General features: G+C 36.2%; 5 protein-coding genes and 1 long non-coding RNA gene across 13 annotated transcripts in view; 5 read left to right on the top strand and 1 right to left on the bottom strand.

The window, feature by feature from the left end:
• Nucleotides 1-907, top strand: part of LOC107767909 (DUF724 domain-containing protein 3-like) — a 9,805-nt gene extending 8,898 nt beyond the window's left edge. For all 3 annotated transcript variants that reach the window (XM_075251274.1, XM_075251273.1, XM_016587020.2), the window contains one exon: nucleotides 28-907. In XM_075251274.1, coding sequence (XP_075107375.1) covers nucleotides 28-722 — 695 coding nt within the window. In that variant the 3' untranslated portion in view covers nucleotides 723-907. The remainder of the gene's footprint in view (nucleotides 1-27) is intronic.
• Nucleotides 908-3,226: 2,319 nt separating this feature from the next.
• LOC107767911 (uncharacterized) lies at nucleotides 3,227-4,203 on the top strand. The gene is made up of 2 exons (XM_016587024.1): nucleotides 3,227-3,572; nucleotides 3,716-4,203. The coding sequence occupies exons 1-2, from the start codon at nucleotides 3,227-3,229 to the stop codon at nucleotides 4,201-4,203; spliced, it is 834 nt and encodes a 277-aa protein (XP_016442510.1).
• A 16,872-nt stretch (nucleotides 4,204-21,075) lies between these two features.
• LOC107767907 (DUF724 domain-containing protein 3) lies at nucleotides 21,076-26,026 on the top strand. 4 transcript variants are annotated; one of them, XM_075251272.1, is made up of 8 exons: nucleotides 21,079-21,234; nucleotides 21,947-22,260; nucleotides 22,437-22,628; nucleotides 23,529-23,634; nucleotides 23,698-23,804; nucleotides 24,097-24,157; nucleotides 24,224-24,331; nucleotides 25,185-26,026. In XM_075251272.1, the coding sequence occupies exons 3-8, from the start codon at nucleotides 22,590-22,592 to the stop codon at nucleotides 25,865-25,867; spliced, it is 1,104 nt and encodes a 367-aa protein (XP_075107373.1). In that variant the 5' UTR covers nucleotides 21,079-21,234; nucleotides 21,947-22,260; nucleotides 22,437-22,589; the 3' UTR covers nucleotides 25,868-26,026. The 4 variants fall into 4 exon arrangements, with proteins under 4 accessions (XP_016442503.1, XP_016442502.1, XP_016442500.1 ...); XM_016587016.2 differs by lacking the exon at nucleotides 21,947-22,260 and having other exon boundaries at nucleotides 21,077-21,234; nucleotides 22,437-22,550; XM_016587014.2 differs by lacking the exon at nucleotides 21,947-22,260 and having other exon boundaries at nucleotides 21,078-21,234.
• Nucleotides 26,027-26,841: 815 nt separating this feature from the next.
• LOC142180252 (chaperonin CPN60-like 2, mitochondrial) lies at nucleotides 26,842-36,564 on the top strand. Its single transcript, XM_075251271.1, has 18 exons — nucleotides 26,842-27,085; nucleotides 27,169-27,190; nucleotides 27,366-27,497; nucleotides 28,287-28,446; nucleotides 28,691-28,866; nucleotides 29,545-29,640; nucleotides 29,732-29,836; nucleotides 30,193-30,279; nucleotides 30,750-30,839; nucleotides 31,169-31,249; nucleotides 31,320-31,388; nucleotides 31,469-31,546; nucleotides 31,869-31,964; nucleotides 32,048-32,147; nucleotides 32,216-32,319; nucleotides 32,415-32,520; nucleotides 36,037-36,115; nucleotides 36,188-36,564. The coding sequence occupies exons 1-18, from the start codon at nucleotides 27,048-27,050 to the stop codon at nucleotides 36,288-36,290; spliced, it is 1,722 nt and encodes a 573-aa protein (XP_075107372.1). The 5' UTR covers nucleotides 26,842-27,047; the 3' UTR covers nucleotides 36,291-36,564.
• An 8,114-nt stretch (nucleotides 36,565-44,678) lies between these two features.
• LOC107767905 (DUF724 domain-containing protein 7) lies at nucleotides 44,679-49,001 on the top strand. Of its 3 annotated transcripts, none has more exons than XM_016587010.2 (8): nucleotides 44,679-45,272; nucleotides 45,459-45,530; nucleotides 45,784-45,883; nucleotides 45,969-46,090; nucleotides 46,505-46,735; nucleotides 47,020-47,080; nucleotides 47,150-47,257; nucleotides 48,089-49,001. In XM_016587010.2, exons 1-8 carry the CDS (start codon nucleotides 44,742-44,744, stop codon nucleotides 48,802-48,804), a joined length of 1,941 nt encoding a protein of 646 aa, XP_016442496.1. In that variant the 5' UTR covers nucleotides 44,679-44,741; the 3' UTR covers nucleotides 48,805-49,001. The 3 variants fall into 3 exon arrangements, with proteins under 3 accessions (XP_016442496.1, XP_016442497.1, XP_016442495.1); XM_016587011.2 differs by having other exon boundaries at nucleotides 44,680-45,272; nucleotides 45,444-45,530; nucleotides 47,150-47,218; XM_016587009.2 differs by having other exon boundaries at nucleotides 44,680-45,272; nucleotides 45,444-45,530.
• Nucleotides 49,002-54,055: 5,054 nt separating this feature from the next.
• On the bottom strand, nucleotides 54,056-57,029 carry LOC107767903 (uncharacterized). Its single transcript, XR_001644012.2, has 3 exons — nucleotides 56,872-57,029; nucleotides 54,541-56,173; nucleotides 54,056-54,358 (listed from the first exon to the last, which is right to left on the bottom strand). It is a non-coding gene; the product is annotated as an uncharacterized LOC107767903 (long non-coding RNA).
• Between the last annotated feature and the right edge of the window lie 14,724 nt (nucleotides 57,030-71,753).

Raw genomic sequence — 71,753 nt, 5'->3', positions numbered from 1 at the left:
GCATAGTTAATCAGTCAGCATTTACAGGAGCTTCTCCTACAGCAGTCCAGCCATGTACCGGGACCAGTTCTCGGCATTCTAATGAATGGCCAGATGCTGCACTTAGTTCCATCACAACTCCTGAGCCGAGCCTGGCACTGCCATTTCAGAAAAATTCCACTGTTTGGAGATCACTTGAATCTATGGAAATATTTGCAAAAATTCCACAAAATCCACATTTCTCACCTTTAGCAGAACATGAGGAGGAGAAACGAGAAGAGCTAGCTTTACAAAAGATGCTAAAGTACGCCTTCCTTGGCGATAAGATATCAAAATTAACCATTGCTGATCTTAAAAATTCAATGGTCATCAATGACATTCTGACATCTCTCGAGGACTTGGAGGAGTGTGGATTTGATGTTATGCAGATTAAATGTCCATTGGACGATCTACTATTGAACAGCGAGAGGCAAATTCAATTCAAAAACAAGTTGGATGAAATAAAGGGCAGAACCAGAGACTGCATTCTTGAGAGAGCAGAAGCTGAAAAAGAGATCAGCAAGATTGCTATGAAGGTAAATGAACTGGAGAAAGAACTTATGTTTGCCAAGAACACGATAGAGACGAAGGATCAAGAGATCATTGTATTGAGATCTAAAGAGACTGCCATTTCTGACGAAATACGTCAAGTTCAACTTGACTTTGAAGGGGCATCAGCTTCACTGAAGCAAACCTTCTGCTGAACAATGCTCTGTACAACTTAAGTATGAACAAACTTTGGTTTTTGTTGATCTGCTCACCAAAAATACTACAGTGAAAGTTTTGAACATTTGACTTAGAAAAGTAGATTGCAAAAACTCAAAAGATCCAGACAAAGTAAATATGCATTATGCTATTTTTCAATTACCAAAGTTTTTTCCATTTTAGATATCCCGGTAAGAGCTTAATAGACAATAATTTATTGCCTATTTTGCTAATAGAATTACATACTATTTCCTTATCTAGTGGTGAGTACCCTCCACTTCCAACCAAGAGGTTGGGAGTTCGAGTCACCCCAAGAGCAAGGTGGGGAGTTCTTGGAGGGAGGGAGCCGAGGGTCTATCGGAAACAACCTCTCTACCCCAGGGTAGGGGTAAGGTCTGTGTACACACTACCCTCCCCAGACCCCACTAGTGGGATTATACTGGGTTGTTATTTTTGTTGTTCCTTATCTAGATGTTTAGCATTTTATTTTGAAGAAACATGACAAATGAGTCTTTTAATTTTGTTTTTTCGTTCTCTTTACTTAGGAAAAGTACCATGAGGTCATATAACACAGTACATCATATTGGGCAAGCTTCAGTGTTTATTTTTGAAAAAAGTATCTTTTTGAAAGATAAATTGTTTGGCCAAGTTATTGAGGAAAAAAATGATTTTTATTCATGACTATAACTGCATCGAGGAAATAGTAATTTCTAGCATATCGAAGTAAAAAAATATAAAACCTAGAGGGACTAGGGCATGCAATTCTCTCTCGGGCATGTTAGCAAACGTGCACCATCCATGGGAAAGCGAGCTTGTGTACCATTCCAGAAGGCTCTAATGGCTCAGGAAACAATGGCGAAAGTCAATAATCAACAGAGGGAGGAAACAATTCAAAAGGAAATAGCTGTGGAGAAGGAAAAAATCCCGAATCGAAGTGAAAAACAAAATAATGAATAGGAAATCAATGCAACGGTAGTTACAGAGAATGAATTTCAGGGGACTACGGATGGAGCAGATTGATGAGACAAACCACCTACGCCTAGGCGTACATCATGGAGTGAAATAGCAAGAGGTGGATCCAGCTCTATAAAACTATCGTGGGCAGATGAAGCTGACCTAATGGAGGAGGTAACAACGAAGATGTCTGTGTGGGATAACTTTGATATTGCAATAGTCACAAATGCAGGATTCAAGCTTGAATATGTATCGCCTATGACGAAGGGGGAGGCAGCTGTATGTGAAATTGAATTGGAGGATATAAGTTTAGAAATAGAATATTGGAGGAACACAGTTGTATGCTATGTGTTAGGAGCTCATCCTCCATTCACTGTTATGAATGGATTCATCCAGAGGCAATGGGCAAAGCATGGAATAAATAAGATTTCAATGTTCAGAATGGGATAGTTTTGGTACGCTTTGATACAGAATTGGGGAAGAATGAAGTACTTCAAGGAGGGATCTATCACTTTGATAACAAGCCTTTTATTGTGAAATCATGGAGTCCGGATATGGAATTTACTAGGGATGAGTTATACATTGTCCCAATTTGGGTGAAACTTCCTGGACTAGATTTCAAATACTGGAGCCCTAAAGGACTCAGTAAGATTGGAAGTCTGGTAGGTAAACCCCTTATGGTGGATAAGAACACTGAAAAGAAGATTGGATTAAATTTTGCAAGGATGTTGATAGAAGTGGAGATGGATGCAGTACTATCTGATAGAATATGGTTCAAAAATGAAAAAGGAATGTTGATTGAGCAACGAGTATTATATGATTGGAAGCCTACATTGTGTAAGCATTGTAAGAAATATGGTCATGATGAAGGTGAATGCAGGAAGAAGAAAAGTACTAGTCAAGTTGAAAAGGAGATACCAGGAAGTCCAAAAGAGAAGGAAGTACAGGAAGTGAATATACAAGGCAGAGAAGCTGGGAAAGAAACCACAACATCAATGACAGAGGCAAACATGAAGACAAACATAACTACTCATGGCAAGCAGAATGAGAGGATACAGAATGAATGAGTGACTCCTATTAATTCTAGGAGACCACAACAGAAACATGCTAATTAACAAGAGAAACAAGCAAATGCATTCCAAGTATTAGAGGAGTCTGGGCCAAGCATACAGGTCCAAGAAGGTAATGTGAGAAAAGGGGGAGACATAATCATTCCCAATACTGGGAATGGATAGTCTACTCTGTTGGAATGTAAAGAGGCTAAATAGCCCTAATAAGCAGAAAGAGGTTAAACTCCTCTGCAACAACCAAGCTGCAGGTTTGGTTAGGGTTGTTGGAAACTAAGGTAAAAAGTACAAAAATAACACAGATTGCAAACAACATGTTTGGAGGTTGGCAGTATATAACAAATCTTGAAAATCACTATAATGGAAGGATATGGATCTCATGGAGGCCAGACTACTTCTAGGTAGAGGCAATTAGTATGACAGCACAAGCCATTACTTGCAAGGTATTGTACATTCCGAGGCAACACACTTTTCTATTGACCATGGTATATGCTTTTAACACCAGGAATGAGAGGAAAGAGTTGTGGAGCTATTTGAGTAGCTTGAGTAGAGGTTGGCAGATTCCATGGATAATAATTGGTGACTTCAACTCTGTTTTGAGAATAGATGATAGAATTAGGGGCAATCCAATAACTATGAGTGAGATAGTTGACTTTAGTGAATGTGCAGAAGAGCGTGAATTCATAGAACTACCCCAGCATGGGAGCAGATACACTTCGAATGATAGACATGGGGAAACGAGGGTGGACTCAAAAATTGACTGGGCATTTGTCAATAGACAGTGGTTGGACAACATGCCAGCATACATAGACAATTTTCTACTAGAAGGTATCAGTGATCATAGCCCAATTAGAATCTCAATGGTGAATGCTAATAGTTGCAGGAAGAAAGCATTAAAATTCTGCAACACATGGGCTCAACACCCAGAGTTCTTATCCAGAATTGATCAAATATGGAGCAAACTGTTGAAGGATACAAGATGTATCAAATTGTGTATAAGCTAAAACAGTTAAAGAAGAGCTTGCAGGAATTAAATAGACAACACTTCAGGAATATACTGACTGAAGCAAATGAAGATAGAGAGGCTTTGGAGAAAATTCAGAAAGAGTTGCAATTGAAGCCAGGAGAGGCACGTCTGCAGGCACAAGAGAAGGAAAATTACCAGAAGTTCAGAAGGAGTTCTTACCTAGCTGAGATATTTTTACTGCAAAGAAGTAAAGGTAAGTGGATCAAGCTGGGTGATGATAATACTAGATACTTCTTTTCTGTGATCAAACACAGGAAGCTTCAGCAAGCTATTACACAGCTGAAGAATAAAGATGGGCAGTTGCAAACTGAACCTGACTCTATAGCTCAGATCTTGGTGGATTTCTATCAGGATATGCTAGGTAGGAAATCAAATCACAGAGTTAAAACATTTAAGAGTATCTTGCACAATGGGAAAAGGTTGACATTATAGCAACAACTGAGATTAGTACAACCATATCATGAGATGGATGTAAAGAAAGCACCGGGTAATATTGACAGGAACAAGAGCCCTGGGCCTGATGGTTACATCAGTGAATTTTTTAAGGCTGCCTGGCAGATTATAGGAGAAAATATAACTCAAGCTATACTTGAGTTCTTTAGTACTTGGCATCTCTTAAAGCAGTTAAATGCTACAATGATCTCCCTGATTCTCAAGATAGAAGTACCAATGAAAACATGTCACTTTCGACCAATTTCATGTTGTAATGTTCTATATAAGATCATTTCTAAAATGATTTGTGTCAGACTAAGAGAAGCAGTGGGAAGTATTGTGGCAGAGAACCAAGCTGCTTTTGTCAAGGTGAGATCTTTAGTGCATAATGTGCTGGTTTGTCATGATATCTTGAGACACTATAGCAGGAAGACCACTCCACGTTGTATGCTGAAAATAGATTTAAAGAGGGCATATGGTATGGTTAGTTGGGAATTTATTGCGGAAGCATTAGAAGGCTATGGTTTTCCAAGAGCATTCATAGCAATAGTCATGGAACGTATTGCATCTACAAAGTTCTCAATTAAGGTTAACGGAGAAGGGTATGGATATTTTAAAGGAAGAAGAGGTCTGAGACAAGGTGATCCCATGTCACCCTTAGTCTTTGTGCTAGTTATGGAGTATTTTTCAAGAACTTTGAAGAAGATAGGAGAGCTGTCTGACTTTAAATATCACCCAATGTGCAAGCAGATTAAACTCACCCATCTAATATTTGCCGATGACTTAATGCTCTTCTGTAAAGGAGACATGAAATCTGTTTCTAGACTAATGGAGGCCCTTACTCATTTTAGTGAAGTAACATGTTTAGTGGCGAACATGGAAAAGTCAAGCATCTTTATGACAAGTATGGAGGATGACATCAAGAATCAATTGGTACAGCTAACAAGGTTCTCAGTAGGCACTTTGCCAATAAGATATCTGGGATTGCCTCTTTCGTCTAAGAAGTGGAGTAAGATTGATTTTGACCAGCTTGTAGACAAGATAATTGTCACGACCCCAAATTTACTCCGTAGGATGTCGTGATGGCACCTAGTATCTAAGACTAGGTAAGTCTATCAATGCAAAAATAATGATAGAAATCTAAAATAAATGAACTGCAATTCAAATAATTACAACTCCCAAAATCCGGTAGAAATAAGTCACAAGCTTCTAAGAATTTATCCTCAATGTACCTATATATCAGGGTCTAAAGAAAAATAAGGAAGCAACATAATAATGATAGAAGGGGACTCAGGAGTCTGCGGACGCTGGCAGATATACCTCGAAATCTCTGTACACAGGTAGCTCACTGATGTCTGAACTGGTAGGATGTACCTGGATCTGCACAAAAAGATGTGCAGAATCGTAGTATGAGTACACTATAACGGTACCCAGTAAGTGCCAAGTTTAACCTCGGTAGAGTAGTGACGAGGTCAGGTCAGGCCCTATTGGAATAATAAAAGACAAGGTAAAATGTTTTAACAATATAATAAAAATTAAATGACAATGGAAATGAATCAAGTAAGTAGTATGTCACCAATCGACTACGCAAAATAATGGCAAATAATACCTCGTCGAAACAAAACAGAATTTTTTTCAACTTTAAGAAAATCACAACAATAATCAAAGGCAACTGCGGCCATAAATCAATATCAACAAGGGCACTCCCGAGGTACCACCTCGTAGTCCTAAATCATAAATAAATTCAGAATATCTCATTTCCTTCTATCACCGCGGGAGCCTTCACAATTTATTTTAAAGAAAATATTTTTTCCGAAATAGCATCCTGCGTTTTAGCCACCCTTATCACACCGCATGACTTCTAATAGTTTCCCTACTAGCCACGCGTATCAAGCCACCCTTATCTCACCGCATGCGTTTCAACACCCAGACCTTATACCACCGCATGCGTATCAATATCACAATATATCACAATTTGCACCTCAAGTGCTTAAATATTTCGAAGTGCCCAATATTTCAATTTGCCAAAATAAACAACATCAAAATTTAAACATGTAAAACAATTAGCAGGAAAAAGGTCAAGCAAATTTAAAGTATAAAAATCAGATCAATGATGAAGAATATAACAAAATAAAATAATTTAAATAATTTGAAATAGTGATCTACACAATTTAAAGACATAGTATTCCACATTTAGCCCGTGTACACACTCGTCACCTCGTGTACACGACTTTCATCACATTAAAATTATCACATCAATACCAATCCTAGGGGAAATTTCCCCCACACAAAGTTAGACAAGTCACTTACCTCGACTTGCTCCAATTTAATCCACTAGTAGGCCTTTTACTCGATTATCCAACTCTGAATGGCTCGAATCTAGCCAAAATAATTCGATAGTCAACAAAAATTATAGGAATGAATTTCATAAGAAAATACTACATTTTTCAATAAAATTCGAAATTAGCTCAAAAATCGCTCGTGGGGCCCACGTCTCGGAATCCGGCGAAACTCACAAAATCCGACAACCTATTCAATTACAAGTCCAACTATACCAGTTTCACTCAAATCCAACTCCGAATCGACACCGAAATCTCAAAAATTTGTTTTTATGAGATTTCTAAAAATTTTCCAAATTTCAATCTCAAAACACTAATTAAATGGTGAAAACAATGATGGATTCGGGTAATCTAACCAAAATTGAGTTAAGAACACTTACCCCGATGTTTTCTCTGAAAATCTCCCAAAAATCGCCTATCCCCAAGCTCCAATTTGTCAAAAGTGAAAAATGGGACAAAGTCCCCCGTTTTATAATTCTGTCCAGGCAGCCATCGGTCCTGCCTCGATCCTAACCCTCGATCATGGCCCTCGATCCTGGGCCTCGATCCTAACCTTCGATCCTGGGCATCGATCATGGCCTTCGATTCTGGCTTTCGATCATGTTCCTCGATCCTGAGCCTCGACCCTGGCTTCGATCCTGGCCCTCGACCCTGAGCCTCGATCCTGGCCTTCGAACCTGGCTTCGATCCTGGCCCTCGACCCTGAGCCTCGATTATGGCCTTCGACCCTGGGCTCGATTTTCTGCATTCCTAGCAGAAGGAAATTGCAGCAGCTTTTGCAGGAGCTGTTTAAGTCCAACCTTTAATCCGTTAACCATCCGAAACTCACCTGAGGCCCTCGGGACCTCAACCAAATACAACAACAAGTCCTAAAATATCATACGAACTTATTTGAAACCTCAAATCACATCAAATAACGCTAAAATCACAATTCACACCCCAATTCAAGCTTAATGAAACTTAAGAATTTCTAACTTCTACATTCGATGTCGAAACCTATCAAATCAAATCCGATTGCCCTCAAATTTTGCACACAAGTCATAAATGACATAACCGAGCTATAAAAATTTTCGGAACTGCATTCTGACCCCGATATCAAAAAGTCAACTCCCCGGTCAAGCTTCCAAATTTAAATTCCTATTTTTTGCCATTTCAAGCCTAATTTAACTACGGACTTCCAAATAAAATTTCGGACACGCTCCTAAGTCCAAAATCACCATACGGAGTTGTTGGAATCATCAAAATTCTATTCTGGGGTCGTTTACACATAAGTCGACATCCGGTCACTATTTGAACTTAAGCTTTAAACCTTGGAACTAAGTGTTCCAATTGATTCCAAAACCTCACCGGACCTGAACCGACTACCCCGGCAAGTCACATAACAGTTATAAAGTACAAAATGAGCAGTAAATAGGGAATGGCTACAACTTTTAAAACGACTGGCCGGGTCGTTACATCCTCCCCCTCTTAAACAAACGTTCGTTCTCGAACGGATTTAGAATTACACCTGGAGTCTCAAATAGGTGTGGATATTTGTTCTGCATCTCCCGCTCTGTCTCCCAAGTAGCTTCTCCTTCTGGCTGGCCTCTCCACTGCACCTTCAAGGAAGCAATGTTCTTTGACCTCAGCTTTCGAACCTGCCTGTCCAAAACAGCCACTGGTTCCTCAACATAAGATAGATCCTTGTCCAACTGAACTGAACTGAAGTCTAACATATGAGACGGATCGCCGTGATGCTTCCGGAGCATAGAAACATGGAATGCCAGATGAACTGCAGAGCGACTAGGTGGTAGTGGAAGTCTATAAGCCACCTCTCCAACTCTTTCAAGAATCTCAAAAGGCCCAATATACCTAGGGCTCAACTTGCCCTTCTTCCTGAACCTCATAACATCCTTTATAGGCGAAACCCGGAGCAAGACCCGCTCACCAACCATGAATGCAACATCACGAACCTTCCGATCCTCATAACTCTTCTGTCTAGATTGGGCTGTACAAAGTCGACCCTGAATCAATTTAACTTTTTTTAAGGCATCCTGAACCAAGTCTGTACCCTAGCCTAGCCTAGCCTCGCCCGGTTCGAACCAACCCACTGGAGACCGGCACCGCCTACCATACTAGGCCTCATATGGAGCCATCTGAATGCTCGACTGGTAGCTGTTGTTGTAGGCACACTCCGCAAGTGGCAAGAACTGATCCCAGGCACCCCTAAAATCCAGCACACGCGCACGAAGCATATCCTCCAGTATCTGAATAGTGCGCTCGGACTGTTCATCCGTCTGAGGGTGAAATATTGTACTCGACTCTACTCGAGTACCCAACTCTTGCTGTACGGCTCTCCAGAACCGTGATGTAAATTGTGTACCCCGGTCAGATATGATAGATATCGGTACACCATGAAGCCTAACAATCTCGCGAATATAAACCTGAGCCAGTTGCTCCGAAGAGTAAGTAGTAACTACAGGAATGAAATAGGCTGACTTGGTCAACCTATCCACAATCACCCAAACTGCATTGAACTTCCTCTGAGTCCGTGGGAGCCCAACAACGAAATCCATAGTGATCCGCTCCCATTTCTATTTTGGAATCTCTAACTTCTGAAGCAATCCACCCGGTCATTGATGCTCATACTTCACCTGTTGGCAATTTAGGCACCGAGCTACATATTGCACTATGTCTTTCTTCATCCGCCTCCACCAATAGTGTTGTCTCAAGTCCTGATAAATCTTTATAGCACCCGGATGAATGGAGTAACGCGAACTGTGAGCCTACTGGAGAATCAACTCATGCAAACCATCCACATTAGGCACACATAGTCTGCCATGCATTCGTAATACACTGTCATCTCCAATAGTGACTTCCTTGGCATCACCGTGCTGAATTGTATCCTTAAGGACAAGCAGATGGGGGTCATCATACTGACGCCCCTGATACGATCATAAAGAGAAGACTGAGAAGCCACACAAGCCAAAACTCGGCTCGGCTCGGAAATATCCAATCTGACAAACTGGTTGGCCAAGGCCTGAACATCCAAGGCTAAAGGCCTCTCTGCTACCGGTAAATATGCTAAGATGCCCAAACTCTCCGCCTTACGACTCAAAGCATCAGCCACTACATTGGCCTTCCCGGGATGATAGAGAATGGTGATATCATAATCCTTAAGCAACTTCAACCACCTCCGCTGCCGTAAATTAAGATCCCTCTGTTTAAACAGATGTTGTAGACTTCGGTGATTGGTGTAGACCTCACAATGGACACTGTACAAATAACGCCGCCAAATCTTCAAGGCATGAATAATAACTGCTAACTCAAGGTCGTGGACCGGATAATTCTTCTTGTGTACCTTTAATTGTCTGGAAGCGTAGGCAATCACCCTACCGTTTTGCATCAACACTGCGTCGAGACCAATACGCGACGCATCACAATACACAGTATAAGACCCTGAACCTGTAGGTAATACCAATACTGGGGTTGTAGTCAAATCTGTCTTAATCTTTTGGAAGCTCTCCTCACATTCCTCGGTCTGCCTGAACGGAACACCCTTCTGGGTCAATTTGATCATAGGTGTAGCAATAGAAGAGAAACCCTCTACAAATCGGCTATAATACCCCGCCAAACCAAGAAAACTCCGGATCTCAGTAGCTGATGATGGTCTGGGCCAACTCTGCACTGCTTTAATCTTCTTCGGATCTACCTTGATCCCTTCGCACGAAACTTTATGACCCAAAAATCCCACTGAATCAAGCCAAAATTCAAACTTTGAAAATTTTGCATATAACTCTTTTCTCTCAAATTTTGAAGCACAGTCCTCAGGTGCTGCTCATGATCTTTCCGACTCCGGAAATACACTAGAATGTCGTCAATAAACACAATGACAAAAGAATCAAGATAGGGCTGAAATACATTATTCATTAAGTGCATAAATGATGCTGGGGCGTTGGTTAGCCCAAATGACATTACAAGGAACTCATAATGACCATACCGAGTCCTAAAAGCAGTCTTCGGGATATCGGGTTCCCGAATCTTCAACTGATGATAGCCTGAACGCAAGTCAATTTTAGAGAATACCCTGGCATCCTGAAGCTGATCAAATAGGTCATCAATACGTGGCAATGGATACCTGTTCTTCACTGTAACCTTGTTCAACTGGCGGTAATCAATACACATCCGCATAGAACCATTATTCTTCTTCACAAATAAGACATGAGCACCCTAAGGCGATACACTGGGCCGAATGAAGCCCTTATCAAGCAACTCCTGTAACTGTTCTTTTAATTCTTTTAACTCTGCTGGGGCCATACGATATGGTGGAATAAAAATGGGCTGAGTGCCCGGTAACCAATCAATGCCAAAGTCAATATCCTTGTCGGGTGGCATACCCAAAAGATCCGCTGGAAATACATCAGAAAAATCCCTTACTACCAGAACTGATTCCACAGTAGGAGTATCAACACTAACATCTCTCACATAGGCCAGATACGCATCACACCCCTTCTCAACCATTCGTTGAGCTTTAAGAAATGAAACAACTCTGCTAGGAACATGATCCAAGGTACCTCTCCACTCTAGCCGCGGTATACCTGGTATAGCCAACGTCACCGTCTTGGCGTAACAATCAAGGATAACGTGATAGGGTGACAACCAGTCCATGCCCAAAATAATGTCGAAATCCACCATACTGAGCAATAATAAATCAGCTATGGTCTCAAAATCACTGATAACAATTAAACACGACCGATACACGCGGTCCAATAATAGATTCACCCACAGGTGTAGATACATAAATAGAAGAACTCAAAGAATCACGGGATACGCCCAAATACGGGGCAAAATAAGATGACACATAAGAATAAGTGGAGCCTGGATCAAATAAGACTGATGCATCTCTATGACAAACCGGAATACTACATGTGATAACAGAATCAGATGTAACGGCCTCTGTTCTAGCAGGAATGGCATAATATCTGGCATGACCTCCCCTTGTAGGGCGATCTCTACATGTCCGACCTCCACCTCTAGCTGGCTGTACAGGTGGAGTGGCAACTGGTGCAGTAATCATGGCCTGAGAAGCCTGGGGGCCTTGTGGAATAGGTGGGACCTGAAAAATCTGTGGAGGTGCACCCCTCCTAAGTCTGGGGCAATCCCTCATGATATGACGAGTGTCACCACACTCAAAACAAGCCCTCAGAGGACGTGGCTGTTGGGACTGGCTCGGGCCTGATCGACTAGACTGCCCGCTGAAAGCACCCCATACAGGAGGTACAGTAGACATTGTCGGTGCATAATATGGAACCTGAGGTCTGGGAGTAGCTAGAATACCACTGGAAGCTGGAAGTGTTGAATGAATAGGACGACTCACATAGCCTCTACCATGACGAGCTGCAGCTGGAGCACGAGAATTATTATATGTGCCAGAATCTCGGGGTCTCTTAGCTTCCCTTTCTTCCCTCTCCCGGATCCGCATACCTTCCAATCTCCTAGCAATTGACACCATCTGTTGGTATGTGATGTCCATCTCCAGTTCTCGAGCCATATTGAATTTGATACTAGGGTAGAGCCCCTCAATAAATCGACGGACCCGCTCTAAAACAGTAGCAACCAAGGCTGGTGCATGCCTAGCCAAATCACTGAATCGGACCGCATATTCTGACACGGTCATAGAACCCTGGCGCAGCTGCTCAAACTCTGCATGCCATGCTTCCCTAAGACTCTTAGGAACATACTCCCTTAAGAACATATCTGAAAATTGAGTCCAAGTAAGTGAAGCTGCCTCAACCGGACTATCCAACTCATATGCCCGCCACCCTTGGTAGGCTGCTCCTCTAAGCTGAAATACCGTGAAAGAAACCCCACTGGAATCCACAATACCCATGGTACGGAGGATACAGTAACATTCCTCCAGAAAACCCTGAGCATCCTCTGATGCTAAACCGTTGAATGTGGGAGGGTGGTACTTCTTGTACCTCTCGAGCATGAGCTGCTCCCCCTCTGAAACTGTTGTCCTAACCTCGGGCCGAACTGGGACAGCTAGTTGCACTGGTATAACCTCTAGGGAATGGTCAACTTGGGCCCGTGGCTCGGGAGTACGGGCGGCGAGAGTCTGTGCTCCTCCCCCGGCTTGAGATGTGGCAGGAGCAAGTGGAATTAACCCTGCCTGAGCTAGAGTGTCAAGCATGCTAAAAAACTGGGCAAGAGTCTCCTGAAGTGCAGGGGTAGTAACAGGCGTCTCAGGTGCCTGCTCTCCAACTGGAGCTACTGGTGGCTTTACTGCAGCAGCTCGTGCAGGTGCTCTGGCTGCACCACATGGTCTTCATCGGCCTCTGGTACAGCCTCTGCCCCGGCCTCGTCCTCTTGCGGCTCCAACAGGGGGCGCAAGTGTCTGATCATCAGATCCGGTTGTGCGTGTCCTCACCATCTGTGAGAGAATAGAAAGGCAATGGTTTAGAACTTTGAAGTCAACAGTGCGCACGATAAGGAATCAAAGAAGTGAATATTTTCCTAACAGTTCCATAGCCTCCCGAAGATAAGTACAGACGTCTACGTACCGATCCACAAGACTCTACTAAACCTGCTTGTGACTCATAACACCTATGAACCTAGAGCTCTGATACCAACTTGTCACGACCCCAAATTCCCTCCGTAGGATGTCGTGATGGCACCTAGTATCTAAGACTAGGTAAGTCTATCAATGCGGAAATAATGATAGAAATCTAAAATAAATGAACTGCAATTCAAATAATTACAACTCCCAAAATCCGGTAGAAATATGTCACAAGCTTCTAAGAATTTATCCTCAATGTATCTATATATCAGGGTCTAAAGAAAAATAAGGAAGCAACATAATAATGATAGAAGGGGACTCCGGAGTCTGCGGACGCTAGAAGATATACCTCGAAGTCTCCGTACACATGTAGCTCACTGATGTCTGGACTGGTAGGATGTACCTGGATTTGCACAAAAAGATGTGCAGAAGCGTAGTATGAGTACACCACAGCGGTACCCAGTAAGTGCCAAGCCTAACCTCGGTAGAGTAGTGACGAGGTCAGGTCAGACTCTATTGGAATAATAAAAGACAAGGTAAAATGTTTAACAATATAATAAAAATGAAATGACAATGGAAATGAATCAAGTAAGTAGTATGCCACCAATCGACTACACAAAATAATGGCAAATAATACCTCGTGAAAACAAAATATAATTTTTTTCAACTTTAAGAAAATCACAACAATAATCAAAGCAACTGCGGCCATAAATCAATATCAACAAGGGCACTCTCGAGGTACCGCCTCGTTGTCCCAAATCATAAATAAATTCACAATATCTCATTTCCTTATATCACCGCGAGAGGTTTCACAATTTATTTTAAAGAAAATATTTTTTCCGAAATAGCATCCCGCGTTTTAGCCACCCTTATGACACCGCATGACTTCTAGTAGTCCCCCTACTAGCCACGCGTATCAAGCCACCCTAATCTCACCGCATGCTTTTCAACACCCAAACCTTATACCACCGCATGCGTATCAATATCACAATATATCACAATTTGCACCTCAAGTGCCCAAATTTCGAAGTGCCAAATATTTCAATTTGCCAAAATAAACAACATCAACAATATTTTTTAACAACAGAGAGCTCACGGCTAAATCACAATGAGTACAAAAATCTCACAAAATATTCGGGAATAAATAGCTCAGCAAAAATAATATTTCAAAACTTTTAATACGTTGCCTCCGTACCCAATTTAAAATATCAATTACTTTATATTAATAATATTTAAATTAAAGAAATTCAGCATTTCAAATAATGCACAGAATAAAAGAAATCAAGTTCCAACTAAATAGGTAAAACAATTAGCAGAAAAAAAGTCAAGCAAATTTAAAGTATAAAAATCAGATCAATGATGAAGAATATAACAAAATAAAATAATTTAATTAATTTGAAATAGTGATCTACACAATTTAAAGACATAGTATTCCACATTTAGCCCGTGTGCACACTCGTCACCTCGTGTACACGACTTTCATCACATTACAATTATCACATCAATACCAATCCTAGGGAAAATTTCCCCCATGCAAAATTAGACAAGTCACTTACCTCGACTTGCTCCGCCTTTTTCTCGATTATCCAACTCTGAATGGCTCGAATCTAGACAAAATAATTCGATACAGTTAACAAAAATTATAGGAATCAATTTCATAAGAAAATACTATATTTTTCAATAAAATTCGAAATTAGCTCAAAAATCGCCCGTGGAGCCCACCTCTCGAAATCCGGCGAAACTCAAAAAATCCGACAACCCATTCAATTACGAGTCCAACTATACCAGTTTTACTCAAATCCGACTCTGAATCGACACCGAAATCTCAAAAATTCGTTTTTATGAGATTTCTAAAAATTTTCCAAATTTCAATCTCAAAACACTAATTAAATGGTGAAAACAATGATGGATTCAGGTAATCTAACCAAAATTGAGTTAAGAACACTTACCCCGATGTTTTTTCTGAAAATCTCCCAAAAATCGCCTCTCCCCAAGCTCCAATTTATCAAAAATAGAGAATGGGACAAAGTCCCCCGTTTTATAATTCTGTCCAGGCAGCCATCGGTCCTGCCTCGATCCTTACCCTCGATCATGGCCCTCGATTCTGGCATTCGATCCTGGCCCTCGACCCTGGCTTTGATCCTGGCCCTCGACCTTGAGCCTCGATCGTGGCCTTCGACCCTGGCTTCGATCCTGACCCTCGACCCTGATCCTCGATCTTGGCCCTTGACCCTGGCTTCGATCTTGACCCTCGACCCTGAGCCTCGATCATGGCCTTCGGCCTTGAGCTCGATTTTCTACATTCCTAGCAGAAGGAAATTGCAGCAGCTGTTTTAGTCCAACTTTTGATCCGTTAACCATCCGAAACTCACCCGAGGCCCTCAGAATCTCAACCAAATACCAACAAGTCCTAAAACATCATACGAACCTATTTGAAACCTCAAATCACATCAAACAACGCTAAAATCACAATTCACACCCCAATTCAAGCTTAATGAAACTTAAGAATTTCCAACTTCTACATTTGATGTTGAAACCTATCAAATCAAGTCCGATTGCCCTCAAATTTTGCACACAAGTCATAAATGATATAACAAAGCTATAAAAATTTTCGGAACTGGATTCCGACCCCGATATCAAAAAGTCAACTCCCCGGTCAAACTTCCAAACTTAAATTCCTATTTTTGCCATTTCAAGCCTAATTTAACTACGGACTTTCAAATAAAATTTCGGACACGCTCCTAAATTCAAAATCACCATACGGAGTTGTTGGAATCATCAAAATTCTATTCCTGGGTCGTTTACACATAAGTCGACATCCGGTTACTATTTGAATTTAAGCTTTGAACCTTGGAACTAAGTGTTCTAATTCATTTCAAAACCTCACCGGACCTAAACCGACTACCCCGACAAGTCACATAACAGTTATAAAGTACAGAATGAGCAGTAAATAGAGAAATATGGCTACAACTTTTAAAACGACTGGCCGGGTCATTACAATAACAAGCAGGATTACAAGTGCCTATGCAAAAACATTGTCATATGCAGGGAGATCGCAAATTATTAATGCAGTTTTGTTTTCAGTTTATAACTTTTGGGGTGCAGTCTTTGTTTTGCCTCAAAGTATACTAAAAAAAGTAGATAAGAAGTATAGAGAATACCTATGGGAAAGTACTGAAGGAAAGAGGAAAGTTACATTGGTATCATTGGACAAAATCTGTAGACCAAAGAAGTATGGAGGTCTCAATGTGAAAAGTTTCAAACTATGGAACATTGCTTATATAGGAAAGCTAATATGGCAAATAGCATGCAAAGAAGACACATTGTGGATTAAATGGATCCATGGACTGTATATGAGAGGCAACCAAGATATTTGGACTCGTGTACCTCCTGTGGATAGTAGCTGGTATTGGAGGAAACTTAATTCTCTCAAAGATGTGATGACTAGCTGGTACACAAGTGATGTCTACAATCCGATCTCGAATGGTGCTATTCTGTTAGCAAGAGCTACATTGAACTATTGGGAGAGATGGACAAGCTTCAAGAAGCAGATATGATATGGAACTCAATTATGCTGCCAAGACATATGCTTATAGTGTGGTTGGCTAGTCAAGACAAATTGCTTACAAAGGAAAGGATGGAAAGGCTGCATATCCAAGTGGAGGATGCGACATGCTGTCTATGCACTGATAGTAAGAGGGAAACACATAAGCATCTATTTCATGAATATAGCTGAACACCAGAAGTAAAAGAATCAATGGAAAGATGGACGGGTATCAGAACACAAAAGCAAGATACTATACAATGCTTAAAATGGATCAAGGGGAGGCACTGAAAACAATTCAAGAAGGAAATAGCAGCTGCATTACTGGGAGCAAGAATTTATCATACTTGGCAGGCGAGGAACTGGAAGCAATTCAGAGGGACATATATTACTACAGATATATCAACAGAACAGATAAAAAAAAAATAGTGGAGAGAATAGAATGTAGGAAAAACTCTAGGAAAGCAAGCAAATGTAAATATCTGATCCAACAGTTTTGTAACTACTTATTTTTTTCTGTTCCGGTAATACATCACAGTTTTACCAAAAAAAAGAAGTAAAAAAATTAAATATTCAAGAATAAAAAGGAAAAAGAAGAAAAAACTTTTAGTTTCAAAGTCACAAGTCAAATGCTACGTTATTTTAGCATCTAAAAAGGATTGAAATGATCTTTATTTTCATATCATATTAGATCTTTGTTTAATATTAATAACTATACTTTATAGTATTTTTATCCATGACTATAAAATGTACATGAATCTATCTATCAGATAACTCTCCTCTATTTCTTAGTCTCTCCATTTCTTCAAGTTCCTACTTGGATTAGAGATACTTGTCATGGTTAAAAACTAATGGATGTGATTTAATTGAATAAAATAAAGCCCTAACCATGGTTAAAAGTATTTAATTTCTCCCTTTATCCATTCCCAAATAATATATTTTTCAATCCCACAATTATAGCTATAGATTATCTAAGATTTCTTCTCTTTCTCGTAGTAATTTTCGTTCGTGAATTAGTTTTTTTTTCACTTCTACAAAAATAGTAATTTTCTTTTCGCGAGTTAATTTTTTTTACTTTTGTAAAATCTTCTTACATAATCATTAAAAAATAAAAAATATTATAAGTAAGTTCCAACATTTGATAATAATTTAAGAACGGTACAAATAATAAAAGTAAGTTCCAATCTTGTACCAATTTTAAAATAACTTTTTTCAACTTAGCCGTGTAAAAGGATATGCATCAAATGTTTTTACACGTTTGTTGAAAAAAGTTGCTTTTACACGGCTAAGTTGAAAAAAGTTGCTTTGAAATTGGTCCAAGATTGGAACTTACTTTTATTATTTGTACTGTTCTTAAATTATTATCAAATGTTGGAACTTACTTCTAATATTTTTTATTTTTTAATGATTATGTAAGAAGATTTTACAAAAGTAAAAAAAATTAACTCGCGAAAAGAAAATTACTATTTTTGTTGAAGTGAAAAAAAATTAACTCACAAAAGAAAATTACTACGAGAAAGAGAAGAAATCTTAGATAATCTATAGCTATAATTGTGGGATTGAAAAAGATATTATTTGAGAATGGATAAAGGAAGGAATTAAATACTTTTAACCATGGTTATGATTTTATTTTATTCAATTAAATCTCATCCATTATTTTTAACCATGACAAGTGTCTCTAATCCAAGTAGGAACTTGGAGAAATGGAGAGACTAGATATCCCATATATATATATATATATATATATATATATATATATATATATATATATATTTATTATAAGAGTAGGAAGCCCTTAGTTAAATATCCTAAATTTTCTTACTTATAAATTATTATTAAAAAAACTCCTCATCCGAAAGGGTGCCTTTTCTTACCCATCAACCTTGCAGCGAAATCCCTGTTACACACCTCTATTTTACGGGAAACCTTTTACACACTCAATCTTTCAAAAGTGTGTCCAAGACACACTATTTCTGACCAGATAGCACTTGCGTGTTTACACATAAAAAAATACGTGAAGCCCGTAAAAAATCTCATTTTTTGTCTCCCCTCCCCACATGAACCCCTCCCCTCCCTCTGGTCTTCTTCCTCGCCACCCTCCCCCTCATTTTCTTCCCCAAATAGAATTTTTGAGAGAACATATCAATTTTAGATCTAAAATTGAGTGGATTTTGTTGGTTTATTATCCAAATATTGTGAAAACTATTTATTTGTGATAGATGTAAAAGCTTTAATAGTAGTATTGAAGGTTTGGTAAAAAATCTATAATCCACCATTGTTGGGGTACCGAAAAAAGCTTAAAAATTCAATTGGGTCTTGTTGATTATTGGGTTATTGAACTTAATTTGTTGCTCGATTATTTTCGGCTAGTTGTTTAGATAGTGTGGTTGAATTTTGGTGTTGTTAGAAACTTTCTCACAAACAATCATGGTGGTAGCAACAATGATGCTTAAGATAGAAAATGGAAAGATGGAGAAGATGAGTTTTAGTTTTAATTTCTAATATTTTTTTTCCTTTTTAAAGTCGATGACACGTGTCACGATCCTATTAGGGCGTGACTTTCACGTTATTTGAAAAATTGGTCGAGTACAAAAATGGTGTGTCTTAGACACACTTTTGAAAAGTTGAGTGTATAAAATATTTCCTGTGAAAGAGAGGTGTGTAACAAGAATTGCGCTGTAAGGTTAATAAGTAAACTATGTATTTTGGCTCTAAGAAATGACTTTGACTTTTAAAAATAAAACAAAGGGAAAAACTGGAAAGGGCTGAAATTTTGAGAAAAGGATAAGTGTGGTATATGGCTGAAGAAAGGACGTGCCACTTCATCTTCTTAATTTCAGATTTTAAATTTTTCTGAGTCTTTGAAAAGGTACGAACATGCGACTAAAACAAATGGTGAAGGCTAAATTCATTTGCAAGTCTGACTATTATTCTAACCAAAAAAATAATAGTCCTACAAGATTGTGGTGCTCTTTTGAGGCTCAGAAGGGAGGTCAAATGCCAACCCTTAGTCGAAAATTATATCGCGCAGATATGTTAAGTATTTTATTTTTATGTATATATACTATGTGTTGACTCCCTTTAATTTTTTTTCATATGTTTACTTATTTATATTTTGACTCCCCTTAAGGAAAATTCTGTCGAAGTTTTGAAAATCATATTGCTTCCATACAACATGACAACTGGTATAGATTCAGAATTAAAGATGAATAATTTTTTCAACAAAACTACGTGAACAATCATGTGTGTGCAGTAATATTTTTAATTTAGATTTTTCTTTTCTTCTTTTCACTCCTTGATCTTTTGACTTCTTCTCTTAAAAATATGGAGATAAGAAAGCAAATAAATGGCGGAGTCTATTTTTTCGCATCGAACTAGACTTATTTTTAAAAAGTCCAAATTTAAATAATAATTAATTATATAGACACACACGAAAACTTAAACATTTATGGGAATTAGTTGAAATAATAAATTCTAAATATGATATTAACATATTTTTCTTATTTTCACTTCTTCTCCGATAATATTAACACAATCCTTTCAAAATTCACCAATCGGAAGAAATTCAATAACAATCGTAGACGCTTGCCTCCATAAAAACACAATATTCAAATGCATGGTTGTGTATTTAGAACAGAGAAAGAAAACTCTCATCAAAATATAAAAAGAGTAGATTAATCAAGATGTAACAATTAGATTTTATTTTGCAATAATGCTTTATTCTTCAATATGTTGGAAATAATTTCTTATAGATTAAAAAATAGGACAATTTGTATTTTATGCATTTTGCTTGTGAGAAAAAAAAAAGAAAAAGAAGAAGATATATTTCAGTTAGCTAACCATTTGTGTATTTATGAATAAATATTTTTCAAGAAAATTCATTACAAAAGCTTGAACAATTTTAAGTTGAATATAACGATTGAGATGATTGAGGACATATTCGATAGAGTTTCTTTCTGGATAAATAAGAAGCAATAATTATTATTTTCTTGTACTACTTTTGTTTTTAACTTTTTACTCTATAACTCAAATACCACTTTTAATATTATATTTAAGTGATTGTTTAAAAAAGTTATACTTTTTGATATAGAGTACGCGCAACTCGTATGCTGAGAAACTAGTACTATTATAAAAAGCTCGAAACTCTAAATAAATATATATGAAATATTGATCTACTTTTTCATCTTTTTTTTTCCTGTTGCATATATGGATAAAATTGTTGCTATAATTAATTTTTATAAATATTCTTTTTTTACTCATTGGTTGACCTTTTTTAATTTATTAAAGAATCTCATTATATTCTTGTACGGTGAATTGGTAATGTTATGAATGTAATAACTTTTTAACTAATAAAATTGTTAATTAGTTTATTTTACGATGAGATAATAAAATTAGTAAATCTCTTTTCCAAATTTCTTATTTTTTATTAAATTATAATGATCCTTTCAATATGGAGGTACAAAAACGTAAAAATACTTGGTAATAATTGAAATGAACATGTCGAAAATGCTCTACAATGAAACAGAAAGAAAACCCTTGCCGTTCTGCCTTCCCTTCTTCTCGCTGATGCCGGTGAAAGCGTGAAGCTTTTGAGGATGGTCCGATTCAAGGTTAGGTTCTCTTCTCTCTTTCTCTTTTTTTATTTTTTATTTCTCTGTATTTGGAAAACTTGAGGATGAATATGGAACCATTAGTGATAAAGCTGACGATTGTTGATAGTTTTTCCACGACCCAACTACAACTAGAAACTTGTTTTTCCTACATTTCCTTGAATTTCATCAAGTAATAATCCCAAAAGAAATTTGAATCAATTACACAGTGGTAGTTGCTAGTAGCTGCTTTAGTTTTTCAGCCAACGCCTAATTAAAACTCCAATTCTCTTTACATTTTTAACAAAACCCTAGCCTTCTGAAACTGTTTAAGCTTGGACATTTCACCTCACTGCAGCAATGAAGATAGTTGAGGAAATATTAGTAGTAGAAATGGAAAACCCGATGGCATCACCTCGTAATAGTAGTTTGGTATGATTCCAGCTTGGTATGACGCCACAAGTATCACCGAAGTCCAGAACTTGGGCTAAAGGCCAAAAAGGAAAATGTGGATTCTGGGTTGAGTATAAACATTTGTTAGATGGATCCACGCCTCTATGCCGTATATCAGTCAATAAATTGGCATTACTATTTTATGAATAAATAACTTCGATGTTGCTAATTGATTTACATCCTATAATTCACCTGATACTTCAAAGTCATGTCGGTGAGTATAAATGTGTAAATCGGAATACATGAATGGCTACTAATTCAATTATAAATGGATTGGCAGTTTATAGGCGCCTGCAAATACAAGAAGGCAGAACCAATCCCAAATTGGGCACCTTCACGGGGTCAATTTGCAGCTGGAAGAATAGCACTTGCTAGTAGAATAGTAAAGCATGTGATTTGTGATGTTTTCACGACTTCTACGTTACAGTCTAAGCTGGTCATGTGAATGCCTAAATATAACCTGCTTTTAAGCGTGGTTATCTGTCGTGTTAATGATGATGTTATGTCAAAACCTTGGGAGCAGTTGCCTATTAGGAGATGTTATCTGTCTTATATCTCACCTTGTTCCATTGGGAAATGTTTTCCTAGCTCAAGGTCTTAAGATATTTCTCACTGGATTTCACTACACTTCTGATGCTTTATCGCTAATTCGAGGGCTTGGGAGTTGTGATGCTACATCTATTATTCACAGCTAGAGACTAGAGTCTATTCATTCAGGATATTGCACCATTAAGTAACAAAATTACTTGCTTTTATGCCGATGATATCAGGCGGCTCTTCGAAATAGAAGTTCAACTGCTGCAAAGGATCAAACCAACAAGGGGACATCAGATTCTAAGAAGCTTAGGAAGAATTTGGAGATTTCTGAATCTAGAGACGATGTGGTAAAGCCTGTGAAGAAATTAAGAAGTATAAGAAAAGTTATGGAAGCATCGGATAATCAACATTTTCCCAGGCCTTTGGTCTCTACCCTCTTCTTCTTACTCATGCATCATTCTTCCCATATTTTGCACGATAATCATTTGCATTTTTGCTCTATCGTTTTTGGACTTATCTAGGTCATCTATTGTTTATTTTAGGTATAACATGTGTGCAATACCTGATAGAGTGGTTCTTTCTTAGGTAACAAGGGTAGGAGGGCTTCTAATCGTAATTGATTTCCATGTTACATGCTGTGCTCCATTGCTTTCTAAGACTGTTCAACTAACTGTTAGAGCGTAGTTTTTCCCCTGAACACGCAGGAAAAATCTTGGTAACATGCGAAAATATACAAAAAATGGTTTATTGTCAGATATCAAATTGGTTTGTCAATCTTTTCGTTCAGTGTGTCAACTGTGAAAATGAGATTTATTATTGCTACTGCTTGACCAGCCCGAATTTAATAATTTAATTTCCTCTTTCCCTGATGTCTTGCGACTTGATCTTTTTTTTAATACCAAGAAACCCGCTAGCGCCAATGACGCATGGTTCGAAACTCGATGGATAATGAGCCTGCCCCCTCTACTCTTCTCCACTTAAATACCAGGCTTTTGTCTTTGGCAGGGTTCAAACCTGTGACGTGCTCCTAACCCACACATCTCTCTTACCACTAGACTAATGCCTTGGGGGCACGGGTTGATCTAATTTTGCGTCTATGTTAAACTGAACTTTGCTGAGTTCTAATGCGTCTGGTATGATCATCAACAAAGAATATTCAGATTATCTGATTTTCGGATAAACCTATTCAAACATATGGCTGTTTTCAGCTGTGTTTAGACGAAATCTGTTAATTTGCAATAACAAATGTATCATAATGGGAAAAGATAAGGAAGAAAGAGTTCTCTATAGCTTGACCATTGTTGTACTTTGTCTAACTTTTGCAGACTCGGAGACCGGGAAAAGTTGGTTGGGTAGATAATCAATCAGGTCATGTCATGAAAGAAAATACAGATTGCTCACCAGCCGGGACTGCACATTCTATCGATAGGGGTAAGTGACTCTAAATTTTAAATTCCCTAGTTGGGACTCATTGCTAACTCAACTAAACTGCAGATACAGACTGCAGTAAACAAGGAGATGTTGAAAATGTTATCAACAGAGAGCTGAACGAAGAAGATAAGGATGGGGAGCTAATTGACCCAAAAGTAAAGATGGTTGAGGTAACATTTTATAATTGTGCTCATTCACCTGCCATCAAATCTGTAGGGTAATTAGAATCTATAATCGGCATTCTTTTTTCCTTACTAAAAAAATTAGACCTAGTACCAGAATAATGCATGCTGATGCTTATATTTTACCTACAGCATGGGCCAAAATATGGATTTTGGTGATATGTAACTGATAGAAGTATGTATTCCATACGATTGAGTTCCCTTGATTTTCTCCATAAATTCACTTTTCTGTTCATTTCTGATTGACTATGGTGTTTGTTTTCTGTTCTTTCTCATTCAGGATAGCGTCAAAGAAAGTACTAAGAATCTGTCTGATCATGGAAAACTGGCAGTGCTAGAAGGTAACTGACTTTGTACTTTTTATTTTGGCTCACTGCATCATTGCAAAATGTTCTACTTGATGATAGGCGGGAGAAACAAGTACCTGGGAGCACACTCCATGGCACTGTTAACGAACAGAATGCAACCAAATCAAGTTGAATTGACTTCAACCAACAGGATTAGTACTTCTGCAGGTAAAGAATGCCTTTTAACACAATATTTCTGCTCATCTTAACGATTCTTGATAACCTATGTGTTAAGCATCTTGTTTTGAAATTTATGGTTCTCAATGAAATTGCATTCTAATGCTAAATTATTCCTGCTTGTTTGAATTTTTATTGAGGAAGTTTAATCAGACTTCCTTTGTAGCAAGAGCTTTAGTGTGAACTCCAGGTTCCTGCATTATTTGAAACTATTTGAATATAGAGGGGGGTTTCTAAAATTAGGAAACCTCACTTTCTAATAAAAGCAAGGGCTGCAGGTTATCCTTTTTTGCCCAACTCAGGTGCTTGTGCCTTTCATTTCTGGTATCTTGCAGTTTTCAGTTATTTTACGTCTAGATCATGTTGTTCTTTTAGCCTATTAGGGGTCGTTTGGTAGGATGCAGTAGATAAAATAATGCATGCATTAACTTTTGGTATTAGTAATCCGTTGTTTGGTATACTTTTTCAACCTATGTATTACTAATACAAGTATTAGTTATACACCCTATTTGGTATTATCCTATATATAACTAATGCATAGCAAACCATGGTATTAGCAATACCAAGGCTATTAATGCATGCATTAGCATGATTAAGGGCAAAATTGTTCTTAGAGTCCCTTAAAGCTAAAGAATATGGAGGATATTTTTGTAAACAACTAATTTTCAAAAATTATGCAATGTATTTTAATTTTTAATACACCACACCAAACAGTGGATGGGAAATAATCTCTGTATAACTAATGCTTGCATTACTAACCCATGCATTACTAATCCCTGCACTATTCTTATAAAGCCTACCAAACGACCCGTTAGTAGCATGGTTTACCAGTCAGTATTTGCAGGAGCTTCTCCTACAGCAGTCCAACCATGTGCCTATAACAGTCCTTGGCAATCTAATGAATGGCCAGATGCTGCACTTAGTTCCATCACAACTCCTGAGCCGAGCCTGGCACTGCCATTTCAGAAAAATTCCACTGTTTGGAGCTCACTTGAATCTATGGAAATATTTGCAAAATTTCCACAAAATCCACACTTTTCACCCTTAGCAGAACATGAGGAGATGAAACGAGAAGAACTAGCTTTACAAAAGATGCTAAAGTATGCCTTCCTTGGTGATAAGATATCAAAGTTGACCATTGCGGATCTTAAAAATTCAATGGTCATCAATGACATTCTGACATGTCTCAAGGACTTGGAGGAGTGTGGATTTGATGTAATGCAGATTAAATGTCCATTAGACGATCTGTTGAACAGTGAGAGGCAAATTCAATTCCAAAACAAGTTTGATGAAATAAAGGGCAGAATCAGAGACTGCAATCTTGAGAGAGAAGAAGCTGAAAAAGAGATCAGTAAAATTGCTATGAAGGTAAAAGATCTGGAGAAAGAACTTAGGTCAGCCAAGGAAAGGATAGAGATGAAGGATCAAGTGATCTTTGAATTGAGATCTGAAGAGAGTGCCATTCGTGATGAAATACGTCAAGTTCAACTTGACTTTGAACGGACAGCGGCTTCACCCTTCTGCTGACCAATACTTTGTACAAATTAAAGTATGAACAAACTCTGTTTTGCCGAATAGATGTCTACTGAATCTGTTTAGCTGGAGTAATCTTACTCCTGTAAATAATGTTGGCCATTTCCTTGATTTTATTGGTGTTCTTACCCTGGCTTGAGTTTTGACAGCCTATTTTTCCGTGCTCTATATTTTTTATTAGCTCGCTGATCTTAGTTTAAGACATGCTGTAATGGATTTTATTTGTGCTCATTGCATCTTCTTGATGCCAGCAATATAACATCTTACTTCATCAGAAAAACAAACTCTGTTTTGGTAAAGTTTTACAATTGAAAAATGAAAAAAGCATTAGTATGTTCGTCAGACATTATTGGTACTCTTTGAAAAGATCTCAAAAATTGCAAAATTTGAGAAAGGAAATTGAAATGAAAGATGTTGTGAAATCGTATTGTTGTCCTCATTAACATATGATATTGATGTGGTACTTCAATACCAACAAGTATTTCATCAAAATTCTTCTCACTCAGTGAAGAATTCCGCTCAAGTTCAAGTTTTGTTGATCTGCTCAATAAAAATGCTAGTAGATAAAGTTTTGGAACATCTGATTTACAAAATTGGAATGCAAAAAACTCAAAGATCTCAATTGCTTTTTTCTTTTTTAAAGGAGTATTTATTTGCCACCTATAGTCCGTCGTCTCGGGGTGGTTGTGTAAGTTTTCACAATAATTTCTTTTTCACAACTGACAGCCCTAATAGACAATAATTAGTATTTCAAAAGAAAGTAATTCGATATTCAAAACTACTTCTGAGAGAAGTTTGTCAAACACAATTTATTTTCTAATTTTAAAAGTTACTTTAAAACTTTATCTGAAAAGAAATAATTTCAAAATAGTAAGTAAATTTTGAAAACTCGACCAAACCTAAAGTGACTAATATGTTTGTAGTTTGTACTTTGTACTAAGGAGGAGGCAAAAACTAAAAAAATAATTAATTTTAACAAAACGAATTGTTAAACCTTAAACCCTATGGAAAGCATTCAAACACGAAACAGTGAGAGCGTGGAGAACTTCTGTATCAGTTCTGGAACTCTCAACAGCTGCCTTACTTTCTTCTCAATTCTCCCATTTCCCCTTACTCCGAAATCTGCTTTTGCTCTATCTTATCAATTTTTACAACACATTGCAATTATTGGGAAATGTTCAGAGCTGCTGCAGCTGTTGCTTCATCAATCAGGTATATAAATATAACGTTGTGTCACATTTATATCAAACACTTATATTTTGGGTACTCACAATTATATTTTCGCTTCTTGTCAGGTCCTCAACTTCCAGAAAATTGGTAAAATATCTACTCTTTACCTTACAACAACATTTAATCTAATTATTGATAGTGCTCGGTATAATTTTCTTATTGGAGTGCAGAATTTATGTCTGAATAATAGATTGGGTCAATTGGGTATATTACATTTCTTCTTTATTACTTACTTATTAATTATTACTTTTTTGTGGTAAAGGCTGCCAGTAGGATTATTTCGAGAAGAAATTATGCTGCAAAGGATATCAATTTTGGTAGCCAGGCACGGTTGGCCATGTTACAAGGGGTTAATGAGCTTGCAGAGGCCGTAAAAGTCACAATGGGACCAAAGGTAATAAATAAGATTTATACTTGATATCCTATATTTAGTATTTCCGACATGACCTCCTTATTATTGTTCTCCAATTCAAACCTGCTGAGAGTTGTTTTTCCTGAGCCGAGAGTCTTTCGGAAACAGCCTCTCTACCTCCACAGGGTCAGAAAAAAGTCTGCGTACACTCTACCCTCCCCAGACCCCACAGTGTGGGATTACACTGGGTATGTTGTTGGTTGAAATTTTGAATTAGATCTTAATGTTAGTTGAAAAAGAGGAAACTAATTTGACATCTTTACTGATATGATACATATGAGACGAACTATGGAGCTTAGCTTTTTCTTTTTCTGATTTTCACATGCTATACTTAATATGAATACTACTTGATATATTTCATGTTTATGGAGTACTTGGTGAAGAAAAAAACCATATTGGACAGAAAAAGATGGGCTTTTGAGTTTCAATTTTCACCAGTGACCTGTGCGGAAACTTTTGGAATGTTATGTTTTTTATTCACCTACCCAAAAGGATGCAAAAATGGTGTTTGCTAAGGTTTACTAATTTTGATTATTGGGTAGCAGTGGTTATAACACTAGCGGATGTTAGGATTTCACTTATCTCTGTCATCCTTTTCTTCTTAAAGGTCCTACATGCTATAATGACTTTCCTCCCAAGATTTAAATGAATTATTGAGAATGTCTAAAACATCTAGAATATTGCATTTCACAAGGTCTCTTGATTGAAAAGAATAACCTGAGTTGTCATCATACTTACGACTATTCTTCGTCTTCTTCGTTCACAATCCAGGGTCGTAACGTGATTATTGAGAAAAGCCAAGGGAATCCTAAGGTCACAAAGGATGGTGCCACTGTAGCCAAGAGCATCAACTTTAAGGATAAGACAAAGAATGTGGGTGCTGATCTTGTGAAGCAGGTTGCTAATGCTACTAATTCAGTTGCTGGAGATGGTAAGATCTCTACTTTGGATTAGCTTATTCGTGAATCATAATAAATGTTTCAACTTACATCAGATACATTTGCCATGGTAAAAGAGCTTTTATATTCATCATCTTTTCTTCCTAAAAGGAAATCTTTAGTATATATCATAGTCTTGATACGTTGAGGTGCACTTTTTGATTGCGATGGTTGTAGGGTCTTACCAAGCTTATGTATGTCCACGAATTTTCTAAAATGGTTGCCATGTGATAACAGGTACAACCTGTGCAACTGTGCTTACTCAGGCAATTTTCTCAGAAGGTTGCAAAGCTGTTGCTGCAGGTGTAAGCGTGATGGATTTGCGTAGTGGTATTAACATGGCCGTTGATGCTGTTGTTGCTGACTTGAAGAGCAGAGCAGTCATGATTAGCACCCCGGAGGAGATTACACAGGTGAAGGGCTAATAGAGATTCTATGTCCAACTTGGATCATGCTGTGGACAAACACATCAACCAATCTATCAATAGACTACGCCTCAAACTCATATACTTGGGGATGCCAAACTAGATAGGGCTGTGGACAAACTTATAAGATTTAAATCTGAACATTTATTAATCCTTACTTTCTGCAAGTTATAATTCAGTTTCAGGCAAAACCACTTCACCAACTGTTCCTACAAGTCAATACAGTTTTTCCAATTTCAGTTTTCCAGTTGTAGTTGTGGTTTTGACTCTTTGTTTTCCAAGCTGATTTGTCAACTGGGAAAAATTCATCTTTCTGAAAATATGATGAAATGACGGTTTCTCCTTCTGGTTTCTTTCCATAATTTTTCTCATCGCTGCTCTCCTTTTCCTAGAAAACACACTGCGTTTATTTTCTTTCCCTACATTAGAGCTAAAATCAGATCTTTACAAGTTATGATCAAGAATGATTTTATGATTGGAATTTAACTGCATGACTTGTAAAACGAACCAGTTTCTGGATGCACCTGTAAATTTGTATGTTCCTTATAACTTCTTTAAGATTGAAAGCTAGTGCTGTTAACTCAGAAAAGCAAGTGGAGTTCTTACATGTTCTTTTTACCCTAAATGGTCCTCTTTTTGAGAGTTCAATATCTTACTTTCCAATAGGTGGCTACTATCTCTGCAAATGGTGAACGTGAAATTGGGGAATTAATAGCTCGAGCCATGGAAAAAGTTGGGAAGGAAGGGGTGATTACTGTTGCTGTAAGTTATGCTCATATTGGTGTTTCTGATACAAATACATTGAGAACTGTTTAAGCTTGAAACTGAAACCTCATATATTTTGAATTAACAGGATGGAAACACCTTAGATAATGAGTTGGAAGTGGTGGAAGGCATGAAGCTTGGCCGTGGTTACATATCTCCTTATTTTGTCACAGACGCGAAGACTCAAAGATGTGTATGTAATAATTTCTACGACTGAGAACTTTCCCCCCAATTTCTACGCTGAAGTGTAGAATTAGATTTCTCCAAATGTGGTCAGTGGCTTGAAGCATAGAAGAATGACTTAATGATTCTGATGCTAACAACTTTCATTAGTACCTCAGAAAACCAAAACATTCTCATGATCTCCCCCCAATTATTTTATTCCGTTTCTTAGTGGAGATTGGGATCTTTTCCTCTTTTGTTCTTGACTTACAAGTCATAGAAAGTAGCTGTGTCAGCCAATGCATACGTCGTGCCATGCAACGATCTCTACATCCTGTATCAACTTATAAAGTTCACGACATGATATTTTGACTTGTATGTAAACAGGAATTGGAAAATCCATTGATCCTTATTCATGACAAGAAAATCTCAGACTTGAACTCGATTGTGCGGATATTGGAGCTTGCTGTTAAGGTAACCAGTATCTTCTGAGTGTGTGTGTATGTGCTTTTTTCTTTTTCTGGATCATTAATTTCTAACTTCTAAGTATGTTCTTTACCAGAAAGCATGATGCATATCTTTTCCATTTTCTTTTCTGGATGAAGAAAAAATTTGTTTGATAAGAGGCAAAGAATTATGAAGATATATCAGAATACTTATATATAAAAAAAAGTGTATTCACTATGATAAGGAGAAAAAGTCCTGGCAAAGAAACTAGGCAAAAGCTGAAAAAGAGCTTAATTAACCATCTTGGGAAGGGAACCTGCCAGCCATGTTGCCTGGCCACAAGTGCCACGTTACTCTATTGCGATAAAATATGTGTGCAAGTTACATATGTTGAATAATAGCTGCACCAATGGATACCTTTGAAAATGTAAAGAAATTGTTCTTTTGCAATACGTGTAAATTAATCATCATAGTATTTTTTTCTATCTCTGGCGTAGAGAAGGAGGCCTCTGTTAGTTGTTGCTGAAGATGTGGAAAGTGATGCATTAGCTATGCTTATCCTAAACAAGCATCGTGCCGGGGTTAAGGTATTAAACTTTCTCTATGCGAGCCATATTTGTGGTGGCCTTGTTTTCATTTTTGATTATTTTGTTACAGCATATGGATTTTTTTCATTTTTTTGTAATTAGTCCCCCGCTCGTACCCAGAATATCTTTTATTTTCACGTTATGTTCAGGTCTGTGCCATTAACATTCCTACTTTTGGGGATAATAGAAGAGCCAACTTTGGCCTTGTTTTCATTTTTGGTTATATTGTTTCAGCATATAAATTTGTGGTTCATTATTCAGTGCATTGTTTTTTTGTAATTACTCCTCCGATCATACCCAGAATATCTTTCATTTTCATGTTTTTTTAGGTCTGTGCCATTAAATCTCCTGGTTTTGGGGATAATAGAAGAGCCAACTTGGAGGACCTTGCAGTTCTTACTGGAGGAGAGGTTAGACACAGTTTCATGCCCTGATTTATTGCCGGTTTGTCTCTATAGTTTCAAATGAATGTTTTATCAGGTCATTAGTGAAGAACGTGGTCTGGATCTGAACAAAGTTCAATTTGATATGCTTGGTACTGCCAAAAAGGTTTGTTCAATCAGTGTTATTTTGCACAATTTGAAATGTTTACATACATGCATAGTATACAACTCTTCACTTTTGAGCAGGTTACTGTTTCCCTTGATGACACCTTAGTTCTGCATGGAGGTGGAGACAAGAAGCTAATTGAAGAAAGGTGTGAGCAGGTGATGATGCTTTTTCCCCTTCTTTCTTTTAGGTCATACGGAAATTACTGGGCTGTTGTACCCACTTCCTCTGTATCTACTTTGTCATACCTTTGAACAGCCGGGAGAAGGTGCAAAGGTAGTCTGTCATATATTCTGTATTTTCCTCTTTGAATTTTTTCATTCTGCTGTATTTCAAAATTCTTATGTGGAAGGCCTGAATTCCCTCTGGGCATATCTGGAAAAGAGTCATTGGCTTTATAGATTTGCTTGGTTAGATGTAATTGGCAGTCCAATGTTCCTGGGTAGATTAAACACTGACGAGTTCTGCATCTTTGAACAGCTAAGGATAGCCAAGGAAAATAGTAGTGCCATGTTTGATAAGGAGAAAGCTCAGGAGCGTTTGTCAAAGCTATCCGGTGGTGTTGCTGTTTTCAAGGTATATTCCTCAGGATTTGAGCATCCTACATTTTCATTCAGTTACACTCTACGCATTCTAGTTTGATCTGCACACTCTTTCAGGTGGGAGGAGCCAGTGAGGCAGAAGTTGGAGAAAGGAAAGATAGGGTTACAGATGCCTTAAATGCAACAAGGGCTGCTGTGGAAGAGGGCATTGTTCCAGGTACGTTATCTTATTGAATAAACTGTCTCTTCTTCTGTTGACCTGACAAAGTAATGCTCTTTCCTTAGGTGGCGGTGTTGCTCTCCTATATGCAACCAAATGTCTTAAAGACCTTCAGACTGCAAATGATGGACAAAAGAAGGGAGTTGAGATCATTGAGAATGCTCTCAAGGTTCATTTCTCCTAGATTTTAATTTCTTTTTGTACTAGTTTCTGTTCAAGTGCTTACTTGCTGCACTGACATCGGAATTCTTTGCCACCTCACAGGCACCTACTTTTACAATAGCTTCAAATGCTGGTGCAGATGGCGCCTTAGTTTTAGGCAAGCTCTTAGGACAAGATGATCTGAATCTAGGATTTGATGCAGCTAAAGGTTTGTGCCTCACATCTCATGAACTCGTTATGTCTGATCACATTGTGAAAATGTTGCCTAATATTTGTAAAGTGAATTTGTTCGGTTCATTATATATGAGAACACAATTTATTTGTTCTACCTAATGGTAGTCTTCTTTTTTGTTGGGAAATTATTAATCTTCAAGACAACATCAGTCATCAAGTAACAGAATCCACCCTCTCAGAGTGGATGACTCAGTTCGGAGTGCAATGGTCAAACCATTCATTCTTTGAGTGATTTTCAGCATCAGACGAATGAAATTTTGGAGATCATAATTATATATTTAGAAATTTATGAATTGGACTTTCATATATATTAAAACTAGTAAAATTGTCCGCGCTTCGCGCAGTCCTAAAACATCAGCCAATCTACAGTTGGATGATATTTTTGAAAAAATTGTTAAGATAGAAGAAACTTTCCTTAAAGAAATAAAAGAAAAGAGTAATTAACACGCAAGTATCATCTCTCTTGGAAGAAGAAAAAAATTCCAAATAGAGCTATCGTAATTTTACCCTCCCCATTTGTGGGATTACACTGGGTTGTTATTGTTGCAATCGTAATTTTAAAAGGAAACTTTTGCGTAATAGATAATTGAGTAGGAATATATCAGATGAAATTGTGCCTTACGATTAGCATCTTCTCTTCTCTTCTCCACTTTCTATCAAGACCTTCGTCACAAAGAACATATATGATGAATTAGCAGAGTGGTTAAGAGAATGGCTTTTGCTTCTTAAAGCCAACTGTTAAGTTAGAATTAAACAAAGGTTAGGAATACAATTACTTAATTACTTCTTCCCTTCTTTTATTTCTCTTCCTCCCTCACTCCTACAGTTACTCCAAAAAATAAAAAACTTTGTTCCCTTCTTCATGGAAACAATTTTTTATGTTATTATCCTAATTCTGTCAAATATATAATTAATTTTATTTCTATGCCAGCATTTCTTTTTCTAAATAGAGAAAAATAAGTCTCAAAAGAGAGACGCAAGTTCCAGAGAAGCAAATATATAAATTATCATCTGGTAAAGCTTATTTTAAAATAATATTTGTACATACTATTATATATATTGATATAGTTTTTAATCTTAGCAACTAACAAACAAATATGCTTACACTCTTTAGTATAATACATGAAAAACATCAAAATATCCAGGCTAATTATATATTCCAAAATAGAGAAAAGGATATGTATAAATTGTTTCAAGAAGAAACATAAGACAATTGGCATTAAAAGTTATTATACCTTGTTGCTTTCACTTCAAGAACACTCGTAGAAATCAAATACTCACTCAGTACATTTACTTGTCCACTATATGTACTAAATCAAGAGAAAGATAATCTTTTTTTGTTTTACCCTTATCATTAACTACTTATTCCCCAAATCATTTCCCAAGACTTTTGAAAATGTTATCATTATTATGGGTAAAATTATACATTACATACTTCATTTATTTTTTCTTAAAGGGAATATAAAGTTAAAAGTGGACAACTAAAAGTAGGAAGCTTCACTTTCATGTCCAAAAACAGAATTGAAAAAAGAAAAAGAAAAGAAGAGAACAACATCATTTAAAAACCAGAATGATCTGCCAAATATGACACATCAATGAATCATTAAAAATAAAAATAGGGTAAATAGAATTAAATCCACCAAACCAGAGAAATAGAAGAGAACAAACAACATTTGAATACTATTATTACCAAGAAATCAATACATCAATGAATTAAGAAAAAACAAAATTAGGGTAATGTTGTTACTTCCAAAGCAACAATGTTCTAGGCCAAAATATTCCTCCGATAATATTTCCTGGATTTTTTCACCTTATTCACACTACTCCATTATGATTGACATTACATAGTCCATTTGAGCATTTAACCTGGAGGAGTGAACTAACGTTAGTAAGGTAAATAATTTCCACCTTTAAAAGATTGGAATATGTTAAGGCGTAGAAAGATAAAAAAAATATTAAATACTCGATCATGAACTTTCTTTAAGCATCAAATACTATTAAAACTTCACTATACCTCAAGCCAGTAACAATAGTGCAACAATCCTAAAAAATAATGGTGATTGGAGACTACTACAAGCCTAGAATTCCTGAATTCATTCATCCTTCTATTTTATCAAAAAATGAAAGCCTTTCATGTCCTGTAGAGATTAAATTTTAAAAATTTGCTGACGCAAATTATGTAGGCAAAAAAGGTAACATTTGGAATAAGAAATAACTCTCAAATTACGTATGCAAGTGCAAAAGATAACTTCCGGAATCGGAAATAGGCAAATGAACTAAAAAACCATGCATGGGAGAAGGAAAAGCAAAACCTGGCAAACAAACACAAAGAGGAAGATTATGACAAAAAGGTAAGCGTGCCTATATTGTTGGACAACATGTTAAAACTCATGAAAATAGAACACCGCATTAAGGAAGAAAATCAGTTCTTTAATGAAAAATACATTAAAAAAGAGTGAACAGTAGAAAATATAAATGTGTATGTAGCACACCTTTTCAAGAACACCACTACAACTTCAGGGAGGAAAAAAAAAGGACCACCGCAACCACACGACTTGTTCTGAAGAAGAGGTTAAAATTTTCATCAGTATTCTTCTGGGGAATGTTAATTGTATGTGTAGTTGTTTGTGGGAAAGAATAGAATAAAAAGGAGTATTAAAAAAATTAATGGAAATTAATAGAAAGAAGAAGAAGAAGAAGAGACAGTTATTTTGGTAGCAAATAATCAAAAAGAGGGTAGTTTTGGCCTTCTTAGGCAATGAAAACGGACAGGTCGCTTAATCTTTATTTAGTATTAGATACTTCATGTGACTCTTCGTTACAACTCTTCAATGTAGTCACAACTCTTGACAACTAAGAAAAAGGGAAAAGAAGCATAAAAGGACAAGAAGGCAAAAAAAAAGGAGAAAAAAGATAAATATTTTTCGTGGCTTCTAAGGCTTGCCACATCACTTTTCTAAGTCCCTGCTTTATATTATTATATAGATATTTAAGAACTCTTTAGAGAAAGTTGTCAATTAAAGTATAAAACATAGTTGTTTGAAAAATTGTACTTGTGCCATCTAAATGGGACATGGGAAGTGCTATTTTCCTAATTTCAGAGAACTTGCCATAAACTCTATACTACATGGGAAGATTACATTGTTTTGATTCTTGGGGAACAGTACAGTTATAAAAATTTAGTTTTTCCATACCTATAGTTCCTTGTTCCAGACAATGTCTTCTGTATAGAGTTCAGCATTTTAAAGTAATCTATCTGTGTCATCTACTCATTGTTACTAAACTTATACTTTGTTCTAATATATGGTTGTGAGAATTATTGTTTGGTATGTTAGTCAAAGTTGTAACATAATAAACAAAGTTTAGGTGAATGGGTTAAACAATCTAGTAGAACTTGTTTACTTTTTCAGTGATGAGTCAAACAAGTGAATGGGCGTAGAATACTTTGGTTGTCCATTACACTTAAAACACTGGTCTTTTGCATAAGCAGGTACATATAGACACATGGTCAAGGCTGGAATTATTGATCCCCTGAAAGTAGTTAGAACAGCATTAGTGGATGCTGCCAGGTAAGGACATGTCCAGTAAAACACTATTGAAATCTTTCAATTCTATTAACAGAAACTGGATATATACTGCAGCGTGTCTTTGCTATTGACAACAACTGAGGCTGCCATTGTGGACCGTCAAGGAGAGAAAAACCCACTTGCAAACCGCATGCCAAACATGGGTGATATGTATTGATATAGGAAACACAGATGAAACCTTTGATTATTGTGTGTTATAGCTGTGAGGGAGCAATCCTAAGGTAGGTTACTCTGAGTCTGAGGGCCACATTTATTCATTGATGTAATGCAAGAAATTCATTTTGGTGCCTGGTAATGGTTATGCTGACATGCCGCACATGGTCCCTTCATACAAGTTTTAGTCTTTTATGTATCTTAAATTGTTTCTTAGAAACTAATTAGGAAGTTATGTGAATGGCCGCAAATATTTAAGACAGACTGTTAATATCCAACTGTGTATCTGAAAGCTGTGTGGGATTACAGATAGCTCCAGGTCACATTGACCTCTTTCTATTTTTTGCTATGGTAGTGGTAATTTTATTAATGTCAGTACCAAGAAGGAAGGTACAAAGTAGAGTTTGTTCTACAAGTTTAGCCCAAATGAGCTAAACTTAGCACTGAAGCAATTTGCACAAAAGCTCGAGATCACAAGATCATTTGAGAAAGTGCAGAACGCATGTCCACTTCCATTGCTTGGATCGAATATGTTGTTGACCATATTAAGTGTCAACAACAAAATGTGAATATTTTGGATTCCTCTTAATAGGACAATGGGTATGGTTACTTGGGCATTGACATTAGTTTATTAGCCAGGCCAAGAGAGAAATAAGTTGCTGTTGCTATTTATTTGCGTTGAGTCAATTTCTGAATAATACATTGGAATGGGTTTTGTGGTGTGTGTTATGAGTTGATTAGCTGGTTTTGATCGATCAATAACCTTGCCCCACAAATCGCGTGACTACTGAAACAATTTGGTACAGTAAATTAAATCTCCTAAATTGTAGACTACCAATGGAGAAATGATATGGGGTTTATCGTAGAACTATTGTGGTTTAGTAATATGGAAACCAAACATCTAGATTTAGTACCAAGATTATTTCAACTAATACGAACACAGGATAAAGTTGAGTTTTTCTTCGTTTTGCCTTTTTCTAATTATACGTTTTCAACCAATTAAGGGGCATATTGCTTGCACAACTGTTTAGGTCACATATCTCTTTTGTTGATATGTTTTAGAAAATGTTGGATCTTTTTCTAGTTCTGAAAAAAAACTGCAATTAGTTTTGTTAATGCAAATAACCACTATCTTTTAGCTTGTAAACGTAAAACTGGCAAACGAAATACAACAAATTATTGTTTGTTAATCGGAAAATCAACAGCCTCGTGCGGAGATGGATTTAAGATTTTAAATTTATGGGTTTCTACAGTAATATTAAATTAATATATAATAAATCACTGAATCAACGTACTGGTTTTAAAGCTAAATATTTTTATATATTTATGAAACTTTTTAACACAAATATAAAATCTAAAAGTTATTATATTCACGTGAAGCCGTAATCATTACATTAGATCCGCTGTCCAAACGCTCTCCTAATTCATTGTTAAAAGTTAAAACAATAGAAATGACTGCATAAGGAGCCTTCTTCCTGTATTCGAAGAGTAAAAATAATGAGGCAAGCCTTACTTATTAGTTTGCAAATATGCACGTTAATGTTTTTACACAATCTATGTTGTTTCCCTTAACAGGAAAATCAATTCCAAACTTAAAAGTCTTAAAAACACTATTAAGTCCTAAAAATTCGAAGTCTTCAATTTTCTAGAGCTTTAATAAAATGAGACTCTAATACAATAAAAACTTCAAAGCATCATCCACTTACTGTAAAGAACTTTACCATAGTCTTTCAATCATTCTCTTCTTAAACTACAGCAAAGAAAAACGAAAGCAGTAAAATGGATTAAACCATATACTGAGCAATACGAAATTTACTATTTTACTTAACGAGACAACAAAATTATAATTTACGTACTAACTTCAATTTGACTTTGTCGTATTAACAAAAAATAATTGTATTTTAGGGTATGTCTGGTATAACGGAAAATGTTTTCCGTGGAAAATATTTTCTTGGAAAATAAGTAATAATCTTATTCATTTTTTCGGTATTTGGTACGCAAATTAAGGAAAATAAATTCTCAAGAGTATTCATAAATAATTTAGATACAATAAACATGAAGCCATAAACTTTCGAACCAACAACCTTCCGAACCCACAAATTTCATAAACTTCTGAACCGCTAAACTTCCGAACCCGTAAACTCCATAAATTCTAAACCCACAAACTTCCAAACATGTAAACCTCCGAACTCATAACTTTGAAACTCGTAAAATTTCGAACCTGTAAACTGAAAAATAAAAAAATTAGAACTGAAAATATATTTAAAAAAAATGCGGGGTGGGGGTTGGGGTGGGTGGTTTAGAAAAACGAAAAACAGAAAATTAAAAATACAAAAAAAAATGGAGGGGTGGGGGGTGGGTAGGTGGATGGCGCAGAAAAACGAAAAAAAATAAAAAATTGAAGTTGGAGGGGATTGGGGTTAGATGTGAGGGTATGTGGAGTTTTTGAAAAATGTTTTCCTAACTTTTTCTAGGGAAATTATTTTCCTCCAATTTCAGAAAAATATGATATCTAGAAAAATATTTTTCAAACTATTTTGTGCAATCAAACAGTGAAAATTTTCGTTATACCAAACACACCCTTAGTTTTAAAAATTCATTTGTGGAAACAGTACTCAAAGAAAATAATGTAATAATAACAGTGAAGACACGTGTGAGGATATTTTTTTGACACTGGACTTATATGGGTCCCAGCTTCTCTTTAACAATCCCATTTCTCTAGTCTGTTTGGCCAAACTTCTTTTTTGGCCAAAAGTATTTATTTATTTTTGCCAAAAGCACTTGAGTTGTTTGGCCAAGATTTTGGGAAAAAAAGTGCTTTTGAGGAGAAGCAGAAACAGTTTTTGAGAAATATAAAAAAGTATCTTCTCTCCAAAAAGCACTTTTCTGAGAAGCACTTTTGAGAAAAATACACTTATAAGCAGTTTTTAAAAGTTTGGCCAAACATTAATTACTACTCAAAAGTTCTTTTCAAATAAATTAGCCAAACACAAACTGTTTCTACAGAAAAATTATTTGAAGTACTTTTGACAAAAATAATTCTCAAAACGGAAAAGGGTCATTTGTGCCCCTGTACTCTCAAAAATTAGTTATTAGTACCCTCCGTTATACTTTCCAATATTATTTATCCCTGACGTTATCTATTTTAATATCCTTACCCCCATCACTAACAGACCCTTTTAGAGGGACACATATCTTAATCTTAAACAACCTAACCACTTACCAGTTGGATCCCTGACCCATTTGGCCCCGACCCGCTAACCCCTTCATATCTCTTAATGGATGTAATCGTTTATTCCTCTCAAAAGCTTGGGTTATTCCCCATCTGAAGCGATTCTATTCTATTTTCTCTCATCATCTTTATTTTCTTTATTATTTTGTGTATAATTTTCAAGAATAGGGAGTTACAATGTCAGAAGGTAGTTCATCGTCTCAAGAATGTGTATCAAGTAGGACATGCAAATGCGGATTAACTGCACTCTACCTCATGGCTTACACTCATTGGAACGCTGGTAGGAGATTCTACAAATGTCCGAAACCTGAGGTTAATATCTTATATTTTATGGTTTTCATGGTTTTATGATAATTTTATGATTTTCATTTTCTGAAATTTCACTTATTACATGGTGTATGATTTTGTTTTTCAGAAAAATTCGCGTGGTTATTTTGAATGGGCTGATGAAGTATTATCGGACAGAGCTATGATAATTATTTGTAAGTTGAAAGCACAACTGGAGGCTGTCAAGATTGAAAGGCTGAAATTGAAGGAAAAATTGGAAGCATTGGAGGCAATAAATGAGGTTGAAGGAAAGAGAGACATATTGAAGGAAAAAATTGAAGAAATGGAGGCTACAATTCGCGGGGAAATGACCAATTCAAGGAAATTGGAAGCCAAAGTCTTGAAGTTGAAGATCTTTCTAATATCTTGGGTCCTATTTGCTGGCTTAATTGTAGCTTGTATGATAAATAGTTATTAGTAATAGTCGGTGAAATCTAGTTTTTATTTTGTTAAGTTATCTGTATGATTAACTTAAGTGGCAGTAGTGAATTGTGTACTTTTTTGTTGGCTAATTGGAATTTTACTTTCCGGATTGTATATGTTAATTGCTTTTTGTGTTCACCTATGTTTGTTAGTTAATATGATTTGAGCTTCATGAACTTGTTCCGAAATAGAAATGATTCACACATGTTAATTGCTACTTAAACTACATAAATGAACTTCTACTTATTCAAATAAAACTACACTACCAATAATATAAGTTGCAATAAGGAAAGAAACTGAAATAGCAAACTGAATGCGTCTAAATTACCATTAACATTAGTAGCAAAAGTTAACTGTCAATATACAGTTAAATTGACACACGGATGCCATATTATAACCTCAAAACAAGTTACCACCTAGGTCATACTATGGCATCCAACTGTCAGTACCAACAAAGCATTTAAAACTAGAGTTAAATGTATTGTTAGAAGTCATAAATTACAGCACCAAATCAATTTGTTTAGATAAGATACAATAACTTCAAAAACATATTATCCAGCAATGTATCACTTCCCCCTTCTTGTCTTAAGCTTCCCAATCTTCTCCTGCGCCTGCATCTCCAGTTTGTTAGTAATTAAAGCTTCTTTCCCCTTCCATGTGAGTCCTCTAGGTAAGTGTGATAGAATTGAGGGCTGACTCACACTAGTTGAATCACCCCTTAAGTTGATGACTCTTGTTCCATCTATAATGTTGGGTTCATGTCTCATTTGAAACCTTGTCCTCATCTCCGATATAACTTTTGGCCTTAAAGCAGGGTCTTCCTCATCTTGGATAACTAGCAGAGAACATGTAGAACTAACAGCTTTCTGGAGCCTCTTTAGGTGAGAAAAAACTGTTGTAGGAATGAACACAAACGGATTGCTGGAGCCTACACTTGCTTGAGATTGTTCAGGCCCTGATAAAGGTATGTCTTCATCAATATCTTCATAGTTTTCAGTTGTCATCCTTTTCTGTGGTAGAGTTCCATTAGATGGTTGTCATTAATAAATGAAACATTGTTAATAATGTAGATATCACTTGTTAAAAACTAATTAACTAATTATAGTAACAGTTACCTTCTTACACCCTCGTGAGTTGTGGTTTGGCTCTCCACAGTTGCTGCAATTCATAACCCTCCCCTTCCTTGATATAGACCATTCACTTTGTCTCTTAATTGCTTCATCTTTTTGCCTTGTTCTCTTCACCTTAGGTCTGCCAGCTAACTTCACTATCTGTGGTGGTTCCATTGCATTTGCAGGGACTGCCTTCCAGGATTTTTCTCCCCTAACAGGCAGTATCTTGTGTGAATATGTCTTTAATGTTGCCTCTTTGCTATACCACCAATGCATTCCCTCCAAAGGATCAAAACCTTTGTACACAAATGACCTAATGGCATGAGGACATGGTATTCCAGACAGTTACTAAGCCCTACAACTGCACTGCTTCAAGACCATGTTTACTGTATGTTTATCAGGCCCTTCAGATATTTCATAGCCCCAATCACCATTAAAGTGAACCTTGCATTTATGAGCAATCTTCAAATAATCTTCATAAAGTTTCATGGCATAAGGACTAAAGTCAGTAGTCCACGACTTCACTTTGTCCTCATGTTCTCTCAATATTTCCATCACCTTCACCCTAATATCCTCTAGCATCTTAATTATAGGTTTGTACCTTGCATCCAAGATCCATGCATTGAATGATTCTGTAAAGTTGTTATCCACAGCAATATTCTTGCATACAGTGTCAAAAAATGCTCTACACCATGACTAGGGAGGGTAATGCAGCAAATCCTTCACTGTATTTTCATCCATATGCCCTATCTTCTTCAATTGATCATCAAAATCCTCCTCATATGTGCACCATGCACTCCACCACAATAACTTTTTTATTTTCCCAGATCTCCATCTTTTACACCAATTAGCCTCAATGTGTCTGACACAATACCTATGATTAGCATCAGGTAAAACAGTTTTCATTGCCTCAACCAACCCCTACAAATCATAATAAATACAATATTAGTTTAAAGAATCAGTCACAAGTTTAAAGAAACTGAAATAACTATAAAAGAACATGGACATAAACACTACCTTTTGCATATCTGAAATGAAAGTGTATCCTTCTTCATTGTTGAGCTCCAGTGACATCTTTAGCATTTTCAAAAATCAGTCCCAAGTTCTCTTTGTTTCTTTGTCCACTATAGCCCAAGCTATAGGGTAGAAATGATTTATTGAGTCAAGACCAACAACAACCAAAAGCTGACCCTTAGCTTTTCCCTTCAGAAATGTCCCATCCAGTCCAATGAAAGGTCTCATACCTTCCTTAAAACCCATTTTCATAGCATGAAAGCAAATATACATTCTTAAGAACCTCCTCTTACCTTCAAGAAGAGTATCTTTTGACAAATTAATTATTATATCACTTCCAGGGCTACTAATCTTCAATTCATTAACATAGCCCCCTAGCTTGTTGTACTCATCTTTAAAGCTTCCCTTTAGCTTATTCAAAATAAGTATTTTTGCTCTCTTGCATTTACCATGGCTTACATTAAGCTCAAATGCAGCTCTCAAATGATCCCTCATCTCCTTCACTTTATATTTTGGATTGTCTTGCAACTTCCTCTTAAAATAATGTGCAATAGTGAAGTAGTTAATAGTACTATTATCATAAGCAATGAAACAGTTATGATTTGGATTTAGTGTCTTCACTCTAACCCCTGGACAGTCCCCATCCTTAAAAATTAGGCAAACAAAAGGACAACTTACTTGACACTCATACCTAAGCCTTCTTGTATCACTTTTCTTAAGCACTATCTCTTTCTTATTTGCCATAGCATACAGTTTCAGACACTTCCTAACTTTAGGAATATCCTTAAAGCTCATATTTTTATCTAGTTCTTTGTAATCCAGCAACTGCTCAGTTATACTCATACTCCTCTGAGTTGAAATAAATTCAAATTTTTCAGAATCATAATCTGAAGAATCAGATTCAGCTCCATTATCAAACTCACCATCTGTTGAGCTACAATCAGTTGCAGCCTCATGGTCAAGTGCAACATCATCAAGTTCATCCTCACCTTAATGTAAAAAAATCAGGTACATTCACTGCCAACTCACAATCCTCTACAATAAATATATCAACAATATTGTAATCACTACAAACCATTCCCAACAGTTTTCTAATACCACTATCCCCATCAATTTTATAGTATCTACCAGAATGAGTAGATACAATAAGTTGTTGAACCCCACCAAAACATAACTTAGTGCAAAACTCATTAACTATATCTATAAAGGATAGATGGTCAGAGTCATAACCTTCCCGGGTGTGTAACAGCTTATTTGTGTATTTGACTTGTGACTCTCTAGTCCATTCCCCACCATAGTTAAATATCAAGTCCAAATTAACCATAGTAATATGTAATCAATTGACATATTAAGCAATTAGAAGTTAAACCATAAAATAAGTTAAACAACAACTTAACTAATCGAGATTATAAAATATAGCTGGAAAGAAACTAATAAAAAAAGAGTAAAGCAACATTCAAATAAACTAATAAAAAATCGTGAAGTAACATCCCTAGACAAAGGGACAGAACATGGTTCAAAATCCTAAACGACAAAGCACATAAAGACAACCCGGACCACCAAATAAACCTATATGAGAATATTACCGCATGCAATACAACAACTAATAAAGTTAACGCCTTTAAGACAAAATGAACTATTATAGTATACATTCGGGACCACCATCACATGTATATGCAAATACAATAATCCATAAAGTTAAAGCCATGTTTAAAACCCCACATTCTGCTTAAAATGTTAGACTTTGCAGTAAAAATCATATAAAAATAGGACCTAGACACGAAACCCCAACCTAAATAACAAAATCTGCTAAACCCTAGATATTTTAGTCACTAAAACCAAACATGAAAAAACTAAGTTTTAATCAATTGAAAAAATCTTAAGCCTGAGATTTTACTATGGTAGAAGAATTAGTTTACTTTTAGATCATGAAAATCGGCGGTAAGTGTGAGAGTCGCCTGATTTTAGACAAGTGAGGTTAGAGTGAAATGGGTTCTAACCCTTTTGTTTTAATGTATATACGGGTCTAGGGGATATGAAGGGATTAGCGGGTTGGGGCCAAACGGATCAGGGATCTAACTAGTAGGTGGTTAGGTTGTTTAAGATTAAGACACGTGTCCCTCTAAAAGGGTCCGTTAGTGATGGGGGTAAGGATATTAAAATAGATAACGTCAGAGATATATAATGTTGGAAAGTATAACGTAGGGTACTAATAACTAATTTTGGAGAGTACAGGGGCACAAATGACCATTTTCCGTTCTCAAAATTAATGGATTTTAGTAGCCAGGCCAAGCATACTATAATTTTCTCTTCAACTAGAAATGAGAGAGAATTTCACGGAGCAACAATGGCGACGATGGAGGAAACGGAGTTAGAAATGGGGAATTTATCACCAACTAATAATTCGGCGCCCTTCAGCATCGGCAATAAAGTGGAAGTCACCAGAGAAGAACTGGGTTATAGAGGAGCTTGGTACGAGGCCATCATTGTGGAACCAAACCCTATCCAAAAGAAAAGAAGGGGTTTCTTCGTTCAGTACAAGCATCTCTTATCTGACATAAAAGATGTAAGTGAATCAATACCTAAATGCGAGTTCATCACAAAACGGTCCCTCTTACGACCCGCCCCGCCGCCGCTTGCGACGGTGGATGAGCGGAGGTCCTTTAAGGTGAAGGATGTGGTTGATGCATTTCATCTTGCTGGTTGGTGGAAAGGAGTGGTTGCTTCAGTTGGTGGTGGTGACGGTGGTAAAGGTAGCCGGTTCCGGGTCGCTTTTAAGGATCCGGATGAGGAGCTTGAGTTTTCTCAAAATGACTTGAGGTTGCATGTTGATTGGGTTGGCGGAAAGTGGGTGGCCCCTGTTTCGACTGATGAAAAGGTAATAAATTACTTAAGGTCGATTTGGAAAAGATTTTGTACTAAAGAGCAAAGATTTATTTTTTTTAACACTGTTTTTATACAAGGAAGTTTGGATATCTACAAATTTTCAACTACATATGGTATCTTAAGAAACAAAATGGCTTTTGTTTTATGCACGCCATGATAACAGATGCCTGATCTTCAGTCTGGAAGTTCAAGTGCTGCTGATCAGAACAAGCAGAAGAATTCTGATAGTAGCCAAAAAGCATATGTGAAGGTATTTCTACATACTTCTACCCTCTTCTTCTTAGCTTCGTTACTCTCATACTTTGCATGATAACTCATGTGACATTTTTGTACTATCTGTTTTGGATTTCTATAGGTCTTCTATCACTTATTTAAGGTAGAATAGGTGTGAAATATATGATAGGAAACAAATGACTTCTAATACCAAATATGTCACAGTAGGAAAATAGAAGGGGAGAAAGAGTTTACTAGAGCTTCACTGTTTTTGGTGCTGTCTTTTGCAGATCAGAAAATCAAGAGTAGTTGGCTCAGTTGATAATCAATCAAGTCATGTCATGGAGGAAAGAATTGATTGTTCACCAGCTGAAACTGCACATTCTAATGGTGGGTGTAAGTTACGCTATTTTTTTCTCTACTTGGGTTATGGTAACTACTCGTCAAGAGCTTAACTACTAAATTGTGGATGTAGACCGCAATAAACTAGGAGAAGATATTGTTGGAGATGTTATTGACAGAGAGCTGAACAAAGAAATTATGGGGACCGTGGTGGACATGAGAACACTAGCAGCTGAAAAACCAAGTGATCCAGAGGTTCGAATTCATGTTGTAACATGTTATAATAGTACACATTAACATGCATCAACTATATAAGACCTTCAGATAAAAATAATTATTTCTTAAATTAGCAGTAGCCCTTCTGTTCCAATTTCGGTGACACTATTTCCCTTTAGTGCTAGTCTAAATAATCTGCTCCAAGTTCAATGGTTATCTGTCGCGTTAATAATAACCTTATGTCCAAACCTTGGGAGTAGTTGCTTACTGGGGGATAGCCACAATATGGCTAAAAGTTGACATGTGCTCGTGTCTTTTCCTTAGTTTTTGATATGTTTTCCTAACACAATGTCTTGGAGATTCGACTATAATCTAATTTTTCACGGTTCTAATTATTCATAACTTTACATCATTAAGCAATATAATCACTCACTTCTCTGCCTATGGTACCAGATGCCTCCTCAATTGGGAACTTCAAGTGCTGCTAATAATCACACCATCAAGGATACAGCCTCTTCGAATAAGAGACTGGAGATGTTGGATACTAAGACTGGTGGGCTACAGCCTCTGAAGAAGTTAAAAAGTGGAAAACACGTTTCTTTTGCTTTGGAGAATCAAGAATTTCCCAAGCGCACCAGAGATAAGGATGGGAAGCTAAGTGATTCTGGATTTCTGATTGTTGAGGTAACATGTTATTATAGGGATCATTCATCTGTGTCTATTCCATTATACAGAATCTGGGAACAGACATTTGCATATGATACTTGGGTTAACAGAATACCATCACCCAAATGCTTTGAATCTACTTACTTATGGGGCCTGAATAAATATCTCCATGATATAAAAGATTTACCTGATTAAAGTATGAATATTCTATACGCTTGAGTTACCTTAACTCTCTCCTCCATTAGTTCACTTTTCTGTTCCTTATTGATTCTGGTGTTTGCTTTCTTTTCTTTGTTATCCAGGGTAGCAGCAAAAGAAACTCTGGGGACCTGTCTGACCACCGATCACTTGCTGTGACACAAGGTAACTGATTTTGGTGTACAGTATTGTTTGCTCATTGCATCATTGCATAAATGTTCTGCTTGATGACAGGTGTGGAGAAACAAATAGTTGAAAGCACTCACCATGAAGTGGTTAATGAACAGAATGCAACAAATCAAGTTGAGTTATCTTTAACTAGTGGTATAAATACTTCAGCAGGTAAAACAATGCAATTTAACCCAATGTATCAACGGTACTCACAAATCCTATTTGCGATTGCTCATCTTAATGGTGTTTAGTAATTCCTATGTGTTTAGCTTCCTGATTCAAAGTTTGTGGTTCTCAAAGTGATTGCGTTCTAAAATGTTAAATACTTAAATTATTCCTACTAGTTTTAACTTTTATTTCGATAGCTTAATAACTACTTTTGTACCAGGAGTTTAAAGAACTCCAAGCTGTCTGCAGTATTTGATACTATTGTAATATGAAAGAGGTTTCTAGAATTAGGCATCCTGAATGTCTTCACTTACAACAGGAACTGTAGTTGAACAGTAAACACTAAACATCGAAGCGCTTGTGCAAGACTGGAGTTAGTTCTGGATAGGTTGTATGAGTTTGAGCTTAATTAGACCTTAAAATTTGATACAAGCTCAACTTTGATGATTTTTCAGGAATTTAAGAAGGAAAAAGTATTTTTCAAAACTTTCTTATCCAGATTAGCAAGCCACATTAGTATTTTCCTTAAAAAGTATACTCTAATCGGGTTACTTAATGTTAAATATTAGATGGAATATAACCACTACCAATCAAAGTAGTACTTGAGCCAGCTTCCTGAGTTGCCTAGTTGACAATTCCCATGTTCATTTTTCAAATGATGTGATCTATCAGGTCTTTTTGAAAAATAAAAGATTTGAGATTGAACTGATAGGTCAACTTGCAGTGCTATTTCCAACTAAATAGTGCTCTTCTTAGGTGCCTGTCATTTGTGATATTGCTCAGTTTTCTATTATCCCTGTGAGTAGCATGGTTAATCTAGTCATCATTTTGCAGGTGCCTCTGCTGCAGCAGACCAACCATGTGTTGAGAACAGTACTCAACAACCTGATGGAACGCCAGATACTAAACTTAATTCCATCACTACGCCTAAGCCGAGTCTTGTTCTTCCATTTAGGAAGAACTCCACTCTTTGGGGAATAGTTGAATCTGCGGAAGTATTTGCAAGGAGTCCACAAAATCCACATTTTTCACCATTAGCTCAATATGAGGAGAATAAACGAGAAGACGTGGCTTTACAAAAGATGATAAATTATGCTTACGTTGTTGAGAAGATACCAAAGTTAACAACCACAGAACTTAGTAATTCATCTCTCATTAATGACATGCTGGCATTTGTCAAGGACTGGGAGGAGAATGGATTTGATGTTATTCTGTATAAACGTGGCTTGAATGATATACTGTTGAACAACGAGAGGCAAAATCACTTCGTAGACAAGTTGGAAGAAGTAGATGGCAGAATCAAAAACTGCAATCTTGAGAAGGCAAGAGCTGAAAAAGAGATTGAAGAGAAGGATATGAAGATAAAAGATCTGGAGAGAGAACTTATGGCAGCCAAGAACTCGATGGAGACAATGGATCAGGAGAAGAAGGTAATGGATCAGGAGATGTTGGTATTCAGGTCTGAAGAGAGTGCCATCTGTGGTGAAATTCGACATGTTCAGCTTCACTTTGAGGCAACAGTAGCTTCGCTGAAGCAAATCTTCAGCTGACCAATACTTTGTAGTTTGTACATTCTCGGAGTTCGTCTTTGAATATTTCTTTTTGGCCCTTTTGCAGAATATTCTTGGCATGACTTTGAGAAGATAGCAACTAGCAGCAGCATCTTTGATTTTTATTTTGCTAATAGCTCTCAATTTTATACACCTCATATTTCAAATTTGTAGTAAAGAACTATTCCAGTAGCGAAGTCCAGGCTTGGGTTCAAATGACGCCACCACTCCGGCAATCTCCAATGAACCAACAACAGGAGTGTGCATTATTCGGATTTAAGGGTGTGCATTCGGGTATTCAGTTCTGTTCGTTTTGCGTTGTTCGGTTTTGAAAAACCACAATCCAATGCAACCCGCCATACAACATTATTGAATAGTTATATTTGAATGGCGAAAAAGAACAAATATTATAGAGTGAGAAGTAATAATGTCAAATCTCTCAAATACACTTTCTAATATAAGTCACAGGTAATACTTATAATCACAACATTTAAAAGTAAATAAATACACCCATTCACTTTGGTTCGGGTTTGGTTTCTCGATTTTCTGCACATTGCAGTCAAACTTAGCCAAGTAGCAAGAGAATTGCATTGAAATGGTCAGTAAATGTGTCAACAGTACTAGGGATATACAAAACGCATGCACATTCAATCGTTAAAAGTTCACCGTAACAGCTGATGAACAAGACAATCATTGATCTACCATTGGAGAGGACTAAGTTTTGATGGACTAATCCAGGCTTACAATACATTATCACTATCTTCAAATTTTCGAAGTACTAGAAGATGGTTAATGCCTTTTGGAGACGTGGTTGCCTGCGTCTCTTCAACAAACCAAGCTCCAAATACATTATTTTCAAGCTTTTGCTATGATGAGCATTTATCTCGTTCATTCTTTAATTCTTAGAAACTCCGTTGATCTTAAATCATTCTCCAACTCTTCACGGGTGCCACAACTACAGGGCTACTGTATAGTCTGTATCATATAGATTAAAAGACTAAGGTCCAGTTCAATTGATTAAAGAAAGAATAAAACATTATGATAAGTATCAACTAGATATATGCAAAAGCACATAAGAAAGAGGTTGTGGCTTATGAAATGAATAAAAAATACAGCAGATCGAATTAGAAAAAATCTGCAATACCTTCCAAAACCAGTTGGCCTTCTCTTGGGCTGTGCAAATCCATGGTAGATATGTTTGTACAGTATTCCAGCAAAATGCCTTTGTCTCAGCAGTCTAAATTCAGTATATATAACATTTTATTGCAAAAGAAAACTACAGGGTAAAAAAATAAAAGTAAAGTTTCAGCATCCACTCAGCTCTACGAAACACTAAACGATGACAATTCTACTTACAGTAACATTGAATTTATCTGCAACAAATCCAGTGTAATCCCACAAGTGGGAGAGAATTTATCTGCAATGCCTTCAAAAATAAGTCTATGATATATAGAAAATCAATTTTCACTCGTTATGACTTATGACCTTTCATTGTGATTTCACAAGAACTAGTTTCCCCATATGAAATTACAAAGGAACAACATTATACACTTGAATTTGAAGTATCAAAGAAATATAGTAGAGCCACGGACTACATTACCTCCAGAACCGTGACGTGTAGTAATAATGCAAATCCCTACCATAAATCTAAAATGCTTCCATCTTTGAAAATCATGTCATCCAACATTCACGGCATCAAAATTTTCCTTATCACCCTATAAATTCTAGGGAAGCATACATTAAAATAATCAACTAATTACTTCTGTAACTTTACAAAGTAGAAGGTGATCAAATTTTAACCACAGCTACTACTTACCCAAACTTCTTAGTAAACCTAAACTTTTATATTACAGGAGATGAGAATTTTCTGCACAAACTATGAAATCTTGCAAGGAAGAGAAGGAAATTGACTTTACAGATTGGTTGGGGTGAGATTGGGAAAAGGAAGAAGAGAGTAATGGAGAATGACAATAAAAAGCATGGTGCACGAACTCCAAAAGTCAAGAAAGTTAGTCAGGAGCACATAACTCACAGTTCCATGTTGCATCTTTCTCGATGAAGTCTGCTTATAAATTTGGAATCTTCGCACTCTTCCATGAGGTTGTCATTGTAGTTGAGGTGTCAAAGTGAGCCAATTCGCATAAGAAAAGTGTTGTTTAGATGATGGGTAGTGGCCAATTAATGTGGGAACTCTGTCCAGTGAAGTTGTTTGTCTTCATAAAAAAGACGCGCATTTGAAAACATGGATTCTAAGAAAAGAGGTTGGAAACAAATTTGCAGAAAAGTGCAAAGGTTTGCCCTTAGCTCTAAAGACATTTGTGGGCCTATTAAGCTCAGAGGTTGGAGAGTGGAGATTTGAAAAGTCAAATATGTGAGCCTCCACATTCACTTCCTACCAAATTGTACTCTTCACCCTCTTATTCGGAACTTAATAAACTAGTAACTGTCTTAAGAACTAAAGGAAACCTTTGTACTTATCTAAAACCTTTTTCCCTACCATTTCAAGTTTCGGATGTTACTTAGAATCATTTTCTTTACAATGCGTATTATTTTAATAAGGCCAACCGACTTTACTAGGACAGAGCTCTACACCAATTGACTCACCACACATCATTAAGGCAAAACATCTCCAACTTCTTCAAATTTTGAATATTCTGAGTCGCATCTTTCTCAACATTGTTACTCCAAAACTCGGAATACCAACTATATTAAGTGGCTGTCATCATAACTGATGAGTACAAGAAATTCTATTAAAAATAAAACACGTGTATAAACTAATTTGGGCTCAAAGATTTTTTGCCCAAGAATAAGAAGATATGAGTCTATAAAAGATAAAAGTAATACAAATACCTATATCCTTCAGACAGATAAATGACACTAGTATAACCATATAGTCTAATAATCCAACAGATATGTATATGAAACATATCACTTAAGATCTAGCAACATGGCAATGATCAGGCATGAAACCTTTTGGAAAATATTAAGTTCTCTTTGTAACCATATAGTATAAACATTAATATATATCCCATTTATGTAAACCCTAGTACTTCAACTACTTTGTCTAACTTGGGCCGGACCTACAACTCCGAGAACCGACGAATTCGGGTCAATCCACATACCTCGTTGATGTAAAAGCCCACAAGAATATCGGTGTTATGTTTGTTGGAAAGTGAGACGTGAACACTGAACATTGTACTAATATAGCCACTTTCTGCCATTGTCTTGACATTTCACTTGTGTAATTTGAAATTCCATAATAGTGATTATTTTTTAAAGACAAAGCTGAAAAGTAACAAGAGGATGCTATTTCTACAAATTATATAAACGGGTAGAGTTAATTAACCAAAGGGGAAAAATATAACTAGGTAACATTTAAATAAAATTTACGAAAACATAGCAACAGAACTTAATTTTAATTTATGGCAATAAAATATTTATATATCATAGCAGCTTCCAACAACGGAACTCTCTCTCTCTCTTGGGTGAGATTCATGCTTATTTGATACCTAATTGTATGCACTTTCGGTCTTCATTACTTTGTTATATATTTCCTTTTATAAATTAATATCTTGCCTTTTATTATAGTACTCATAGCATTACCAGGACATTAGTTAAGATAGAGATTTTAAGGCCACTTTTAAGATATGTATAACTAAATAAAAAAAGATATTTGATAGGCATAATAATGGTTTATTTGTAGTATTTTTTCAACTGAAACTATCAATGTCTTTCAAGAATTTAAATATATGCCATATATATTTTATGTATGTATTTTGAATATTTAATGACGGTATCATTCAAATACCAATAAATATTTCAAATATGAATATAATTTATATTTTTAATATTTTTAATTATTAACCATATAATATAAATTGGAGCTCTTGTACATCGTATAATTGTAGTATAATAATGGTATTTTAATGTTTCATATGTGTTATTATGTAAGATATTTGCAAATTAGATGTATGGTGTAATTTTGATATAATGATGATGCAGGGTATTATGCTAGTATAATAATGTTATTGATGTTTCATGCCTTTTAGTTGTGTTTTTTTTATGTAACTTAATTTCCAATGTTATACACGGGATAGTAATTATTATAATTGTAGTATCATGGATGATTCATATGCGATACAAATTAATTGAGTGAATCATCTATAATTGTGGGTATATACGATCCATGGAATGGCTACTCTGAAGGAGTCCATCTCCGCCTAAAAGAGAAAAAAAATGCTTTTCTATTGCCCTGTTTAACTGAAATGCATGGAGTTATTCAAAAAGAAAAGGCCAAGAAAGCGTGATTAGTGCATTCATTAAATGTTGAGCATAAATTTTGTATGCTAATACTGTAAAAAAATAAAAGGCTCTTTATGGAATAAACAAGAAATGATTCTATTTTTTTAAAATAATAGTCAAAAGAGGATTAAGCGTGTAAAATCTCTTAACCTTAACCAAATAGACCAAGGCTGTTGCATTTGAGTTTTAGAGTGTGTTAAGTATGAACAAATATTATTATTATTATTTTGTAAAAAAGTATTGCACTTCGGAATTCAATATTGGGTTTATAAGCATGTGACAAATGAGGGGCCAACTAACATATAGTGTTTTGGCAAATTTGAGTATTAAATGTTGACAAAAGTGTCTTAAGGATTGATTTGAAGACCGTAATATCAAATAAAATATAGTATTTAGCAGCAGCATCTTTGATTTTCTATTTAGCTAATAGCTCTCAAATTTATTTTACACACCTCATTTCCTAGCAATTTCAAATTTATAGTAAAGAACTTCCAGTAGCGAAGTCCAAGCTTGGGTTCAAATGAACCCTAATATGCACATTTAGGGGCGTGCATGCGGTACGGCTTTGCTTTGTTCTGTTTCAGTTTTGAATGGCAAAAGAGAATATTATAGAGAATGAGCAGTCAAACATTTCTATAAAAGTCTTGTTTGTTCCAGATTATTTTGGTTGTTATACCAAAGTAATGTTATACATAATACATATTATAACATAACATGAGATTTGATTTCAAAAGAAACTTGACTACGACTGTCATATAAAAAGTTCTGACCGTACTTTCTAATGTCAATCTCTTATAATATAAGTTACGGGTGATACTTAAGATCACATCTAAAAGTAAATAAATACATGTCCATTCAATTAGGTACGGTTTGGTTTCTTGATTTTCAGCACAATGCGGTCAAACTTAGCGAAGTAGCAAGAGAATTGGATTGAAATGGTGTCAGTAAAAGTGTCAACGGTTCATGCACATTCAGATATTTAATTGTTATAAAAGTTAACTGTAACAGCTGATGAACAAGACAATCATTAATCTACCATTGGAGAGGTCTAAGTTTTGGTGGACTAATCCAAGCTTGACAATACATTATTCTCAAGCTATTACAAACACTATCTTCAACCTTCAAACGTTCGAGGTACCAGAAGATGGTTAATGCCTGTTGAAGATGTGGTTGCATGTGTCTCTTCAACAAACGATGCTCGACATATCAAGCTTTTGCTATGGAGGCTTTATCTTAGAGGCTACTGTATAGTCTGTATCATATATATCAGAAATTAAGGTTCTATTCAGTTGATTAAAGAAAGAATAGAACATTATGAGAAAAGATCAAATTAGAAAAAATCAACTAGATATATGCAAAAACACATAAGAGAGGTTGTGGCTTATGAAATGAATAAAAACTACAGTAGATCAAATTAGAAAAGAACTGCAATACCTTCCAAAAACCAGTTAGCCTTCTTCTTGGGCTATGCAAATCCATGGTAGATATGTGCATTCAAGCAACATGCCTTTGTCTCAGCAGTCTATCTTTCCACTACTAAATTCAGTATATACATAACATTTTATTACAGAAGAAAATTACAGGGTAAAAAATAAAAGTAAAGTTTCAGCATCCACTCAGCTCTACGAAACACTAAACGATGACAAGTCCACTTTCAGTAAGTGAGAATTTATCTGCAATAATAACAAAACCAGTGTAATCCCACAAGTAGGAGAGAATTTATCTGCAATGCCTTCAAAAACTAGTCTATGATATATAGAAAATCAATGTTCACTTGTTATGACCTTTCATTGTAATTTCACAAGAACTAGTTTCCACATATGAAAATACAAAGGAACAACATTATACACATCAATTTGAAGTATCAAAGAAATATAAGAGAGCCACGGACTACATCAACTCCAGAACCGTGGCGTGTAGTAATAATGCAAATCCCTGCCATAAATCTAAAACGCTTCCCATCTTTGAAAAGCATGTCATCCAACATTCACAGTATCTAAATTTTCCTTATCACCCTATAAATTCTAGAGAAGCATACATCAAAATAATCAACTAATTACTTCTGTAACTTTACGAAGTAGAAGGTGATCAAATTTTAACCACAGCTACTACTTACCCAAACTTCTTAGTAAACCTAAACTTTTATATTACAGGAGATGAGAATTTTCTGCACAAACTATGAAATCTTGCAAGGAAGAGAAGGAAATTGGCTTTACAGATTGGTTGGGGTGAGATTGGGAAAAGGAAGAAGAGAGTAATGGAGAATGACAATAAAAAGCATGGTGCAGGAACTCCAAAAGTCAAGAAAGTTAGTCAGGAGCACATAACTCACAGTTTCAAGTTGCATCTTTCACGATGAAGTCTGCTTAAAAATTTGGAATCTCCGTACTCTTCCATGAGGTTGCCATTGTAGTTGACGAGTCAAAGTGAGCCAATTTGCATAAGAAAAGTGTTGTTTTGATGATGGGTAGTGGCCAATTAGTGTGGGAACTATGTCCAGTAAAGTTGTTAGTCTTTACAAAAAATACGCGCATTTGAAAACATGGATTCTAAGAAACTTTTCAGCACTTGAAGAGGTTGGAAATTTTTTGCAGAAAAGTGCAAAGGTTTGACCTTAGCTCTAAAGACATTTGTGGGCCTATTAAGCTCCAAATCAGAGGTTGGAGATTTGAAAAGTCAAATATGTGAGCCTCCACATTCACTTCTCAGCAAATTGTAAGCCACATATTTCACTTCTTAAAATGTGTCTGCTCTTCAACCTCTTAGTCGGAACTTAATAAACTAGTAATTGTCTTTAGAACTAAAGGAAACCTTTGCACTTATCTACAACTTTTTCCCTACCACTTCAAGTTTCGGATGTTACTTAGAATCATTTTCTTTACAATGCGTATTATTTAATAAGGCCAACAAACTTTACTAGGAGAGAGCTCTACACCAATTGACTCACCACGCATCATTTAACACATCTCCAACTTCTTCAAATTTTGAATATTCTGAGTTGCATCTTTCTCGACATTGTTACTCAAAAAATCGGAATACCAACTCTATTAAGTGGCTGTAGTCATAGCTGATGAGTACAAGAAATTATATTAAAAAATAAAACATGTGTATAAACTAATTTCGGCTCAAAGATTTTTTGCCTAAGAATAAGAAGATACGAGTCTATAAAAGATAAAAGTAATACAAATACCTATATCCTTCAGACAGATAAATGACACTAGTATAACCATATAGTCTAATAATCCAACAGATATGTATATGAAACATATCACTTAAGATCTAGCAACATGGCAATGATCAGGCATGAAACCTTTTGGAAAATATTAAGTTCTCTTTGTAACCATATAGTATAAACATTAATATATTTCATTATTAGCCAATAACATCAATAATAACAAACAACTAGAAGTCATATATTTTTTATATTATGCATCTAGTAGCAGAGGAAACACTAAATAGATATGTACAGTTTCTGGATATAATTATTCGTCAGAAAATGTAGCACAATGTTACTTTAAATGTGAAAATTGAATGTTTTGACACCATGAAACCAACTAAAAGAGTAATTTCCTTCACAAAGTAGAAGATGCAAAGCTAGAGCATGTAAATACAAGGACATCGACATGAAAATAAGAAAGTAATCAAATATAGAAGACAAGCAAATGGAACACAAGATAAATATCACATCCAATCTGGAAATAGTAAATAAATCTTAAGCAAAAACCACTACGCATCAATCCGAAATTGTTTTAACTAGGGTCAGACCTGTCTAACTCCATAACCAAGAAATGCGAGCTGATTCCCCGTGAGTGTGACGGCGTATCCCATTTATGTAAACCCTAGTATTTCAACTACTTTGCCTAACTTGGGCCGGACCTATAACACCCAGAACCGATAAATTCGGGTCAATCCACATGCCTCGTTGATGTAAAAGCCCATAAGAATATCGGTGTTATTTTTGTGAAGGATTTAATAGATTTTCTTAACGGTCTTCGCAACAGGGCAGTTTGTATAATTATTCTCTACTATTTTTTTAACTAGTATCCGTACCCGCGCGTTACACAGACAAAATTAAATATAATTTTTTATAAGAAAATATTATATAAAAAATACGGTATACAAAGAAGTATGCAAATGCTATTATTTTTTAAACATGTAATGCAGTAAATATTCATAAATTGAAGTCATGCGAAAACACACTTATCCATTTTAATAAACAGCTATTAAGGAAGAAAATATGACATTAGATTATTGGCTACATGTATTAGCACGATTTGAGAAAGACAACAAATAGCGTATGTTTAAGATTGTTTGATGACAATTAAGATTGCTTGACGAGACCTTTGTAATAAAGAGATTGAAATTAGACAAACTACAACATAAATTAGGCAATTACTTAATTAGCAATACCATTAAATTGGTGAATTACAACAGAATTGCACAAGGTACACATACGTGCAATCCTGCAATATCAACCTTTTGGTGTTGTCTCTAGCTTGTATTCTATATGATAAATAAAACTGAAGTCTCAGAAAAATAATATATTATTTTATGAAATTTTCACATATTTATCAGACGATAATTCATGACTAAAAGTTAGGGATGGCCTTGTCTTGTTGCAAACTTCAGTTAACTTTCAAGAAAATTGATAATTCTATTTTACATTGCATTAGCGTCAGTCATTCAATGATATATGTTTCTCTCAATTAACTGCAGAAAGCTACATTACAAAAGAGAATGAGTATTCATGAATGATGCATTGTCAAGTTAAAGACATCATATGGAGAATTGAAGTGAAGTAGCTAGTTTAACTTCATTGAAATTTTTAAGATTTATTTGAATATCTTCTTCACCCTTGTAGTTTTCTTTGTGCCTTTTTAATGAAATTTAAAGTTGCTAAAGGATCAAACTCTTGCACAACCTATTCAGGTAAGAGAATATTTACCAACGAATACTAATCAGTATAAATTTGTGGATGGTAGAAATTAGACTCCTTCATATTCATGAAGTTCACATATCAAAACGTGAACAAACCTTTTCAAGGAAGAAAAATGAAGAAGTTTAGTAGAACTTTCAAGCAATTGGAAAGTGAAGGCGCATAAACAAAATGGACCATATAAACTTGTGAGAGCGAAGTCGTCACGAAAACAAACTTGCTTTTACAATCAGCATTTTATGGACCATAAGAGCACAAGTTATAGAAAGAGATGGTAATTCTTCTCTTGCACCTTCATTGTTGCGGCCAAACGCACACTCATGCAAGTATACGTGGTCGTCAAGTAATAGAGTAATGAGTAGAGTATAGTTCCCACGAAGACTTATGATTAACTTTCGACTGATTCAAACTCAAATGACTTATCGATTCAAAAGATTTCTCACAAAATAGATAATTTACTAATTTACTACCTAAAAATTATAAAGTAATGGAATAACTAGAAATCAACCAAAACAATTAAGCAATTTCGGATAACAATCAGTAGAGGAGGATATTCCAGGGTTACGGGTTAGCTAACAACCGTGTTGCGTTCTTGGCTTAAAATGACTAATTAATTTATCTAGGTTGTTGATTGACAGGGTTGATATTGCTCATAAGAATCTGTCGAGTTCTTACTCGCCTATTCAAGCTAACTTAATGCCTATATGTCTATGGAATTAAGAATAACAAGAATGCATTTACACTTCTTGTATTTCAACCGAGCAAGACAATTAGGTATATTTCTATCCTAATTGCGAATCCGTTCCCTGATGCCCGGGTTCAAGAACTTGCTTTATTGTGTATATATATATATATATATATATTTAAAATTTATTTTAAAATTAAAAAACAAAAAATCTATATATAATAAAAGGAGAGGCAAAAGCACATTATTAAGACAAGTGGCATAACCACAAAAAGCCAAGTGGCATTATTAAGACAAAATAAACTACCTTTTTAAATAAAAAAATCTTTTTAAATTTTAAATTAATTGGTTAGTCTATTTGAATTAATAAATATAGATATCTTATAATTAGCTATATTAAAAAAACAAAAATATAAAAAAAATAACTACTCATTTAAATTGGGGAGTAGTTTCAAGTTGGAGTTTTAAAGTTATTTTAAAATTAAAAAACAAAAAATAAGAAAAAAAATTAAATTAGCTACAATAAAAAACGTCAAATATTATTAATTAAAAAAACTACCTATTCAAGTTAGGGAATAGTTTCAAGTTGGAGTTTTAAATTATTTTAAAATTTAAAACAAAAATAATAAAATAAAAAATTACCAATTCAAATAGTGGTGTGGTTTCAATTTGGAGTTTTAAAATTATTTTAAAATAAAAAACGGAAATAAAGAAATAAAAAATTATCAATTTAAACCGGGAGTAGTTTCTTTCTAATATAGCAGTCTTTATATATATATACACAAAAAAAAAAAAAATTTATTTGATGCCAAGTGGTATAACCATGAGACGTCAAGTATAGATTTTTAGGACAAAGCTCAAATAAAGTTGGTGTTTTAAAATTATTTTAAATAAAAAATAAAATTAAAAAAATTAAAAAATTTACAAATTCAAATTTGGGAGTAGTTTCAAGATGGAGTTTTAAGACAAAATAAACTACCTTTCTAACTAAAAAATCTTTTGAATTTTTAATTTTGAATTAATTGGTTACTCCATTTGAATTAAAAAATATAGATATCTTATAATTATCTATAATAAAAATCGAAAAACATTACCCATTCAAAGTGGGGAGTAGTTTCAAGTTGAAGTTTTAAAAATATATTAAAAAAAAATAAAAAAAAAATGTAGCTATAATAAAAAAATGGAAATATATAAATAAAAGAATTACCCATTCAAACTGGGGAGTAGTTTCAAGTAGGAGTTTTAAAATTAATTTAAAATAAAAAAACGAAAATAATGAAACAAAAAAAACCTTCAATTCAAATGAAAAATACAAAAAGTCAAGTAGCATTGTTAAGACAAAATATTTTTCAAGTGGCATTCAAAATGGGGAGTAGTTTCAAGTTGGAGTTTTAAAATTATTTTAAAATTAAAAAACAAAAAATAAGAAAAAAATAAATTAGCTACAATAAAAATGAAAATATTAAATAATAAAAACAAAAAAACAACTACCTATTCAAGTTGGGGAATAGTTTGGTTTACTCCCTTTCTAACTAAAAAAACCTTTTGAATTTTAAATTTTGAATTAATTGGTTACTCTATTTAAATTAATAAATAAAGTTATCTTATAATTAGCTATAAAAAAAAAGGAAAAAAATTACCAATTCAAATTGGGGAGTAGTTTCAAGTTGGAGTTTTACAAATATTTTAAAATAAAATAAAATTAGCTATAATAAAAAAAATGAAGATCTATATATATAATAAAATGAGAGGTAAAAGCACATTATTAAGACAAGTGGCATAACCACAAAAAGCCATGTGGCATTATTAAGACAAAATAAATTATCTTTTTAACTAAAAAGAATTTTTTAAATTTTGAATTAATTGGTTACTCTATTTGAATTAATAAATATATGTATCTTATAATTAGCTATATTAAAAAAACGAAAATATATGGTTAATTCTTTTCCTCTTCTGAGTGGTTAAGAAACTTCTGTAATTGGTCGCACTGTGACCTGTTGTATTTACTGTTGGTGATTGCACAATAGTATAAATAATTATATATATATTTTGAATTTACTATTTTTGTTGTTGGCATTGATGAACCAACTAGGAAAATAGTTGTTGAGATGATTCCTGAAACATTTGTAGGTCCAGTTCAAGTACATGAAGATATGGATAGCAACAAATCTGCCATGTTGATTAATAATACAATGCGTGGATACGAATACTAGATTGGTAATGTTTAAAATGATCCTATTTAATACTATATTACTCTATTGCAAGTTCATGTAACTGTGATATTTACTAGTGAAGTTTTGGAATAATGCTACACTATCCTTCAGATTTATCACTCCCTGATCGCACATGTATACACTAGGAATTTGATATATCTGAAAGTGGGATTTCGTGAGTTTGTTCATTTTTTTTTATGTTCTTGGTTATACTTTATTGCCAAAATATTAGATAAATGTATTAATTAGGTGAGGCAATTACGAAAGTTTTTTCTATCAAACGTGCCATTATGTTCGAACACTTCTATTTTATTATCATATCATGTTCAATCAGTTCACATGTAGGAAACTTCTACCTTTGTATGAGCCTAAAGTTTAGCAGGATTTCGGCAACCTTTGCAAAGTAGGTTTTGAAAGAAAGACTTTATTATTTCAGCATGTTTTTTTCTAGAGTAAAATTAGTGTAAATATTGATCTACATTCTTCTTTAAAAAATTGATTCTTTAATCAGTGCTTAGTTGACTCTTTCAGTAAACAGGTCCAGCTAACTTTAACAGATGAATTAAGAAAGATGAATATTTCTTAGAACATGTTTTATCTCATACCTCGCTACTATTATGCTTATTGAACTTACTCCAAAAGTAATAATAGCATGAGAGTTCCATAAAAATACTTTAAGTGTGTGTATGCACCTAAAGTGTAACAGGCTTTAGATGCAAATTTTCCTAATATTTCAGCTATTGAAAAGCAAAAAAAGATCCACATTATTCTTCTAGCTAATGTAACACGCCTAAACCATGTTAAACCCATACTAGAGACCGCCTTTAAGCTAACCAAAGTAGATAATAGAATGGAAAGGAGAAAAAAAACTTATGTACACTCAATGTTTACACAAAATTGTATTAGTTTATCAATGATGGATTGATGTGAGAATACATACTACTCCTCAATTATGGTTAGTAATAGATGCATATATGAAGGACATGTTCAATCAGTTTATCGATTTGGATTGTGGTGTAAAAATGAGCATGAGTAAGTTTTTTTCTTTTTCTCATAAAAGGAGACTTTCCATAAAGAATTTGTTTTTACATATATTAGCTTTTATTGATTTTGCATTTTCCTTTTGGAAGTTTAGTCCAAAATTCAGTTCCACCTTTAAAAGAAAATATCAGTCAAGTCGGATTTCGCATAGAAGTTGTTGCATCATCTTAGGCTTCGTAAAGAAATGGTGGTTGCTACTCAAAATTCAAGCTATTCATACTCCACGAGTAGAGGTAAACCAATGAAACGCTAATACATGATTTTCTGCATTTTACATCTTAAGTTCTCATGATTGAATTATGCAGGAGGATAAATAGAATCAAGGTTATCGACTACCTAAGTTTAGTAATGTTGTGATAACTTGGATTTTTTTATTGAAATGTGTTGAACTCTATGATAATTATACTGTGACTAGGTATTAGTACATAGTTTGATTACTATGGCTGGTGCGGAAGAGAGCTGAAAGTATACATAGTTCAAAGATAAATTTTCATTTTAAAGAATCACAGATAGATGCTTTTGCAATATACAACTAAAAGTTATTAATCTATCAGACGATAATTCACAGATACTTTTGCAATATACAACTAAAAGTTATTAATCTATCAGACGATAATTCACGCTTCATTGAACTTCTGATATTCTTTCCTTTTCTCTTGTCCAAGAATGATTAGTTGACGCTCTATCTTGATTTGCACAATCTAAGAATATTCTTTTTTTAAGTATACTTTCTTATATTGATTTTTCAGTTTTCTTATACAAAATTAGTCCAAAAATCCAGTTCTACATTAAAAAAAAATGTCTGCCAAGTCGGATTTCGCGCAAGCTGCATGATCTTAGGTTTTGTAAAGAAAGGGTGGTTGCTGCTCAAAATACAAGCTATTTATACTCCACGAGTCGAGGCAATTAGTGCATAGTTTTTGCCAAAGTTACTGGTGATAATTCCACATTTGCATAAATAATCACATTTTATTATTACACTCTCACCTTCATTGTCTAAAGAATTAAGCTTTTTACTAATCGTATTATTAGGAAGCTAAAAAATATTTATTATCATTTGAGTCAGTTGCAGTTTAGACATGCGGGGTGGAACTTTATGGATTGGGGCATATCCTTTTAAATACCAAAACAACTATTCAAGTGAGTTTTTTTATATGTTCATATATCTGAAGGACTTTACAGGATGTTTAGAAGTCTTAATTTGACTTTGATGTTTCTCTTTGCAGGGAATGATGGCGATACAGTTGGTTTGGTTTAAGCGCTGATGTTGGGCATATTTCGATATGTGTTGATGTTACTTTATCCATGTTTTAACCGTTTTTATGCTATTTGATCTTTTAAATGCCCAATATGGTTTAATTATTGGTTTTATGACTAATTGAGTTGTGTGTGATGATTTAGAGTGTTTGGAGTGCAAAAATATGAAGAAAAGGCGGTCTAGCTAGAGGAAGAGGGGTTGGATGCGTCGCATCCAATCTAGAAAAAAATCAGATTTCGTGCACCCTTAGCAGTGAAGTTGGCCCATAGCATCCGCCTTAGCATCCGCACCTGGGCAAAGCTGAGATGGAGGAACAAAGGGTGGATGCGAAGCATCCACCCTAGCATCAATCCCTGAAGCTGATTTGGATTAGGAATAGGAGAACATTGACCCATGACTTTTGTACGCAATATATAAGCCAAAAATGCTTCTTTTAGGTCATCGAACATATTGGGAAGGGGAAAAAGCCACGACAAAGCTTGGAAACCACGGAATTCGTCTTGAGTTATTATTTTTTCCTTCTTTTATTGATTTTTATGCACTCTTGTGAATTATTTGATGATTGCATGAACATGAGTGGCTAAGAACCTATTATTCTAGGGTCATGGGAGATACATGAATGTTGATCTTTGAAGTTTAATTTGACAAATTTAATTTTATCATATTGGGTTATTTATTTAATTTTATTTTTAATTAATTTTTTAAGTAGCTAACAGTGAATTACTATCTACGAATCTAGAGTTGAACTCGAAAGTGAGAATTCTAGATTGCATATAGAATTAAATAGAGCAAGTTCTTGAACCCGGACATCGGGGAACGGATTCGCAATTAGGATAGAAATATACCTAATTGTCTTGCTCGGTTGAAATACAGGAAGTGTAAATGCATTCTTGTTAATCTTAATTCCATAGACATATAGGCATTAAGTTAGCTTGAATAGGCGAGTAAGAACTCGACAGATTCTTATGAGTAATATCAACCCTGTCAATCAACAATCCAGATAAATCAATTAGTTATTTTAAGCTAAGAATGCAACATGATTGTCAGATAACCCGTGACCCTGGAATATTATCTCCTATTGATTGTTATTCGAAATTACTTAATTGTTTTGGTTGATTTCTAGTTATTCCATTACTTTATAATTTTTAGGTAGTAAATTATCTATTTTGTGAGAAATCTTTTGAATCGATAAGTCATTTGAGTTTGAATCAGTCAAAAGTTAATCATAAGTCTTCATGAGAACGATACTCTACTCATTACTCTATTACTTGACGACCACGTATACTTGCGTGAGTGTGTGTTTGGTGACAACAAGTTTTTGGCGCCGTTGCTGGGGATCTAGAAATTAGCTACTTGACTGAGTTAAGCTTTTATTACTTATTTTTTCAAGTTTTAATTTTCAGTTTGCCTTGTTTGTGTTAACGGATGCTCTTCTCTTGAATGCAGAGGAGTAGAAGTGCAAACAACCTCCTTCCTTTTGATCCAGAAATTGAATGAAGACTTCATAGAGTGAGAAAGGAAGTCGAAGCTAGAACGAGAATAGAAAGAGAGTTGGACATCGTAGTTCAACCACAGCCAATAGAGATGGCAGGTAATGAAGAGCGTCCAGTGATAGAAGCCGCAAGGCCTAATCTTGCTAATATGACTCAGGCTATCGTGAAGCCTGATATCACGGGGCATTTTGAACTAAAACAGTACATGGTACAGCTGATTCAGTCCACAGGGCAATATGTGGGTCTATCTCATGAAGACCCACAGAGGCACATTCAGAACTTCTTAGAAATTACGGATACTTACAATTATCCGAACGTTTCCAAGGACTATGTCAAGCTGACACTATTTCCCTTTTCAGAGACTGCCCGCATCATTGTCAGACTGATGAGGTATTGACTCACACTTTTGTTGATGGGCTAGACGAGGCATCAAAGAAGAATCTTGATTCAGTTTGTGGGGGTAGTTGCATGGCGAGGCCGTACAGTGAAATTCAACTCTTGCTAAATAACTTCACTGCTAATGATCATAATTAGTAAGGAGATGGGGACGCAAGAAGAGCAATTAAACAGAAGGCAACCGGGGTGATTGAGATTGATGACTTCTCAGCCATGAGAGCAGATATTGCAAAGCTGGCAAATCAGATGAACAGAATGACAATGCAACAAACACAACAGATGCAACATGTACAGCAGATGTCTATTTGCTGCGAACTATGTGGTGACAGTCATATGAGTGACATGTGCCCCACGAATCCTGAATCTATATACTATGTGGGGCAACAAAACATAGGTCCGATGAATCAGCATGCACAATATGGGAATACTTACAATCCAAATTGGAGGAATCATCCTAACTTCTCATGGGGCGGAAATCAACAGAATCAGAATCAGTATAGGCCTCAAGAAAATTTCAATCAGCCTCAGAAGCCACCCCAACAAACAGAAGAGAGTACGAATGGCTTGCTGAAAAAGTTGTTGCTTGACAATCAACAGCTCATGACCGATTTCAGAAATCTTGAGAGGCAAATGGGGCAGTTAGCAGCAAATCAAAATACTATGCCTACAGGCTCTCTTCCCAGTGATACAGAGAAGAACCCTCAAGTTAATGCAGTTACACTCAGAAACGGAAGGGAACTAAAGGAAGTACCAAAGAAGAGAAAGGACAAACCTATACCTGAGGGGGAGCTGACCCCTAAGGCAATACACAAGTCAAAGAAAAATGATGCAAGTTCAGAGCCAGTGGAGGCTGCAAGGCCACCACCACCTTTCCCCCAAAGATTGCAGAAAAAGAATGGCGATCGTATGTTCAAAAAATTTCTCTCTATGTTGAGTCAATTTCAATTAAATATTCCATTGGTGGATGTACTTCGTGAAATTCCAAAGTATGCTAAGTACATAAAAGATATAGTGGCTCACAAGAGGAAATTGACTGAGTTTGAGACAGTTTCACTTACTGAGGAGTGCACTTCAAGGGTCCAAAACAAGCTTCCTCAAAAGCTTAAGGATCCTAGCAGGTTCACCATCCCGGTGCGAATCGGTAATATTGATGTGGGTCATGCTCTTTGTGATTTGGGGGAGAGTATAAATCTGATGCCATTGTCCTTGTTTAAGCAATTGGGTCTGGGAGCTCCAAGACCAACCACTGTGATGTTGCAATTAGCTGATAGGTCCATAGCCTACCCTGAATGAGTGATTAAAGATGTGCTGCTGCAAATTGGGAAATTTATCTTCCCAGCTGACTTCATTATTCTAGATTTTGAGGCTGATGAACAAGTTCCAATCATATTGGAACGACCTGTCTTGGCTACTGGTGATGCAATAATTAAAGTGAGAGAGGGAAAAATGATTATGAGGGTGGACAACGAGGAAGCAGTCTTTAATGTCTACAAAGCAATCCAACATCCCCGCCACTATGAAGAGCTCTCTATGATATCTGTTGTGGAGGTGGATGAGCAACTTCTTGACACGAGTGTATATCTAGACGACTCTCTAGAAAAAGCACTCATATTGTTCGATAGCTTGATGATTGATGATGAGGTTGAGGAGATGATGCATATCCTAGATGCATCTTGTGCTTACATGCAAGGAATACACCTGTTTGAGCCCCTGAATAGGCCAAGTGGGCCTCCTCCAAAGTCGTCAATTGAAGAAGCTCCAAAATTGGAGCTTAAACCCCTACCCCCTACCCCTCACCTTCAATATGCTTATTTGGGTAGTTCTGACACTTTACCTGTTATTGTTTCTTCTCACTTGTCTAAATTGCAGGAAGAAAAGCTATTGAGAGTGCTACGTGAGCACAAACGAGCAATTGGGTGGACAATGTCTAACATTAAAGGCATTAGTCCAGCTTTCTGCATGCATAAAATCCTCATGGAGGACGGACACAAGCCAAGTGTAGAGCAACAACGCCAACTAAATCCAATCATGAAAGAGGTGGTAAGAAAAGAAGTGATTAAGTGGCTTGATGCAGGTATTGTATTTCCAATCTCTGATAGCAAATGGGTAAGCCCCGTTCAATGTGTGCCGAAGAAAGGGGGGATGACTGTAGTAGTTAATGAAAATAATGACTCAATTCCTACAAGAACTGTCACTGGATGGAGAATTTGCATAGATTATAGAAAATTGAACAATGCCACCCGGAAAGACCACTTTCCCCTCCCCTTTATTAAGCAAATGCTTGATAGGTTAGCTGGCCAAGAATACTACTATTTCCTGGACGGTTATTCGGGGTATAATCAGATTGTTATAGCCCCAGAGGACCAAGAGAAAACTACATTTACGTGTCCTTATGGCACGTATGCGTTCAAGAGAATGCCCTTTGGTCTTTGTAATGCACCTGCGACTTTTCAAAGGTGTATGATGGCTATTTTTACTGACATGGTTGAAAGATTTGTAGAAGTGTTTATGGATGATTTTTCTGTGATTGGATATTCTTTTGATAATTGTTTAATGAACCTTGATAAAGTGCTTGCTAGGTGTGAAGAGACGAACTTGGTGCTAAACTGGGGAAAGTGCCATTTCATGGTACATGAAGGTATAGTGCTGGGACACAAGGTGTCCAAAAATGGTTTGCAGGTGGACAAAGCGAAGGTGGAGGCAATTGAAAAATTGCGCCCACCGACATCCGTCAAAGGCATTCGCAGTTTCTTGGGCCATGCAGGTTTTTATCGTCATTTCATTAAAGATTTTTCGAAAATTTCTTCTCCTTTATGCAGGCTTCTTGAGAAAGATGTCCCCTTCAAGTTTAATGATGCATGTCTGAAAGCATTTTGAGGAGCTGAAGGAAAGGTTGGTGACTGTACCAATTATCATCGCCCCAGATTGGGCAAAACCATTTGAGTTGATGTGCGATGCAAGTGACATAGCAATCGGAGCTGTTTTGGGGCAAATGAGGGATAAAATCTTTCACTTCATTTATTATGCGAGCAAAACTATGAATCCAGCTCAGATGAATTATACAGTTACTAAAAAAGAGTTGCTTGTAGTGGTGTGGGCGTTTGACAAGTTCAGATCTTATCTAGTGGGAACCAAAGTCATCGTCTGCACAGATCATTCAGCTATCGGATACTTGTTTGAAAAGAAAGACGCCAAGCCGAGGCTGATTCGTTGGGTCCTCCTCTTGCAAGAATTTGACTTAGAGATCCGAGATCGAAAAGGGACAGAAAATCAAGTGGTTGATCACTTGTCCAGATTGGAAAGTCGGAACCATGTAGCTGAAGGAGGGTCAATCAAAGAAACATTTCCTGATGAGCAGTTATTAGCAGTCACCTCAGGTGAAGCCCCATGGTATGCAGATTATGTGAATTTTATTGCAAGTGGGGTGACGCCACTAGAATTGACACCTGACAATAGAAGAAGATTCTTACATGATGTGAGGCTCTACATGTGGGATGAGCCATTCTTATATAGGCAGTGCGCAGATCAGTTGGTGCGAAGGTGTGTTCCTGAGGAAGAGATGAATGCTATATTGCATGACTGCCATGCTTCGCCATATGGAGGTCATCACGGCGGGGATAGAACCGCCCAAAAAGTGCTATAATCAGGTTTCTATTGGCCAAAATTATTTAAGGATACACATGCCTTTGTTAAAAATTATGATAGATGCCAAAGAACCGGAACTATCACGAGTAAGCACGAGATGCCCTTTGCAAAATATTCTGGCAGTAGAGCTTTTTGATGTTTGGGGGATTGATTTCATGGGACCGTTCCAATATTCTAATGGGCACAGGTACATCTTGGTGGCGGTTGACTATTTTTCTAAGTGGGTGGAGGCCATTGCTCTTCCTACTAATGATGCAAAGGTAGTGGTAAGCTTTGTAAAGAAGCACATCTTCACATGTTTTGGGACTCCAAGAGTGTTGATAAGCGACGGGGGAACTCACTTTTGTAACAAATTGCTGAATAATGTTCTTGCAAAATATGGAGTTAAGCATAAGGTTTTCACTGACTATCATCCCCAAACGAGTGGTCAAGTAGAAGTTTCCAACAGAGATGTAAAGCAGATTTTGGAGAAAACAGTAAGTGGGAATAGAAGGCGCCGACGAAGTCTGAGTAACCGAGCAACACTAGTATATGCTAGTGAATAAGTGTGGGGTCGTTTGTCTTGATTGTGTACAACATTGTCGGAATGTTTTGAGCCTATGATAGATTGTCTAAATAAATTGAACATCTGGCACATGCTAGACGTCTTGAATTGTAAAGTGTTACTCGATTTGAATTGTGTGAGATCTATGCATATTGATATGTCGTGAGAATAAGTGTGGGGTCGAGTGAGCTGCTATGTGTAATTGAACATGGTTAGTGAGCACCTCTCGGATAAACCTCATGTTGTGCATAATGATATCTATAAAGCGCAATGCTTATTTGTGAATTTGAAGTGAGTTATCAGATCCCTGCCAAAAGCCATGGGCTATAGTTACATGAAGTACTGAATGGCATGACTATGCGAATGATTGGAAGTGCAAGCTGTTGCACAACTGCTTTATAGCTGAACTTCACTGTTCTATACGCTAATTGTTGACTTCTTTGCATTGCAGGTACTTAGGTTCATAAATGGCGGCAACGAGCAAACCGTCCAAGCAACAAGAAAGAGATAATAACAAGCAACTGCCCAAAAAGCCTACCGGAAAGGCAACAACTGCTCCAAATCCACAAAACAAAAGGAAACGGACTGAAAAGGAGAAGGAACTGCCGACTAGGCAGTTAATTGATGAATCAGAGCAAGAAGAGGAGGAACCATTAGTAAGGAGGTCTGTGAAGAGTGGTATTACAATAACATCATTAAATTCGCCAAGCAAAGGGATAGAGATCAGAGAACCTGTGCCGAACCAGAGCAAATCCTCCAAGCAGAGTGACCCGAATGATAAAGGGAAGCAGAAGACTACTGCAGAATCTGAGTCCGAGTCTGATTCGGATAATGAGCTTCCACATGTCGACATGAGTGATGAAGATGAGGGTGAACCAATAGACTGAGCTGCTTGGGAGAAGAACTTTGTTAGTGAATAGGCATTCCGAGCTTATAATAAGATCCTAGGTTCAAATAAGTACATTCCAAAAAAGCCAATCAACATTGGAGCGCTTAGGAAAAATTACCCAGATTTTCTGAAATCGATTCGAGAGGTGCAACAATGGGGACCTATCTTGAAGGGCCACGGCAAGGCCAAGCTCACTATTGTCAGAGAGCTTTACGCTAATTGGTGTCACTCCAGGGGCAGCATTGTGAGAGTACGAGGGGTGGATAGTAATGTCTCAGCTGAAGCTCTGAACAATTTCTTAGGGGTGCCACACACATTAACGGATAGGTTTGACTCTATATGCAAATCACCATATTATGCACACATTAAGTCTGTCCTATGCCCTACCAGGAAGGATGCAAATTGGAAGCATGGGAGTATGGAGTACCATTCTATAGCCAAGGAATTCATGAGTGCGTTAGCACGTGTGGCTCTAAATTTTATATGCAACCGCCTGATGCCATGCCAACACAAAACTGATGTCCCTCGACACCGAGCACTAGTATTGTATGCTTTATTGGAGGGGATACCGCTCAACTTGGGAGCCATCATGCATGACCAAATGCAGCGCACCAGGATGAACTACAAGTGGAGGTTTTTCTTTGCATATACCCTATTGGCTTACTTGATAGAGATGGAGTACTATAGGACAAGGAGAATGACGACATTGAGGCTAAAGCTCCAGGACCATATGATGTTACTCATGTACTAGAGTCGAACAAGGGAAGGTCTTCTAAGCTCACCATTCAACAGTTGTTTGAGCAGATGCAAGCTGATATGCAAAAGAACAGGGCTGAGTTGATAGCGACTCGTGCATAGTTGAGTGCCACCAGAGATGAGTTGAGTCAGACTCGTGCGAATCTAAGCCGAGTAGGCCACAATGATGAGGGAGGTATCATTACTCCTCCGTGCTCTGGTTCAACGTGCAGATATAGACATCTCACAGCTGCTTGCATCGTCCACTGCTGGACCATCCACCTCTGCTCCTCCTATAGTCCCTTAAGCTCCACACAACATGTCTACTGAGGCCGATGTACCACCTGTTACAGACTCAACTCCAGTTGGTGATGATAGGACTGTGACCGATCTCCCTATTCGTGATGATGCTATTGCTAGGCCATAGGGGGACATGATGGATGCCATGGATGTTGATGCTCTTCCACAGATTGCGAAGGAGCCTTCCACCTTGACTTGAGGGAGTTTCTTCTCACCATACTTTACTTTATTTGTGTGCATTGGGGACAACGCACGGTTCTAAGTGTGGGGTGGGGGTTATTCATATTTTTTGTGGATGAATGTACTTAACGGTTATAATTTTTGTTGATTTTGATATTGTTGGGGGCTGTAATATTCACTGGATTAATGACCTGTAATAGTTAGTAAATTCATCTATATGGAGTAACTCTCAGTCCATTGTTGTGTCTAGTCGTAGTAAGTAGCCTTATCAAAAAGAAAATCAGAAAATAGAGGACTTTTTCCAATGACGGACTACCTGGACAGTTCTCTCG

This window comes from Nicotiana tabacum, chromosome 4, assembly GCF_000715075.1.
Source record: "Nicotiana tabacum cultivar K326 chromosome 4, ASM71507v2, whole genome shotgun sequence".
In the NCBI taxonomy this organism is placed as follows: Eukaryota; Viridiplantae; Streptophyta; class Magnoliopsida; order Solanales; family Solanaceae; genus Nicotiana; species Nicotiana tabacum.
This window is presented reverse-complemented; position numbering and strand designations above follow the sequence as displayed.

Bases quoted from the DNA above. Each gene is read 5' to 3' on its own strand.
- LOC107767911 (XM_016587024.1), top strand. From the start codon at position 3,227: ATGGTATATGCTTTTAACACCAGGAATGAGAGGAAAGAGTTGTGGAGC. The intron at 3,573-3,715 runs GTATCAGTGATC...AAACTGTTGAAG, and splicing joins AGACAATTTTCTACTAGAAG to GATACAAGATGTATCAAATT.
- LOC107767907 (XM_016587014.2), top strand. The intron at 22,629-23,528 runs GTCTCTACCCTC...TAACTTTTGCAG, and splicing joins AACATTTTCCCAGGCCTTTG to ACTCGGAGACCGGGAAAAGT. The intron at 23,635-23,697 runs GTAAGTGACTCT...ACTAAACTGCAG, and splicing joins TGCACATTCTATCGATAGGG to ATACAGACTGCAGTAAACAA.
- LOC142180252 (XM_075251271.1), top strand. From the start codon at position 27,048: ATGTTCAGAGCTGCTGCAGCTGTTGCTTCATCAATCAG. The intron at 27,086-27,168 runs GTATATAAATAT...GCTTCTTGTCAG, and splicing joins GCTGTTGCTTCATCAATCAG to GTCCTCAACTTCCAGAAAAT. The intron at 31,965-32,047 runs GTATATTCCTCA...ACACTCTTTCAG, and splicing joins GTGGTGTTGCTGTTTTCAAG to GTGGGAGGAGCCAGTGAGGC.
- LOC107767905 (XM_016587009.2), top strand. From the start codon at position 44,742: ATGGCGACGATGGAGGAAACGGAGTTAGAAATGGGGAATTTATCACCA. The intron at 45,273-45,443 runs GTAATAAATTAC...CCATGATAACAG, and splicing joins CTGTTTCGACTGATGAAAAG to ATGCCTGATCTTCAGTCTGG. The intron at 47,081-47,149 runs GTAACTGATTTT...GCTTGATGACAG, and splicing joins ATCACTTGCTGTGACACAAG to GTGTGGAGAAACAAATAGTT.